The 72,089-nt window shown below is 39.4% G+C and overlaps 3 protein-coding genes and 1 long non-coding RNA gene across 4 annotated transcripts in view; 1 reads left to right on the forward strand and 3 right to left on the reverse strand.

Moving 5' to 3' along the window:
• Window positions 1–18,275: 18,275 nt before the first annotated feature.
• LOC120743561 lies at window positions 18,276–19,950 on the reverse strand. Its single transcript, XM_040047219.1, has 3 exons — window positions 19,826–19,950; window positions 19,522–19,711; window positions 18,276–19,269 (listed from the first exon to the last, which is right to left on the reverse strand). Exons 1-3 carry the CDS (start codon window positions 19,928–19,930, stop codon window positions 18,962–18,964), a joined length of 603 nt encoding a protein of 200 aa, XP_039903153.1. The 5' UTR covers window positions 19,931–19,950; the 3' UTR covers window positions 18,276–18,961.
• A 2,344-nt stretch (window positions 19,951–22,294) lies between these two features.
• Window positions 22,295–29,104, reverse strand: LOC120743556. Its single transcript, XM_040047216.1, has 8 exons — window positions 28,555–29,104; window positions 24,979–25,404; window positions 24,712–24,772; window positions 23,997–24,132; window positions 23,681–23,776; window positions 23,161–23,453; window positions 22,653–22,876; window positions 22,295–22,369 (listed from the first exon to the last, which is right to left on the reverse strand). The coding sequence occupies exons 2-8, from the start codon at window positions 25,084–25,086 to the stop codon at window positions 22,295–22,297; spliced, it is 993 nt and encodes a 330-aa protein (XP_039903150.1). The 5' UTR covers window positions 25,087–25,404; window positions 28,555–29,104.
• Window positions 29,105–43,515: 14,411 nt separating this feature from the next.
• LOC120743559 (polyunsaturated fatty acid lipoxygenase ALOX15B-like) lies at window positions 43,516–71,866 on the forward strand. Its single transcript, XM_040047218.1, has 15 exons — window positions 43,516–43,646; window positions 45,731–45,884; window positions 45,975–46,173; window positions 46,333–46,417; window positions 46,658–46,780; window positions 46,875–46,978; window positions 52,652–52,818; window positions 52,949–53,092; window positions 54,692–54,895; window positions 55,862–55,948; window positions 56,059–56,228; window positions 63,153–63,274; window positions 64,565–64,665; window positions 70,067–70,237; window positions 70,353–71,866. Exons 2-15 carry the CDS (start codon window positions 45,738–45,740, stop codon window positions 70,530–70,532), a joined length of 2,004 nt encoding a protein of 667 aa, XP_039903152.1. The 5' UTR covers window positions 43,516–43,646; window positions 45,731–45,737; the 3' UTR covers window positions 70,533–71,866.
• Window positions 44,983–72,089, reverse strand: part of LOC120743562 — a 30,200-nt gene continuing 3,093 nt past the window's right edge. The window contains exons 2-4 of the long non-coding RNA XR_005698231.1: window positions 67,369–67,372; window positions 52,947–53,038; window positions 44,983–44,993 (exon numbers count right to left, since the gene is read on the reverse strand). This is a non-coding gene — a long non-coding RNA (uncharacterized LOC120743562). The remainder of the gene's footprint in view (window positions 44,994–52,946; window positions 53,039–67,368; window positions 67,373–72,089) is intronic.

The raw sequence follows: 72,089 nt of genomic DNA on the forward strand, positions 1-72,089 counted from the left end.
TTAGATATAGCATATTTTATTTTGGTATACTGTATCTTTTTAATTCAAATGAGTAATTCCTGTCTATATAATTCGAGTAACTCCAGAATACATTCCCTGCGTTTTAATCCAATTAATTTTAGTTAATTAAATGTAGCTCAAAATGCTTAAGTATGTTTTTCATAGCATCCTGCTGGGCCATTTTGCGCATGCGTTAGGACAGGCCACCATTTTGCGCGCGGACTGAAAAAGCGGACGCTTTGTGTGCTGCAAGCAGGTTCAAGTTAATCACACAACTTCGTGTAAAGGTGGTCTAGCTTCGGTAAGTAAAGCTTTTACGGTCATTTTTGTTTTATTTTTTTACCTCAGTCAAAGCATGTTGACTCTTTACATGTTGACTCCTGCTCCTCCCCTTTGTGAGTGTGGACGCTTCATCTCTTTGCTCTTGAATACTTTGCTTCTTATATTGATTTTTATTGATTTTTATGCTGATTTTTTCCCTTTCTTCCGTGTGAGCTTACCTGCGATAACTTCTGGACACTTGTAGATCATTAGGACTAAAGTGTTCTTAACAGAAACAGCAACATTTTATGGTTACCTTGTCCTCAGCGCTCCGTGTGTCTGTGGCCTAGACACAGCTGAAGCCTGATTACAGCGTCTGGGCACCGAGCAGCCTCAATAGCCTGGAAAGGTGCTAACCGCTAGGCTAACTAGCAACAAGATGCCTTCCCTCTCCACAGATGACTACCACAGCCTCCTGCAGAAGATTGCAGTACTGGAGACAAAAATTCATCGCTTAGAAGTAAACGTGGAGGTAAATGGACTGTGTGGAAATGAAACAACCTTGCCTTTGATTCAAAACAATGGCGATGAGCAAACTAGTACACAGCTAAGGAGCACAGATAACATGACCAAGAAAGTAGACTCTGTGCATTATTATAAATCCTCAAGTGATAATCCCCCCTTAGACTGTCTTGGTGCAAAACCAAGACATAAATCATGTCTCGTGGAAGGGGGAGGACGTATCACAGGCAGGGCACAGTGAGCTGAAATCTCTGAAACCGACTGGCCTTCACTTCCTACGAGACAGAGAAGCTCTTCTACCCCTGTATACGGGAGGAAACAGGACTGGACAACCGTGAATAGGAAGGTTAACAACAAACCTCCAAAACAACTGAATGTGAAACTGCAGAACAGATTTGCTCCACTATCAAAGGACCCTGGATCTATATCGGACAACCATCCATCTAAAAGCAGCGAAATAAGGTCTGAAAATCTGTTGAAAAGTGAAAGCCACAGGGAAAGCTAAAGGCTAGGCCTGAAACTCTGATTGTGGGTGACTCTGCCGTAAAGGATGTACAAAGGATGTGCGGTAAGAACACTAAAGTCCTCTGCTTTCCTAACGATATGGTCAACAACCTGAAGGAGAGAATTCTTCAAATTGCAGATGAATATCCAACTGTGACAAACATTGTTCTGCATACAGGGTCAAACGATGTGTCCAAACAACAGTCGGAGGTTCTGAAACGGGACTTTACTGGATTATTAAATACTGTAAACTCTCTGAATGCAGCTGTATTCATCAGTGGACCTGTACCGCCGGTCAGAGGAGGAGACGAGAGATTCAGCAGGTTGTTTACACTGAATAAATGGCTTATATCAGCATGTGCTGACCACTCAGTGCACTTTATCGACAACTTTAATATTTTTTGGGAACGCAGGCATCTGTTCAAAGCAAATGGATTTAATTTTAACAAGTCAGGGGTGAAACTGTTCACCTCCAACTTGTTTTATTCCATACGTCATCCATCCGTGCTTGGTGCCAAGGCTGAGATAAACGAGGAGTTATCTCATAAAGAGGAACAAACAGTACTCCAAGAACAGACAAAGCCCAGCAGAAACCTTGAGGAGGAGCTCCATTTGCCCCCACCCGGGAAGAGCCTCAGAAAGGAGAGACACCCATGGTATCTGAGGAAGAGCCTCAGAAAGGAGAGACATCTAAGGCAAGAAGAGGGGTCCCTATTTGCCTCCAACTCTCTCAACAACACCAACAACCAGGACAAGGGACCACGACCTTCCCCAGTCCCCCAAACCCCTGACAGGCCATCACCCTCCTCCCCCTCCCTTTCTCCCTCCTCCCCACACCTGAAATTCACTGAGGAGATGATGGAGCGGGTCAATGCTGGGCTCAGATCTACCCCCCGTCCCAATCCCTTTTTGTCCCCCATAAACCCCCCACCAGAGCGGCCAAAGGCTCGCCATCGAGCCCCACCCTCAACAGAGCAATCGAAGTCACATTGCCCAGCCTCGCCCCCCTTAGTTCCTCTTCATGCCCTGTCTCCGCAGTCTGATGCGTGATGTGTGAAGGGTCCGGGCTGTGAGGATTATGGCAGTGATGACTTTTCCCAGGAGAAGCTGGGACCCTGTTTACTAGAAGGTTTTAAAATTTCTGTACTTTTAGGTGACAGGAGACATGTGGCCTGGTCAAAACACAGAGAGCTGCACTCTAAAAGATCTTTAAACATAGTAAACATACCTTGTGTGCCACAGACTGCTCCCAAACACGAGGGGACAAGTAATACCTCTAAAACACTTAAGTTGGCTTTATTAAACATTAGATCTCTAGCTGGGAAAACATTTTTAATTAATGATTTAATCACTGAGCACAGCCTTGATTTTATGTTTTTAACTGAAACTTGGTTGGACCAAAGTAACAGTGGAGCTGTTCTCATCGAGACGACCCCTCCTAACTACAGTTTTATCAGTGAGGTCAGGGCGAGCAGGAGAGGAGGAGGGGTTGCTGTCTTATTTAATGAATCATTTCAATGTAAGCAGCTATCTCCTGGAAGTTTTCAGTCTTTTGAATATGTGGCTTTACAGCTGAAAACCCCATCCAAAGTTGTGTTTCTTAATGTTTACAGGCCTCCCAAATACTGCACAGACTTTTTTAATGACCTCAGTGAACTGCTGTCTGTGATCTGTGTTGATTTTGACTGTGTAATTATTGCTGGGGATTTTAACATTCATGTGGACAACCCTCAGGACAAAGGGACTAAAGACCTGAGTAACACTCTGGGCAACTTTGGGCTGACTCAGCATGTAACAGAGGCCACACATAATAGAGGACACACTCTTGACCTACTGATCTCCAAAGGCCTGAGCATTTCAAAGGTTACTGTGTCTGATGTGGGCCTGTCTGATCATTACTGTGTTTTCTTTGAAAGTAAAATCTCAGCCCACACAAATATATCAACAACAGTGATCACAAAACGGTGTATAACTGAACACAGTAGTGCAATTTTTAACCAGGTCTTCCCATTAACACCTGACCTGCCCAGAGGGTCAGTCAATGAGCTCGTCAATAGCTTCAATGCTAACATGTTAAATGTAATGGACACTATTGCTCCCATTAAGGTGAAGATTATCTCTGGTAGGAAAAAGTCTCCATGGAGAAACTCCACACTGGTGAAAAATGAAAAAAGAGAGTGTAGGAAAGCTGAGCGCAGATGGAGAAAAACAAACCTCCAGGTTCATTATGGCATTTATAAAGAGAAACTTCACAATTATAATTTACAACTGAGGAATGCAAGGAGGTCCTACTTCTCTGACATCATCACTAAAAACAGCCATAATGCTCGGGTCTTATTTTCTACAGTTGACAGGCTAACAAACCCTCCTGTGTCAGTGGCAGCTGAACTTCATTCGACCATGGCCTGCAATGACTTTGCCAAATTCTTCACTGAAAAAATCCAAAAAATTAGACAAGCAATTGGTACATCAACAGCAGATCCAGGATATGTACTGTGTCCACCAAAAAACTGTTTAAACACCATGAAACAGTTTCAACCTATTAACAGCAAAGACCTGGAGGACATCTTAGGTCAACTGAACTCCTCCTCCTGCTGTTTAGATGTCTTGCCAACAAGTTTTTTCAAAAAGGTCTCAAAGACTATAGAGTCAGACCTGTTACAGATCGTCAACTTTTCTTTATTATCAGGTGTGTTTCCAGAATCACTAAAAACTGCTGTAATCAAACCTATACTGAAAAAGGACAATCTTGACAAGACACAAATGAACAACTACAGGCCGATCTCAAATCTCCCGTTTTTAAGTAAGATCATTGAAAAAGCAGTTTCTCAACAGCTCAATTACTTCTTAAAACAGAATAATTGCTACGATGCCTTCCAGTCAGGTTTTAGACAGAACCACAGCACTGAAACCGCTCTGACCAAAGTGTTTAATGACATATGTCTGAATACAGACAGTGGAAAAATGTCAGTCCTAGTTTTACTGGATCTCAGTGCAGCATTTGATACAGTTGACCACAACATATTACTCAAACGACTGGAGAACTGGACAGGTCTTTCAGGAACTGTACTAAACTGGTTCAAAACATACTTAGAAAACAGGAAATACTTTGTATCAATAGGTAACTTCACATCTGAGCAGACAAGTATCACATGTGGAGTTCCCCAAGGTTCCATCTTGGGACCCCTTCTGTTTAACATCTACATGCTCCCACTGGCACAGATTATAAACAACAACAAAATAAACTATCACAGCTATGCAGATGACACACAAATATATATCACAATGTCACCAGGAGACCGAGGCCCTGTACAGGCTCTTGGCAAATGCATTGAGGAAATCAATGACTGGTTGTGCCACAATTTTCTCCAGCTAAACAAAAACAAAACTGAGGTAATAGTCTTTGGCGCCAAAGAAAAACGATTACAGGTCACCAGAGAACTTCAATCTATACATCTAAAAACCACAAACCAGGCGAGAAATTTGGGTGTAGTGATGGATGCAGACCTAAACTTAGAAAAACACATTAAGACAATAACAAAGTCAGCTTACTATCACCTCAAGAATATATCAAGGATAAAAGATCTGATGTCTCAACAGGACCTGGAAAAACTAGTCCATGCATTCATCTTTAGTAGGCTTGATTACTGTAACAGCATCTTTACAGGTCTACCTAAAAAATCAGTCAGACAACTACAGCTCATTCAGAACTCTGCTGCTCGAGTCCTCACTAAGACCAAAAAAGTGGACCACATCAGTCCAGCTCTGAGGTCCTTACACTGGCTGCCTGTCCGTCAGAGGATAGACTTTAAAGTTCTGATGCTGGCCTATAAAGCTCTGAATGGTTTAGGACCAAAATACATCAATGACCTCCTGACCCAGTATGAACCATCCAGATCCCTCAGGTCATCTGGATCCGGTCTTTTATCAGTTCCCAGAGTCAGAACCAGACACGGAGAAGCTGCATTCAGCTTTTATGCTCCTTATATCTGGAACAAACTCCCAGAAAGCCTCAGATCAGCTGAAACACTCAGTTTATTTAAATCCAGGTTGAAGACTCACCTGTTCTCAGCTGCATTTGAATAAAGCACCAAATCCACACTTTAAGCTTAAATTTCAAAACTTACATTTAACTACTGATTTTATCTACTGTTCTGATTTTATCTGTTTTGATTTTATATACTGTTGTTTGTTTGTTTGTTTGTTAATTAGTTAGTTAGTTTATTTGCTTGTTTTAATCAATTTTAAATCATGCTTTTTATTTGTTCTTGTTTCTAATGTCTCTGTAAAGCACTTTGAATCACCTTGTTGTTGAATTGTGCTATACAAATAAACTTGCCTTGCCTTGCCTTGCCTTTAAGACGTGTGCACATGGAGAAAGAAGTCTAAGTAGTTGTACACCTCTGAACTTTGTCGTGATTTGACTTAAGCTAGCTATGTGCTCTATTAGCTACTGCTCTATTAAAAGAGTACAGTGGGGCAAAAAAGTATTTAGTCAGCCACCGATTGTGCAAGTTCCCCCACTTAAAATGATGACAGAGGTCAGTAATTTGCACCAGAGGTACACTTCAACTGTGAGAGACAGAATGTGAAAAAAAAATCCATGAATTCACATGGTAGGATTTGTAAAGAATTTATTCGTAAATTAGGGTGGAAAATAAGTATTTGGTCACCTCAAACAAGGAAAATCTCTGGCTCTCACAGACCTGTAACGTCTTCTGTAAGAAGCTTTTCTGTCCCCCACTCGTTACCTGTATGAATGGCACCTGTTTGAACTCATCATCTGTATAAAAGACACCTGTCCACAGCCTCAAACAGTCAGACTCCAAACTCCGCCATGGCCAAGACCAAAGAGCTTTCGAAGGACACCAGGAAAAGTATTGTAGACCTGCACCAGACTGGGAAGAGTGAATCTACAATAGGCAAGCAGCTTGGTGTGAAAAAATCAACTGTGGGAGCAATCATCAGAAAATGGAAGACATACAAGACCACTAATAATCTCCCTCGATCTGGGGCTCCACGCAAGATCTCATCCCATGGGGTCAAAATGATCATGAGAACGGTGAGCAAAGATCCCAGAACCACACGGGGGGACCTGGTGAATGACCTGCAGAGAGCTGGGACCAAAGTAACAAAGGTCACCATCAGTAACACACTACAACGGCAGGGAATCAAATCCCGCAGTGCCAGACGTGTTCCGCTGCTGAAGCCAGTGCATGTCCAGGCCCGTCTGAAGTTTGCCAGAGAGCACATGGATGATACAGCAGAGGATTGGGAGAATGTCATGTGGTCAGATGAAACCAAAGTAGAACTCTTTGGTATAAACTCAACTCGTCGTGTTTGGAGGAAGAAGAATACTGAGTTGTATCCCAAGAACATCATACCTACTGTGAAGCATGGGGGTGGAAACATCATGCTATGGGGCTGTTTTTCTGCCAAGGGGACAGGATGACTGATCCGTGTTAAGGACAGAATGAATGGGGCCATGTATCGTGAGATTTTGAGCCAAAACCTCCTTCCATCAGTGAGAACTTTGAAGATGAAACGAGGCTGGGTCTTCCAACATGACAATGATCCAAAACACACCGCCCGGGCAACAAAGGAGTGGCTCCGTAAGAAGCATTTGAAAGTCCTGGAGTGGCCTAGCCAGTCTCCAGACCTCAACCCCATAGAAAATCTGTGGCGGGAGTTGAAAGTCCGTGTTGCTCGGCGACAGCCCCAAAACATCACTGCTCTCGAGAAGATCTGCATGGAGGAATGGGCCAAAATACCAGCTACTGTGTGTGCAAACCTGGTAAAGACCTATAGTAAACGTTTGACCTCTGTTATTGCCAACAAAGGTTATGTTACAAAGTATTGAGTTGTATTTTTGTTATTGACCAAATACTTATTTTCCACCCTGATTTACGAATAAATTCTTTACAAATCCTACCATGTGGATTCATGGATTTTTTTTTCACATTCTGTCTCTCACAGTTGAAGTGTACCTCTGGTGCAAATTACTGACCTCTGTCATCATTTTAAGTGGGGGAACTTGCACAATCGGTGGCTGACTAAATACTTTTTTGCCCCACTGTAATTGTATTGATGAAAACTGCTATGTTAAATTGTCATATGTTTTTAGCTTAGTTCTGGCGGCACACTTTGTACTAACAAATTATGAAACGAGGCAATTTCTCTGTTGTAGTTAGCTGTAAAGTTCACTGTACAGACAGCCTGTAGTTTTAAATTGTGAAATCGTCCCTCCCGCCACAACATTGGCATTGAGGAATAGTCGGGCGGGGGAGGGGGCTTCTGAACGCACCTGCACAGTCAGGGGTGCAGTAGGAAATAAATAAGTAGGATTGGCGTTGCACAACGTCTTTTGTGCAGAAACAAATAATGGTTGTAAACTGTGGAGGAGAATAACTCAGTGGTTGCCAATAATGTGAGCTCAAAAGGCACTGAGAGTGATGTTTGTCAGGACTGAAATTAACTCAGAAAAGAAATTGCTTCACTTGATAGAGCTGTTGAGTGCAAGACCTGTCAGCGGTCTGGTTTAGCATTTGAAACATCGCTACGTGCTTCCAAACCGCTGCATTTAATCTCAGAGAAAACTAACACAGAGAAGTAAAGCAAGTGTGTAAGTTCATCTCTGTATGTTTGCATAGTATTGCCATGTTGAGCTTAACAACTGGTGTATGGAGCCACAGCTGGACTGGCTGTCGGAGTTTTGTATTGAGGGGGAAAGGAAGCGATTTGTTTCGTACTTCAGCTAGAATGAAAAAAGACACAAAGCTGGAGTTATTCGGGGTCTTCATGCTGAACAGCTAAAACTTCTTCCCTCATTCTCCCCCCTCCCGCTCCTGTTGCTACTTCAATCATGAAACTGATCAATTATCAGCTGATCAGCTTTTCTGTCGCTAGTCCTGCCTCTCTTGTTTGTTAATCGCCCAGTTTGCGCTAGAAAGTGGAAAACAGCAGATAAACAACAGCAGCACATTTAAGCTTGATAAGCTGTTGCTAGAATTTTTTTAATATTACTTTCTAGTATCTGCTTGTGTTTTCTGAAGGCACAGCCGTAATAGCTGCTGGTCATGATATCAGTTTGGATATGTGGTGAGAAGGAAACATGAAGGTGAAACCAGGAGATGTTTTTACTGAATCATTAGAGCTGAACAGGTAATAAAGAAACAGGTTTACATTTTAGGTGACATGAATGAGTTGAAAGGAAGTTATGAACTGTTTCTGAGAGACAAATAACACCAGGATCCTTTTTTATGTAGCTGACAGCTGGTAACTGTGCAGGGGCGGATCTAGCAAAGTGTTGTCAGGGGGGCAGGTAGGGCATTAACAGGGAAAGGGGGGCACAAATAAATAATTTTCTTTCTTATTCTCATTTAAAATGTCTAGCTTTTAATAAATAATTATCTAAATCTTACAAGCAAAGTGGTGATCTGGTTAAATGTATAGAAATCCAGTATTGTATGTAGTAAATATTAAGTCTAATATATACCCTAGTGATAGTAGTACATATAGCACTTTTTCCTTTGGGAAGGTACCATCTGTGCTGTCTGCAACTAGGGTTGCAAAATTCCCGGAATTTTCAAAGATGGAAACTTTCCATGGGAATTAACGGGAATTAACGGGAATTTATGGGAATAAACTGGGAATTTTCAAAATTGAAGGTTGGCTCTTCTTAGGGAACTTAAATATAGTTGAGCAAAGTATATTTTAGCATAATATTGACAAAAACAAACAAATGCAATTCAAATACACTTGAATATCCATGCCATTCCTTAATCACGTGTACAGAGCACATGCTTGCTGCATGGCTATTGAGACCACCTACTGGCACTGTGCATGCCTCCATCACATGTACACATGGACCACACTTTTGAGCCTGAAGGACAAAGTGTCTTGAAGGCACACATTTGAGCCTGTGGACTTAACAAGTGAGGTAAGTTTTGATGATATTATGGGAAAATATATTTATTAAATGTTTAAATTGTGAATATCACATAAAATGTATTAATCTGGTAGATAGCAATTTGATAAGATGCTAAATAAAATGCTAGCATCTATTAGATGCTAAATAAGCCATAGCTAGTATAACATAAAGAAGATGCTAGCTTCCTCATTTGGCTGTTTTGTTTTGAAGATCATTCCAGTTGTTTAGCTAGCCTTACTATTTATATCTGTTTATTATCATATTGCAATTGTATTATTACGATCTCTTGCATTGCATTAGCATTTTTACAAGCTCTTGTTTTATTTTACAGAAAAATGCCACGTGCGCTATTTGATGTGTGGAGACATTTTACACCAGCTAATGTACAAGGGAAATCTGTATATATGTGTAAGTATTGTGATAAGACGTACGTGAAGAATGCCACAAAAATGCAGCAGCACATTGCAAAGTGCAAAAAAATTCTTCAAGACCCAATACATGCAGCAGCCAGGAGTTCCACTCAAGGGGAAAATGAATCTGTTTCAGCTGTATCAGAGTCAGATACCCACTCATCAGCTCCTGGTCCCTCTGGCATCAGAGGATTCTTTGATTTTATGGATGACACTAGCCAGAAAAACGCAGATGAGTGTTTTGCTCATGCAATCTATGCAACTGGCTCACCCCTGATGCTGACATCCAATGTGTACTGGAAGAGATTTTTGAATGTTCTCCGACCAGCATACATTCCCCCAACCAGACATGCATTGTCTACTCATCTACTGGATGAAGAGTTCAGTCGAGTTCAAGCAAAGGTGAAACAGACCATTGACCAAGCTGACTGTATTTCAGTCATCTCTGATGGATGGTCCAATATCAGGGGACAAGGAATTATTAACTACATAATCACCACTCCTCAGCCTGTGTTCTACAAGAGTGTAGACACAAAGGAAAAAAGACACACAGGCCAATACACTGCAGATGAGCTAAAAGTGATCATCAATGACCTTGGACCAGATAAGGTTTTTGCACTGGTCACTGACAACGCAGCCAACATGAAGGTTGCCTGGGCACATGTGGAGGAGACCTACCCTCATATAACTACTATTGGCTGTGCTGCCCATACACGAAATCTTCTCCTAAAAGACATAATGGCACTAAAAACAATGGACACTCTGAATAAGAGAGCGAAGCAAGTTCTGAAATATGTTAAAGGCAAACAAGTAACTTCCGCTACATTTCTGTCAAAGCAAAAGGAAAAGAACAAGAGTACTACACTGAAGCTTCCCAGCATAACACGATGGGGTGGTGTTGTTATCATGTTTGACAGCCTTCTGGAGGGAAAGGAGTCTCTGCAAGAGATGGCCATATCCCAGTCTGTAGGCATTGACAGTGACATCAAGAAGGTCATCTTGGATGATGTGTTCTGGGAAAGAGTATCTAGCAGTCAGAAAATCCTCAAACCTATTGCAGCAGCAATAGCGAAGATAGAGGGGGATGGTGCCATCTTGTCAGATGTCCAGTGCCTTTTTGCAGAACTCAAAGAAGAAATCCAGACAATTCTGCCCACTTCCCTACTACTGAAAGCAGAGGAAACGGCTGTGGTCAAGTCATTGGAACAGCGGAGGGAGTTCTGCATGAAGCCAGTGCATGCAGCAGCATACATGCCGGACCCCAAATATGACAAGGGCATACTTTCTGGGGAAGAGATCAACGGTGCCTATGCGGTCATTACAGCCATGTCTGACCACCTGGGTCTTGATAAAGGCAAAGTTCTAGGCAGTTTGGCAAAGTATCGAACAAAGCAAGGCCTTTGGAAAGGGGATGGAATATGGCAGTCATGCCAGCACATATCTGCAGCCACCTGGTGGAAGGGACTATGTGAATCTGAGGCCCTTGCACCTGTAGCCTCCATCCTCCTCCAAATCCCACCATCATCAGCCGCCTCTGAGCGCAACTGGTCACTGTTTGGGAACACCCACACAAAGGTTCGCAACAGGCTCACAAATGTGAGAGTGGAAAAGCTGGTTGGCATTCGGGCAAACCTACGGCTCTTTGAGCCTGACACAGAGCCATCCTAACCAAGGCTGGAAAGTGACACTGAAGAGGAAGACTCAGAGTTGGATGCTGAGGAAGTGGACATGTTGTTGGATGATGATGAGGTCCAGGAAGAGTCCATTGACTGAGCAAAAATGAGAAAAGAGGATTGCTTGAAGGAAGATTTGCATGTTTAATGGGGCGTTTGGGAGGATAAGTGGCATTTTTCATTTAACCTTTTGGATGGGACTTTGTGGAGATTTTTGGACAGGGGGCATTTTTGAATGAGCGGGGTTAGGGGATGGTAATATTGAACTCAACATTTCTGTTTTTATTCATCCATGAAACAAGTTATTGAAACATGTTCTATTCTACTGTACTTACTAATAAATCTGTTGAAATATCTGTTGAAAACATTTTGCATGGAGGTTTTCTTATGATTTCTGTTTATATTTATGCTTGGAAATAATATATTCCCAGTTAGTTCTCCTAAATTCCCATTAATTTCCATAATTCCCATTACTTCCATGGAAAGTTTCCAGTATGGAATATTTCCAAAATTCCCAAGCTTAACTTACCATGGAAATTTACCGGAAACTTTTTGGAAATTTACCGGAAATTTTCCACCCCTTTGCAACCCTATCTGCAACTGTATTGAAGAAAAATGTTGAATCTAATTATTGTAGGAAAATAATTGTTTCTGTGCATTAAAGTAGATTACGTCAGTTAAGCATTATGAGGCAGAGGGTGGGGGGTGGTTTCCTAATATTTTTGCTGGGAGTTGGCAGCCCTATTAGTTAGGTTGTTTAATATTTCTATGTACTGTTTAGAATACCTGAAAAAGGAGGATGGTGTAAGTTTTGTAGGTTGATCAGTATTGCTGAAGTATAAAATATTTTGGGTGCAGTGTATTTTTTGCATACAGGTATAACAGAATAGTTTTAATGTTTTTTTTTAAACTGAGTATGAACTTATACAAAATGCAGCAAAATATTTATAAAAAAGCCCCAGTTTTATTTATTATAAAATACACTATATCGGATTCACATCGGCATCGGCAGATAATCAAATTTATGATATCGGTATCGGACATAAAAAAGTGGTATCGTGCCATCTGTAGTTTGTACAGAGGTACAAGTAAGATTTTTTTTGTTACAAGGGAGTATCATGAAGTGGCTTGGAAATGGTAATTGTTTGTCTTTCTAAAGTCCTCATTTTAATTTTTTGTATTTGTGTTCCTTTTCTGGCAGATTTTCTTCCCCTTATGTGTTATTGTTTATTCAAGGAAACGGTGTTCTTTTGGTAAGTACATGCAAATTCCTTACATATTTATCATGACAGTATTGCAGTGACAAGTTTATCTATCTCATCTTAAGGGTTCTTGTGATTATTAATATTGATATTAATTGATATCAATTATTACATATGATTAATATAGTTTAAGAAAAGATGCCTCTATATTTTGTACAGTTTTTTGTTTTTTTTAAAGACTAGGGCGTAGAACACTGATTCCATGTGTTGCCAACAGTTCCCATCCTTTAGAGCAAATTATTTTAAGTTGAACATGAAAGTTGCTCGCTGTAACATATTAGTTTTTGTTTTTTTCTTTTATTTGATTGTTCAATTGGCACTGTTATGGTATTGCTTTCTAACCTGATCAGATTTTAGGTGCACTCTAGATCAGTGTTTCCCAACCCTGTTCCTTTTAGATGTCTCCTTGCATCGCCACACTGATTTGAATTAATGTTTAGCCTAATTTCTTCATTAGGTTGTGCACAAGTCTGTCACTGACACAGTTAATATGTCAGGGTGCACTGAAGCAGAGAAACATCAAAAATATGCACGATGGGCATCCTCAAGGAACAGAGTTGGGAAAAGAATGCTCTAGATAATACAGCCTACAAGCATACTTCTAAGATGCATCCATTCTTGTAGGTTAACCACGGCTAAAGCTTTCTTTGTGTAAAGTACTAAGTGTGTTTTTTGTTTTTGTTTCAAATTTTCTCTCTTTGTTGTATGTCCAGTTTATGTGGAAGTGTAAAGACTGCAGTGCAGAAGTTTCTAGACGATCAGAACTTCTTAAGCACTATAGACTGAAACATAGTCATTTTGGGCGTGGCCATCACATTAAGTGCCTATATCCTGAGTGTCCATGTCTTTTAAAGACTTGGAATTCACTTCTGACACACTTGTCAAGGAATCATAGCAATACCCCAGAGCACTCTGACAAATTTACAACTTTTTCCTGTCAGTTATGTTGTTGTAGTGAATTAGGAACAGAGCGTGAATATTTTGTGCACATTAGCCGTCATTTAAAAAACAATGAGACAGTAACATGTATGTTTAAATGTTGTGACTACAAATCAAATATTTACAGTACCTTTAAGTCACACAAAAGTCGCAAGCACAGTTTACACTCGCTGGTAGACTTCAAAGAGGATATTGTCAGAGGATCTTTTGCAACTGAAACTGCAGAGCATGATGCTTCAAATGCTGAGGAATTGTGGGGTGACAAACAGCCTGTTGATTTAGAGACATCAAATGATCATGAAGACGTAGTTCAGCTAAAGCTTGCGGCAGTGTTATTAAAACTAGAAAATATTTTTCACGTTCCAAGTGCTGCAGTTGATGAACTTTTGGAGGAATTTCAGTATTTGTTGGGCACAGCATCTTTGTGTAGTGCAGCAAAAGTTATCCAGGACACATTGAACAGTCACAGCTTGCAAATAGACCAGTCAGTCATTGAAGAACTTGCATCTGCACTGTGTACATCTAATCCTGTGTATAAATCGGTAGGTAAAGGCTGTCCCCTAGCAACATCCTTTAAGCGCAAAAATTTCTACAAGGAAAATTTTAAAGTTGTAGAGCCTGTAGAGCAGAGGCGGAGCCAGACATTTGAAACACCCAGGGCTTAGCCGAAATAGGTAGTATGCATGTGGGATTTTTTTTTTTTTTTTTTTTGGGGGGGGGGGGGGTTAGAAATGACTGAAAGATTAATAGGCTCTGTTTTGAGTTTTGTTCAAAAAAGAATGACTTCATATAGGGAAAAATATATATCACATATGCAGGACACCTTAAACTAGTTTTTTAATTAAGCAGCAAGGCAGAACAAAGTCGGGGCTGTATCAAGACACGAGGACTAAACCCCAATTCAACCAGACCCAGAACTGATCCGGAATTAAAACAGGACTACAACAGTTCAAAATCAGGACTACTTGGGATTTAACCAAGACAAAACCAGAATCAGAACTAGATGATAGTAGCACTAAAAATCATCATAGACCTGCACTACACTTATTTTTTAATTCTACCAAAGTACACTATTTAGATTGAGAAAAGTTTATATAATTATTTATCCTTGTTGTGCAAACAAGCCTGCATAACTTAATAAATATAGAATTTGAAAAATAACAAACCTAAAAAGAAACACTAGGTACGAGATACATGAGTACCTATGATACGGTGATACTTTTGGTAAACAACCATTTGACTAACATGTGTGTCTCACCTGCTCTTGTTCATCTCTGTTCTGTCCTCATTCTCCATCTCCCTCTCTGCTCCTCTCTCTCCCTCTTTGTGCTGACAATCATCAAATATACAGTTGAAACCAGATATTTACACACTCTTCAGATCAAAACACAAACACTTTTTTAATTGTAACATCAAATCAGACTAAATATTTATTTTTTTTAGATTGATAAATATAAAAAACATATTTGTTAACTTTAAGAGTAAAGAGAGAAACTATCTGTATTTCTTAATTGTAAATGGCACCAAATTGTATTCAAAATTGAGCCACACTTATGGAGCTCCACAATTCTTTTCCTGGTGTTTGGTTGACATCTCTTGATTTTCCCATTTCAAAGAAACAGGCTCTGTGTTTTGCCTTATATGCATCTACAGCTGTGCCACCAATTTACTCACATGGACTCTACTAACCTATCAGAAGCTTCTTCAGCTCAGAATGGAATCCTCTGGAGTTTTCTTATTAATTAACAATAAACTTAGTGTATATGTACTCCTAAATTTGATGAAAGTGATAAAAATAGACAGCTCTGTCTCTCTTTATTCTGACATTTAACCAATTCAAAATATATTTCAATATTTATCTAAAACAAAAGTTTACTCTAAATTGATGTTGTACAGTAAGAATGTTTTATGTTTTCTCCCTAAAGTGTATGTAAATATCTGGTTACAACTGTGAATATCCTGCTGTGTACTGAAACCCCTCTTGTTTTGCATAGAAATATACTGAACAACATACAAAGCATAATATATAAAATAACATTTACCTGAGTTTTTTCTTTGAAAGAAGCCTCTAATGTCCATTCTTATATTTCAGTACATAACTGAAACCGATTTAGTCGGGGAGGGTAAGAACTGAAAATATGAAATAAACACACGTAAGCTAAGACTCTCTAAAAAAATAGCATTTGTTCGGCTTTTCATTTCGCCATTTGTTGATTCACTTGAAGTGCAAGTAACGTAATATTGGTCAAGTGATCATTTTGATATCAATCTTTTGTGATGCACTGTCATATTTACATTATTTGTAGGGTACGAATGATTTGCTTTGGTACCTGGTCAAACTTAAGCTCTCCTTAGTATGGCTGGCTCCTATGGGGCGCCGTTTGTAAACTGAAACATGCCGAAATTAACAGCAACATTTTTCCACATTTAGCTCTAAATCTTACAAAAACATGTTTTTTCGAGTCATTTTTTACAACATTTAGTAAAATATTTGTAACTTTTCATATTTAAAACAGGATTTTAAATGTTAAATCTAAATGCTAAATGTTAAATCTAAATGTTAAATGTTAAATCTAAATGCTAAATGTTAAATGTAAATATTATATTTAAATGTAAATGTTAAATGTTAAATGTAAATATTATATTTAAATGTAAATGTTAAATGTTAAATGTAAATATTATATATAAATCTAAATGTTAAATGTTAAATCTAAATGTTATATATAAATCTAAATGTTAAATGTTAAATCTAAATGTTACGGGAAACTAAATATTTAGCTAATATGCAAATTTATTGTACGGGTCAACGGAAATACCAAAATAAAAGCTTCAAGAAAACCTCCCGCGCTAAAGTGTGCCGGTCGCGGTCAGGTTCTGTGTTTGCGCTCCTCTTACGGTCACTTTTGACTGCCATGAGCTGCTTCGACTATTCCCTACCAGCATGTCCAGCGATTTAGCTGAAAACATTGGAAGAGCCGTTTTGTCGGCCATCCAACGATTCAGCGGTAATGCACCCTCGACCTCACAAACGCCGCAGCACTTGGTAAGTTTATTGTATAGCATTTTGGACGGGTTGATAGCAGTGTTAGCAAAACTAGCAAAGCTAAATTACTTAGCTAGTCCTCAAATATTTCATTTGGTAGGCAGCAGACAGAGATCGAACATCATACAACTCTATTTATTTATTTGGTAGGTAGGTAACAGTCGTTCTTGATGTAAATGTTTCCTTAGGAATCCAGCAATGCACCTGGACCAAGTAGACCTGCCGTCTCCACTGGGATACCATACTGCTCGGTAGGCCTTCTTACACATATCATTTAGCTGACTAATTTTTGTTTTTTCTTTGGTGTAATATGTCACCTTAAATTAAATCCTGTCAAAGTAATGATTCTGATTCTACATACATTTCATCTTCTTAGGGGTCCATTACTAGCAGTGTCACATCACCACCAACAACATTCACAAGTTTTACGTCATATTTTATTACTGTTTTTGCTGTGAAGTGTCTTTTGATTGCTCACTTTCATATTTTAAAACTATTGATAAAATATTACTCTAGCTAATCTGTCACAGTACAATTGCCTCAAATTACCCATCTTTTGTTATAGAATTGTGCTCATTGAGATTTTCTGTGCCGTGTTCTAGGATGGTTACCAAGGAAGGCTTCAGATTTACAAAGAGGAATTGGAAAATGTTCTTTCCCTGAAAACATCTTTTACTGAAGCTGCATCTATCCTTTCCATCTCCAGGCCCACTCTGTATAAGGTACTGCAAGACTATAATATCTCAGAGTCAAAATTCAATGTAATCAGTGACCATGAGTTAGATCAGATAGTGTCCCAGATAAAAACTGAACATCCAAATGTTGGAGAAGTGATGCTGATGGGTCATCTGCGTTCCAAAAACATAGTGGTTCAAAGATGGCGCGTAAGAAAGTCACTGCGGAGGGTGGACTCGGCTGGTGTTCTATCCAGGAGAAGAACTGCAGTTGCTCGGCGAGTATATTCTGTGCCTCATCCAAATTTCATATGGCACATAGATGGAAATCACAAACTGATTCGTTGGAAGTTTGTTGTTCATGGTGCAATAGATGGATACAGCAGGATGTTGATGTTTCTTCAGTGCTCCAGCAATAATCGAGCTGAGACTGTGAAAGCCCTCTTTACTGCAGCTGTTGGACAATTTGGCAGACCCCTGCATATCAGGACTGATCACGGAGGAGAGAATGCTCAGATTTGGGAGGACATGCGAGCAAGCAGGGGTGAAAGCTCTGTCTTAATGGGAAGTTCTGTGCACAACCAGAGGATTGAGCGTTTCAACCGAGACTTAAACAACAACTGTAGCCGCATTTATGCACCTATATTTTATGAATTGGAATCACTTGGTATCCTAGACTTAGAAAATGCAACAGACCTATTTTGCCTTCATTATGTGTTTCTACCACGAATCAACCGCACTTTGAAGGAATTCAAAGCTGGATATAACAATCACTCTGTTTCCACTGAAGGTAATAGAACTCCCATCCAGCTTTTTGCCTGCGGAACTCATGTGTCTCATCGTCACAACCCAGAACTTTCTACAGCAGAGGTCTCCATACCCTCCTTGTCAAACTCTGAAAGTAGGTTTGTCCCATTAAATGACAGCGATTTACAAGAGCTATATACAAGCATTCACCCTTTTGAAGAAGACAACAATAATGGTAAAACATTGTTTCAACGAACACAGCAGTATATTTTTAACAAACTTGTAAATGTGTGACCTCAACCACAGGATACCAGTGATGTTCTAAAGAGTGATGACACTTAGCATTCTTAAATGCTGTACAGCAAATGCAGTTTTTGTACTACTGCAGAAGCCCCTCCCCTCTAGCAGTGATGCCTCCTGCCACATAAGGACTCAGAGTTAATGACTGACAGTGACTCATAGGCTATTCAGAAGGCTACAACCACTTTTAGTTTATGGGTAAAACCAGTTATTCAGATTGAAGTAAAGATCAAATTCACACTGTAATACAGTATAACAGTGAAAATTATCAACACGGAACAGTCAGTCTTTAAATCAATTCACAAGATTATCTACAGTATTGTTTTAATCATTGTAAAGTTGCAATAGTCTTAATAAATGTTGCTGTTAGATGTCTAAGTAATCCTGGCTTGTTCTACAAAGCATGTTTAGTATACTCTGTGCATAAACTGTTTTGAAGTGTCCTTGTTTAAAAAAGAAAAGCTTAATAAAATTGTTGTATTACACCAGTGACTTTATTGATTTGTCGTTGAAAATACAGAGTTAGCATTTTTATAAATCTATTGAAGCTTTGAAAATTATTACATTTCAACATTAAATGCAGTCAGAATTTATTTCAACTATCTTGTATGAAGCAAAGTTACTTGAAACTACAATTAATGAACAGGATTAGAGTTAACAAACCCACCATTTTAATTTCACTTTTTTGGAACATGTTTAGATGGTGCTGAATAAAGCTCCATTCATGAGTGCTACTAAGAAGCAGTAATGAAAAGCATCATCATCAGCCATTGTTGTTTCATTCACAAAAAGCTGAAGCTCATTTGCACATGTGTGTGCAATCGGGAGATGTTTGCTTTCATCGTGAATGAATGTTATTTTAGGAGCTGGTTGAAAACCTATGGCTGGAACCTTGCTGCTCCCGGCGGCAAAAGCCAAGATGTGACCAGGCCTCAAAGCCTTCACAAATGCCTCTTCATCCTTGGTAAGAGTCCTTTCTCCAAGTGAGTCTCTCAGCTCTTCATCTAAAAACAAAGAAAAACCACCGTTAACCTGGGGACACTAAAATAGTTAAAGCTTGAGCTAACAACTAAATGATGGCTAATGTTTTTATAAAAAATACAGAGGTTCTGTCTTTGCCTTGCTTGTCAGTTGTAAGCTATAATACATCTTTATTCCTGTTTTGTGTGTGCGCATGTGACATAAAAAGACAAAGTTTTACTTTAGTGTCCCGAATTGTTTCATGGCCAGACTACATTATGTGAATTTCTGCTTACTTTCGACACACTGGAGAAATTCCCGAAATTTGACCACCATCAGCTCCTCTCTAACTCTTCTGTTGCTCCCAAGGACAGAATAGCTTGGCCTGAGAACCCCAGCAATTAAACTGGCTGTCAGATCTTTGTCCTCCCCCGATAGGTCAAGCAGAACACGCAAACTGGGGTTCTCTCTCAGGAGTGATAAAATCTAGACAGAAAAGTTTAAATAATGGTTAAATTCCAGTTTTAAATATAAAAAGTAGCTCACTCTAAATGATTATAAAATAATGACCAATTGATACAGAAAAAATATAAATCTCACTCCATAGTAGGGCAAGCCATCAGTTAGTTGATCGAAACAGCTTTGCCGTTGCAGAACTGCAAGGTATAGAGCTGCATTTTTCACGAACAGATCTTTATTGGCCATGGTGACTGTGAGTGGAAGACCTTCAACCCCAACCAGAAGCCTTGGATGAACCGGGATGTTCGTCTCCTCCTGAAGGCCCGCAACACTGCCTTTAGGTCAGGAGATGCACACGCCTACAGTACAGCCAGGGCTAATCTAAAGAAGGGCATCAAAAAAGCCAAACACCATTACAAAAAGAAGGTAGAAGAACACTTCTCCAACTCCAACCCCCGACGCATGTGGCAAGGACTCCAGACCATCACAGACTACAGGACCACCAAACCCTCCCCCGCATCCTCTGATGTCTCCTTCCTCAACGAGCTCAACAACTTTTATGCTTGTTTTGAGCGAGGGAACCCCACAACCACAACCAAAGCAGACATGACGCCAGACCACCAACCTCTGACTCTCTCCCCCATCGATGTAGGAGCGGTGCTGAGCAGGATCAATGTCCACAAGGCTGCAGGCCCTGATGGCATCCCCGGGCGTGTTCTCAGAGCGTGTTCTGGGGAGCTTGCAGGAGTGCTCACAGACATATTCAATCTGTCCTTGGCCCACGCTGTGGTACCGGCCTGCTTCAAATCCACCTCCATCGTCCCGATACCCAAAAACTCCAACCCATCTTGCCTCAATGATTACCGCCCAGTAGCACTCACCCCCATCATCACTAAGTGCTTAGAGCGACTGGTCCTAGCACACTTCAAATCCTGTCTCCCCCCCACCCTGGACCCCCACCAATTCGCATACCGCCAGAACAGGAGCACAGAGGATGCAGTCTCCATCGCACTGCACTCTGTCCTCTCACACCTGGACAACAACAACACCTACGCCAGAATGCTGTTTATAGACTTCAGTTCAGCATTCAATACAATCCACCCCTCACAACTCATCAGGAAACTGACAGACCTGGGCATCAGTTCCCTCATCTGCAAATGGTTACTGGACTTCCTGACCAACCGCCCCCAACACGTCCGGCTGGATAACCACTGCTCATCTACCATCACAATGAACACCGGTGTACCACAAGGCTGTGTGATGAGCCCTTTCCTCTACTCCCTCTTCACCCACGACTGCAGACCTGCTGATGGTTCCAACACCATCATTAAGTTTGCAGATGACACCACGGTGATTGGCCTCATCAGTGACAACGATGAGGCCGCCTACAGGGAGGAGGTGGATCGTCTGGCTGAGTGGTGCGACAGAAACAACCTGCTGCTTAACACCGAGAAGACCAAGGAGCTCATCGTGGACTACAGGAGGAATGCTGACCCACATCCACCCATCCACATTAAGGGGACGGCTGTGGAGCGTGTGAGCAGCTTCAAGTTCCTGGGAGTCCACATCTCCGAGGATCTCACCTGGACGACCAACTGCTCCAAGCTGGTCAAGAAGGCTCACCAGCGCCTCTTCTTCTTGAGGACTCTGAGGAAGAACCACCTGTCCTCAGACATCCTGGTGAACTTCTATCGCTGCACCATCGAGAGCATCCTGACCAACTGTATAACAGTCTGGTACGGGAACTGCTCTGCCTCGGACCGGAAGGCGTTGCAGAGGGTTGTGAAAACTGCCCAGCGCATCGCCGGAGCACCACTTCCTGCCATAAAAGACATCTACAGGAAGCGGTGTCTGAAAAGGGCTGGGAAAATCATCAAAGACCCCAGTCACCCATCGCATGGACTCTTCACCCTCCTGCCCTCTGGGAGGCGCTACAGGAGCCTCCGGACTAAGACCACCAGGTACCGGAACAGCTTCTTCCCCACAGCTGTCAGACTCCTGAACTCTGCCTCCTGACATCTGACCCACGTTAAACTCATGGACTGAACATACACACACCCACAATGGACAACTGTACCCTCAAACACACAATAATAACATGGACTGAACCACCACTCACAACCACTAGCACTTTATATAGCCTCTGTAGAAACTATCTACACCCTCACTTATCTTAACTGCACTACTGTATAGCTCTGTGTAAATAATCATTCTGTACATTCGATAATCTTTAATCCTACAACTGTTTACAACTTGCATAGTTCCCATTTCTGTATAGCTGTATATCTCAGATTCTGTAAAGTTATTTATTTCATATTCTGTATAGTTTTTCATATTTATATCCTGTTCATAGCCTGTACATAGCTTGTACTCACTACAGCCTGTACATACTTATAGTTATAGAATATTCACAACATACTTCATACCGTGTACATTATAACATACCATAATAGACCCATTTCTGTAATATACTCACATATCTATATTATTGCTAATATATATTGTAATATATCTATATCACTAAAGCACTTCTGGATGGATGCAAACTGCATTTCGTTGCCCTGTACCTGTGCATGTGCAATGACAATAAAGTTGAATTCTATTCTAATTCTATTCTTGATATCGCCATGAGTCGCAGCAGCTGACTGCTTCCTCCAAATCATGTTGAGTTGTTGCATTTACAACCTAAATATTTAAGAAAAACACTTTAAATGTTTGTTTTTTACCAGTGTACACAAATACTGCAGATGGTTCATTTTAATTGGACTCGAAATGTTTTTGTTTTGGTTTATTTGGCTGTATTTCACCAATATTTTTTTTTTAACAAAAAGGAAACAAATTGAAAATATAATACATGGAATTGCCTCTAATAACCAAAAGTGTATTTATTATATATTATAAAAGAAGACCAGAAGACTTGTGAATATAGGAAATATTACAATATTCTTGTTATAATATTGCAATTCACCTTTTTCAGATTCTCTCTTAACTCAGGGTCACCTATATCATCCGGTGTTAGGTGTACTTGAAGAATGTCTCCTGACACAATGTAGTCTACTACATGTGGAGAGAGAAAGGCAGGTGCTTCTCCACCTTGCACTATTATCGTGGACAACATCCTGCCAATGGTTCGATATACTCCATTTTGCAAGTGTAGGATGTTAAATTTCAGTGTGCATCCATTTGGTGTAGCTGAAAAATAACACACAAAAAAGTATATTCTGTACAGACCCCAAACTGATATCTTGAGATTGACAGACAAAAATGTATTACTTTTTTTTTTTTTTACTGTTTCAGACACACAGAACATAACAGATTTATTATCTGTAGTCATTTATTAACTTGTTAATGTTCTGTCAAACAATGTTCAGATCAGGTGGTTGTTGCGTTTGTAACATTATAAAAACGAGTGTCGTCAACAAGCCTTTAGGCCTTGAGTAAGTAAGTTAGTTAGTTTGACTGTGAAATCCTATTACCTTCAAAAGCACCACTGTCCTGAAAGATGGCCTTCACCAGTAAACGGAAAAACTCCCGCCTTGGCCCCCCAAGGTCAGCAGCATCTTCCTCTGTATCATGTTCATCGCTTGCAAATGTGACATAAAGCATCTCACAGCTTTCTGCAAACTTGGGTCTCTTGAACTGACGCAAAGCAATCGACCACACATTGGCTCGACTGATATGGAGTTGTCTTGTTCCTGGTGTAATGACTTTCTCACTATGAGCTCTAAGAAGACCTTCAATTTCTTCTTTGCTGAGCTTCTTAAAAGACCTATATAAAAAAGGGACAATGACAAACAGATCTTGGGGAAAAATGGAAATTTGCTGTACATTTGACTCAAGTGCACAGAGTTACAACATATAATTATGTTGTGATAGTCCATATTAAATTAGTCAGAAATGAGCAATTACCTTTGTAATTGTGTAACTGCAAAAAAATGATGCAAGTAAAGATGCAAATAAAATATTCAATTATCAAAGGTTACTTTCAAATCTTACCTTGAAATATGAACTTCACTCTGTCTATCAGACTCTTCTAGGAGGCTACGCTGAATTGCCTCTTCAAGAGCTTCATCTTCCTCCAGAAAAATAGGGCTAAGTATATAAGAGATATTAGAAATCATAAAACATGTCAGCCTTGAAGAATTTCTCACACTACATCATTTAAAAAAAAAAAAAAATTAAATGTAAATCCTAAAGTTGCAGTCATTCAGCAAAAAACCCCCAAACATGCAAATTGGAAACTTGCATCAAAACAATATCCTAAACAACATCTAAAATGAAGGATTTCTTTAACCCCTAGACAACAGCTTACACAAATTCTGCCACATTATATGGAAACATCTGCTGTCCCTCTGCCTGTCCCTCATTTTCACTCTCTTGAATGCAGCTCTCTGTTTCCTGATGCTTGGCCTCACTTTCACCTGGTGTTGTAGACAACGCATGATGCACTGAACAAAGGAAAGAAGGTCAGCATGACTTGCTTCATAATGTTAACAGCCTTTATATATCCTTATATTAGTTTAAGTGAAAGTTGGGCACATATTCCTCCTTGGCTGTAATCACCTGTGATAATTCGTAAACATTAAAATGGTAAATGGCCTGTATTTGTATAGCGCTTTTACTAGTCCCCCCTAAGGACCCCAAAGCGCTTTACACACCCAGTCATCCACCCATTCACACACTGGTGAAGGCAAGCTACAGTTGTAGCCACAGCTGCCCTGGGGCAGACTGACAGAGGCGAGGCTGCCATATCGCGCCATCGGCCCTTCTGGCCAACACCAGTAGGCGGTAGGTGAAGTGTCTTGCCCAAGGACACAACGACCGAGCCTGTCCGAGCCGGGGCTCGAACCGGCAACCTTCCGATTACAAGGCAAACTCCCAACTCTTGAGCCACGATCGCCCCAATCGGACAAATTAACGATGCTCTCATCAAACAAACCCCCCAGGAATTATTACGCACTGCAGTAACAAAATCTAACTGGTCATCGAGCTTAGAACCTCACTAGGTTTTCATTCACGTCACATACCTCGTCTTCTCCGGCAGACTGGACTTTCAAAGTCACTATCAGACAGCTCTTCTGGTTCCTCCTGAGGGAAAAGAAAGCATGTTCTACATAAAATCAAATACAGTTGCACCAAATCACTGGTAACACAGAGGCACATGGCTGCACTAAAAACTGTTTACACCTGCTGAAACTGCAATATTAATTAATACAATTAATAAAATTATGTTAAGGGAACAGACTCACTTTTTAGACAATAAATATTTCTGCACTGCAATATAAAATGTTTACCTGTGCAGGTTTTTGTATCCCTGCCATTATATAGAGGCAGGTGGTGGAACAAATCGAGCCAACTTCTTGGCCACCCCAAAGAAAACTGCTAGAAACATTTGGTTTCATTAGTCGTTTACATCCTCTAATTGTACTCAAATACTCAAAAGGGAATGTCTGGCCAGTTGACAGTGCAAATGTTCTTCTGAAGATTGCGGCGATTTCTTCTCTAAGTTGTGCTTCAGACCAGTCAGATGTAAAGGAGATCTTCCCAATAAGGCCATCTTGTGCTAGTTTTGCTCGTGAATCTCCTCTCGGTATGAGAAACGTTGATGCTGAAGACAAGGGCAAGCACACAACATCTTTTGTATAGTGTTTGCAGGTCTTGTTTTTTCTCACAAAATGTGAGTGCGTAGCATGAGCTTGAGGAACTGATGGAAGAGGAACCTGAAATTAATTCAAACACGGATACAGATAGACACCTATGCATTACAATACATCCGTAAGGTTTCTGTTATCTGTTCATTAAAAACAAACAAACAAACTGTAGACTCAGACCATCTTACTATTGTCTACCCATTACACAGAAAACTGAACCTTTTGTATCTTGTAGATTAGCATTTGGTGATTGTTGGTCAAGTTGGTGATTCAGTTCCCAGGTGCTCTAATCTAGAGCTCCCAATGAGTTTATCCGAGTATGACTGTGTGCGAATGTTGGACAGAAAAAGTGCTTGTATTAATCTGTGCATGTGAATGGGTAAATGAGATCTGTTGTATAAAGTGCTTTGAGCACTCAATTAGAGTAGCAAAGGCCTGCAGTTAGGTCAGTGTGTATTTGGACCCTAACAAGTTTTATTTTGTTGCCCGTTTACTGAAACATATTCCAATCAAAATTATATCATGGACATGATGTGCAGACTCAGCTTTAATTTAGGGTATCCATATTAAAATGATGATGTCATTACTAGAGATGGACCGATCCGATATTACGTATCGGTATTGGTCTGATACTGACCTAAATTACTGGATCGGATATCGGAGAAAAATAAAAAATGTAATCCGATCCATTAAATATCACGAAAGCACCTCACAAAACTTGCAACAACGCACGTAACTCACCTCAGGAAGTTAGGCACTCGGAGCAGTATTGCATCACGTGATAGAGCGGCTGTGGCATGCGGGACCTGTTGGTGGTCTGGATAGCATTTGGAGCTTCGCTAGCAACCCGGCATTCATCTCCTACAGAAGTTATCCGAGAGAATTAAATCAGTGTGTAAGTGCCATTCTGAATGTGTGTAAAGCTTCCTGCGTTAAGCTTAACACGCGACTGCCTCTTCTCGCTAGCTACTTCAATCATTGGAAACTGCTTAATGATCAGCTGATCGGCTATTTTCTGTCGAGAGTCCGTCTCTCTTCGTTGTTTTTGGCCCTTTGCACCAGAAAGAGGAAAACCAGCCGGCTGAACAACCGCAGCACGTTAAGGCTTGATCAGCTGTTGTTGAGAAATGTATTAATATACTTTCTACTCCAGGATCTTTTTCTATGTAGCTGACGGCTGGTAACTGTGCAGGGGCGGATCTAGCAAAGTTTAGCCACGGGGGCCGATAGGGCATGAACAGGGAAAAGGGGGCACAAAGACATACTCTTCTTTCTTATTCTCATTTAAAATGTCTAGCTTTTAATAAATAATTATCCAAATCTTACACCCAAAGTTTTAATTTGATGTAAAATGAATAGAAGTCAATTACTGTATATAGTGACTATTAAGTCTAATATACCCTAGTAAGCTATAGTACTTTTTCCTTTGGGAAGGTACCATCTGTGCAGTCTGCAATTTTGTTGAAGAAAGATGTTGAATCTATTTAATATTTCTTGAAAAATAATTGATTTCTGTGCATTTTTTTTCACACTGCATCAAATTAAGGTTGATTACGTCGATTAAGCATCATGAGGTGGAGGGTGGTTCCCTATTTTTTATTTATTTATTTTTGTTGTTGCTGGGAGTTGGAACCCTATTAGTTAGGTTGCTTAATATTTACAGTTGCTGAACTATGAAATATTTTTTTGCATACAGGTATAACAGGAATAGCTTTAGTGTAGTTGTTGTTTAAAATTGAAGTATGAACTTATACAAAATGCAGGCAAGATATTTAAAAAACAGTTTTGTTGATAAAAAACAATATATCGGATTCATATCGGTATCGGCAGATATCCAAATTTATGATATCGGTATCGGACATAAAAAAGTGGTATCGTGCCATCTCTAGTCATTACCAATTAAGCAGATAAAAGGCCTGGAATTGATTTGAGACGTAGTGTTTGCATTTTGAAAATTTTACTGTGAACAGACAACATGCAGTCAAAGAGAACATAACAGAAAAAAGAAATTAAGAAAGTAATACAGCCACTACAGTGACCATCAAAACGATGAAAAATATTGACGTAAAATTTATTTTGCGACACCACAGAACAAATGATAGCGTATAATATGAAATGATAGATGTTTTCATATTGTCATATCGAACAGCCCTAATACAGAGGGTTCACTGCAAGGTGCAAGCCACTCATAAGCCTCAAGAATAGAAAGGCTAGAATGGACTTAACAAAAAAAAAAAAAAAAAAAAACATCTAGTAAAAGCCAGCTAAATTTTGGAAAAACATTCTTTGGACAGATAAAACCAAGATCAACCTCTACCAGAATGATGGCAAGAAAAAAGTATGGAGAAGGGTGGAACGACTCATGATCCAAAGCATACCACATCATCTGTAAAACATGGCAGAGGCAGTGTGATGGTTTGGGCGTGCATGGCTGCCAGTGGCACTGGTAGTGTTTACTGAATATGTGACACAGGACTGAAGCAGCTGAATGTGTTCAGAGACATACTTGTCTGCTTAAGTCCAGCTAAAAGTAGTCACATTGATTGGGCAGCATTTAATAATAAAGATGGAAGATGACCCAAAACATACAGTCCAAGCACCCCATGACTTTAATAAAGTAAAGAAATAGAATATTCTTGAATGGCCAAGTCAGTCACTAGATTTTAACCCAATTGAGCATACATTTCAGTTGTTGAAGACTAAATTTAGGACAGAAAGGCCCACAAACAAACAGCAACTGAAAGCCAATGCAGTAAAGGCCTGGCAGAGCCTTAGTAAGGAGGAATGCCAGCATCTGGTGGTGTCCATGACTTCAAGACTTCAGGCTGTCATTGCCAACAAAGGGTTTTGAATAAAGTAATAGAAATTATCATTTTATTTTCAGTTATTTAATTTGTCTAATTACTTTAGAGCCTCTGAAATGATAGGATTGTGTTTACAAATTAATTTTTCCCTCTCACATTTTTATGCATTCATTTAGTCCAACCCACTGAATTAAAACTTAAAGTCTGCACTTCAACTGCATTGGAGTAGTTTCATTTTTAATTCATTCTGGTAATGTACAGAAGCAACATTAGAAAATGTGTCTGTATCCAACTACTTATGAACCTGACTGTATATCAAAACCAGTCAGCTAAGATAAGATAACATACCTTTATTAGTCCCACAAGGGGAAATTTCATGATAAATGAATTAAATGATATGTGTAAGAAGGCCTACCGAGCAGTATGGTATCCCAGTGGAGACGGCAGGTCTACTTGGTCCAGGTGCATTGCTGGATTCCTAAGGAAACATTTACATCAAGAACGACTGTTACCTACCTACCAAATAAATAAATAGAGTTGTATGATGTTCGATCTCTGTCTGCTGCCTACCAAATGAAATATTTGAGGACTAGCTAAGTAATTTAGCTTTGCTAGTTTTGCTAACACTGCTATCAACCCGTCCAAAATGCTATACAATAAACTTATCAAGTGCTGCGGCGTTTGTGAGGTCGAGGGTGCATTACCGCTGAATCGTTGGATGGCCGACAAAACGGCTCTTCCAATGTTTTCAGCTAAATCGCTGGACATGCTGGTAGGGAATAGTCGAAGCAGCTCATGGCAGTCAAAAGTGACCGTAAGAGGAGCGCAAACACAGAACCTGACCGCGACCGGCACACTTTAGCGCGGGAGGTTTTCTTGAAGCTTTTATTTTGGTATTTCCGTTGACCCGTACAATAAATTTGCATATTAGCTAAATATTTAGTTTCCCGTAACATTTAGATTTAACATTTAACATTTAGATTTATATATAACATTTAGATTTAACATTTAACATTTAGATTTATATATAACATTTAGATTTAACATTTAACATTTAGATTTATATATAACATTTAGATTTAACATTTAACATTTAGATTTATATATAACATTTAGATTTATATATAATATTTACATTTAACATTTAACATTTACATTTAAATATAATATTTACATTTAACATTTAGCATTTAGATTTAACATTTTGCATTTAGATTTAACATTTAAAATCCTGTTTTAAATATGAAAAGTTACAAATATTTTACTAAATGTTGTAAAAAATGACTCGAAAAAACATGTTTTTGTAAGATTTAGAGCTAAATGTGGAAAAATGTTGCTGTTAATTTCGGCATGTTTCAGTTTACAAACGGCGCCCCATAGGCTCCGTCTCTCCAACAGTGCACTCACAGGCAGCAGCTGCCCCGCCCCCTCGCTCAGTCGCTTAGTTCCTGAGCTCGGATCATACCAATACCAGGGGGGATTCACGCAGAGTCGTAAATTCCCACAGTGTGCACTACGTGCTTCGAATATTGTGTTTACTTTTTGTTTTATACAGTTGTCAGCCAGGCATCTAACTATGAAAAAATTACACTCCAAAAGACCCCGGGCTTCTGACAAAACAACCAGGGCTTAAGCCCAGTAAGCCACCCCCACGCTCCGCCCCTGCTGTAGAGTATGTGTTGGATGAAAAAAATAAAAGAACATTTCAGTATGTTCCAGTTTTAAAGGTTTTATGGCAGCTTTTCAGTGATTGCCACCTTCTTGCTAAGGTTTTGGATGGTAGTCGCATAACAGAACAAAGTGGGGCAGAAGTGATTTACAGGTCTTTTAGGGAGGGGTTGTTTTTCAAAGAAAACAGTTTTTTATCAGCAGGTGAATTGCGAGTTTTACTGAATTTGTATATTGACGATTTTGAGATTTGCAATCCACTTGGCACTTCCCGTAAAAAGCACAAAATCTGTGCCATATATTGGACTCTTAGCAATTTACCACCTGCTTGCCATTCATCACTGACTTCCATTTATCTGGCTTTACTCTGCAAGTCTGAAGATGTAAAGACATATGGATATGAAAAGATTCTAGAGCCATTGTTGAGTGATCTTGTTACTTTGGAAAGTCAAGGGATTTTTATTGCACATCTTGGAGAATTTGTCAGGGGCACAATACAGTGTGTCATAGCAGATAATTTGGGAGCACACAGTATTTCTGGATTTATTGAGAGTTTTTCAGGTGAATACTTTTGCAAATTTTGTGAGGCCAAAAGATCTGATATTCAAGAAACAGAGGTTAGTTCAGGTGCGTTTACTCTGAGAAGCAAAGAGACACATGAAATGCATGTAAGTTCTGCACAGAGTAATGCAAAGCCATGTCACGGTGTTAAAAGACGGTGTGTTTTCTCTGCACATCTCTCCCATTTCAGTGTTTGCAGTGGATATCCTCCAGATATTGCACATGACATATTTGAGGGCATATTACCAGTTGAGTTGGCATACTGCCTGAATATCTTAATTTTGAAAAAATATTTTACACTTGAATGAATGAATGAATGAATGAATTGAAATTTATTTCAGTCAACAACAACAACAACAACAGATTCTAATTTTACATAAAAGTACTCAAACAGAAACCGAAAAAGGAATAGGCTGAAGCCTTATGGCTTATACTTATCCTATCCCTTACCCCCATAGAAATAATCAAATCCTTAACCAAGAAAATAAATAGCATTGATAAATAAGTTGTATAACAGTTTGAAAAGAAATCAATGATAAATCAAGAAATTAAATCAACACAAAAAAATTTTAACAAACCAAATTTCTATAACCTTGTATAATACTAATTTTTAAAATCTTCCTGAAGAATGACAAAGAAAAACACATCTTCAGTTCATCATTAAGTCCATTCCATAATTTCACTCCCAAAACTGACACACATCTATACTTAACATTGGTTCTCACTTTAGGCATTTCAAACGTATAAGACCCCCTTAAATCATATTTTCCATCTCTTAGTTGAAACATACTTAAAATACAAATTGGAACATTCTTTTTCATCACACGATATATAATTTCTAAAGTTTTAGAATATATAATGTCCATGAATTTTAACATAGATGATCCTACAAAAAACTGGTTGGTGGACTCCCTATATCCAACTTTATTTATTATTCTAATAGCTCTTTTTTGCAATTTAAATATTGAATCCAAATATGTTTTGTATGTGTTCCCCCAAATTTCTGCACAGTAGGTCATATAAGGCAAACAAAGGGAAGTATACAATAAATAAAGGCAGTTCTTATTCAAAAAATCTCTTGTTTTATAAAGAATAGAAATAGACTTGGATAATTTTCGTTTCACATGTTCTATGTGGGGCTTCCAACAAAGTTTATCATCAATAATTACTCCTAAAAATTTTGTCTCCATTTTACTTTAATATTACTTTTACTACCTCCAAATAACATAAATTTTGTTTTACTTTCATTCAATGATAGTTTATTAAATACAAACCATCTATTTAACTTCATGAGTTCTGTTTCCACTGTTTTCAGTAATTTCTTTATGTCAGGGTCCCTGTGCCTACCCGGTCGGCTCAGTATGGCTACATATGTTTTGTATTCTTTTTTTATTTTTTCCCTGCTCTCTCCCTTCCCCTCTTTCCCTCCTCCCTCTGCCTGGGCGGAGCTCACCTGTGGGCTCCTGCCCTTGGCCCACGCACCTGTGGCTCATCACGAGTGATCCAGCTCCTTTATAAGATGGCAGCCCTGTGTTTCTCGTCGCTGGACCGTTGCCGACCCTCGTCAGTGTAACCCCAGCTCAATTACTTCTGAAGTGTTTTCACAGCGATTTACCTTACTATCCCTTCGTGTCTCTGTGTACAGATTCCCTGGACCTACCTACCCCTGTGTTACCCGAGTGAGTGGAGTGTGAAGAGGAGTGGACGGAGTGTGTGTGTGTGTGACTATCGGCGTCTTTTCCGTTCATGTGTGGACCCCCGGAGCCCGGCTTTCCCCTCACTTTTGTAAATAATCACCTGGTGTATCATAATAAAGACTCTTGTGCTTTCAAGACCTAGAGCCTGCGCGTGAGTCCGTTCAGTCCTGTTGTGACACTTTATGTCTTTTCCAGAGCAAAATAAGTTTGTATCATCAGCAAACATCACATATTTTAAAGTATCACTGGCTGTACAAATATCATTTATATAAAGTAAAAATAACTTAGGTTCCAAAACAGATCCTTGTGGAACTCCACAAGTTACTTTTCTAAGTTTAGATTTCATGTTATTAATACTCATATGTTGGAACCTATTATTCAAGTAACTATTTAACCAAAATTGTACAACACCTCTTAAACCATACCTTTCACACTTCCGTAAAAGTAAAGAATGATCTATTGTATCAAAGGCTTTACGTAAATCAATGAACACACCTATTCCAAACTGTTTTTCATCCACAGCCGTTGCAATATTTTCAATAAATTCCATCACAGCTAGAGATGTTGAGCAATTTCTTCTGAACCCATACTGATGATCATTCAATAAATCATATTTATCAATAAAATAATCTAGTTTGTTTGCAAATAGTTTTTCAAGAATCTTTGAAAACTGAGGCAGTAAAGATACTGGTCTATAGTTTGACACAATCTGTTTATCACCAGTTTTATATAGTGGGATCACTTTGGCAATTTTCATTTTATCTGGAAAAATTCCAGTTTGAAATGATTTGTTACAAATATATGTTAATGGCTGAAGGACACTATGACGAACTTCTTTAATTAGTGACATGTCAAGGTCGTCACAATCCATGGATTTTTTACTCTTGAATTTACTCACGACTTCTACAATGTCACTCTCACAGACTCCACCAAGAAACATTGAGTTACATTTACAAGAAGTAGAATCTACTTTATCATAATTTCCTCCTGGTACAGAAATCTCTTTTGCCAAGTTGGGACCTACATTAACAAAGTAATCATTAAATTCATTATCTTTGCTCTCAGTATTCTCAATCACTACATTACCTCTTGTTACAATACGTGTTGGAGAACATGTATTATGTTGATTTTTTATTATCTTATTTAATACACTCCAGGTAGCCTTAATATTACTTTTATGTTTTTGAAGCAGCTGTTCATAATATCTTTTCTTTTCATATCGCATAATAGATGTTAATTTATTTCAATATTTCTTATATTTGTCTTCATTTTCCTTTGTTCTATGTGTCAAAAAAGTCCTGTATAACCTTTTTTTTTTTTTTTACAGGCTCTTTCCAGACCTTGTGTAAACCATGGTTTTTTCTTTTTATAATTTTTAGAAAACTTTTTAATTGGACAATGGCTGTCATAGATTGACAAAAATATATCCAAAAACGCATTGTATGCATCATTAGTGTCTTCCACATAAACTTTTTGCCAGTCATAATTTTCTAAGTCTGTTTTAAAAGCCGCAATTTGTTCTGGTGTTTTTATTCTACCACTGTAATCCATTTGCTTTTCCTCTTGAAAATGAAGTTGATTGTTCATTTCAATCACTGAAAAGACAGGCAAGTGATCACTTACATCTGTGACTAACAGTCCACTATGTATCTTGCCGTTTATCTTATTGACAAAAATATTGTCGATCAAAGTGGCACTATCCATCATTATTCTGCTCGGCTTTAGAATCAACGGATGGAATCCAAAACGAAACATTGTATCAATAAATTCTGAAGTCTTATTATGGTCGTTTGCCTTCAATAGATCGATGTTAAAATCACCACAAAAAAAAAGTCACCTTCTCCTTGTGTTTTTCCAATATTACAGAAATTTCTTTAGTAAACTGATCTATACAGGATGCAGCTGTACGATAAATGCAGCTAACTAATATGTTTTTTGAGCTTTCAACCTGAATTTCAATGGTTAAACATTCCATCAATCACAGCAGTCATATTGTTAACAACTTTACATTTAAGATGTGAAAAAACAAACATAGCAACACCTCCTCCTCTTCTATTCTTCCTATTTTGCCAAAACATTTCATAGCCCTCTAGTCCATCTTGCAATTCTTTGTCATCATTCAACCATGTTTCTGAAATTGCTACCACTGCAAACTTATTTTGGAATTGATCAAGATACGCTTTGATTTTAGAAAAATTACTGTAAAGACTGTTAAAGTGAATTAATGAAAAACCTTTTATCTTGGGATCCAACTCTTCCCCATTATAATATTCACATGTCATATCAACATTCTGATAGAGGTGGATATCTGGATCAATACTATTGTCCAACTCAAAATTTATAATCATGAGATCCAAACTATTCCATTTTTTGCCTTTTTTTGTTCACACATTCACATGCATAGTTATTTTTCTCACACTTATCAGATATTGTTCATATCACAGTCAGCAACACAATTCTTTTCTACATTGAACTCTATTTCTTTTGTTTAAATCTCTCAAGATCTGCAATGTCTCTGACAACAATTACTTTAGCTTGTTCTGGTGTCCCATTAAGTCTTATGAATACCTTACAGTTCCTGGTTCAGGTATCTTGATGTGCCTTTCCTTCTTCAATAGTCTTGCCTGTCGTGCAATTTCAGCATTTCTCTTGGTGAGATGCTCATTCACATATACGCCGGTTCCCTTTAACTTCTTTCCCATCTTTAACAGTTCAACTTTATATTTGCTGTTCACAAATCGTAGTATGATAGTTGGCATCTTGGTATGTTTTTGTGGAACAGTATGACATGCAGCTATGTTTTTGCTATCCAAAAGAATGTCTTTGTCTTTGAAAAACTGAATAACTTGCTGCTCAAGCAAATCCTTTTCAGCTCTTGGTGCATCTTCCCCCTCCTTGTCACCTGCTGTACTCCGTGCATAGGTGTAGTGATTTGTCTTCAGTCCAGAAATAATCACATCTTCCATTCTTGTATACTGCTCCAAATCTTCAACTCTTTTTTCCAGCTCTTCAATCTTCTTGTCTTTTTCCTTAATCACAATCTTCAGTTGTCTTACTTCTTCAATTAAGTCCAGTAGTCCTGCTTGCTGTTTCACCACCTTACTCAATTCCTCTGACATGAAGTTAAGAGACTTCTTAACTTCTTCAATATCTTCTGTTAGCCTCTTAGTTGTCATGTTTCTTGATCACCAATTTAAATTCTTAGAAGACAAAATTAATTCCAGGCTCCAGGTAATCCAATAAGCCAGGTGTTACTTGTAGAGCACATGTGATGGAAAAAAAGGGACCCTAAACTTCAAAGTTTGTGGAAATACTCACACAAAATGAAGCAAAACTTCTTTGACAGCCTCAATGAGTCCATTCTGACATTTCCCTACAAATGGGCAGACAAGAGTAATCGCCCTCATGCTATTCCCAGGACTTTCATGCGGAACAAAAGCATTGGAGGAAATGCTCATGAAAATTGGAGTCTCTTACGATTCCTTCCATTGTTGGTAGGACACTTGGTACCTCCAGTTGAAACAGCTTGGCAGGTAATTTTGGACCTAAAGGACATTGTTGAACTAGTTGTTGCACCAGTACACACAGAACAATCAATTGCTTTCCTTGAGTCTAGAGTCTCTGACCACAGATGTAGGTTGAAAAAGCTGTTTCCAGGACTGAAGCTGTTACAAAAACATCATTTTGTGGAGCATTATCCACAGATGATTAAATTCTTTGGGCCACTTGTTGGCATGTGGACCATGAGGTTCGAGGCAAAGCACAGTTTTTTCAAACAGGTTGTTCGTCACACACGGTGCTTTAAAAATGTGCTACTGTCACTGGCAGTGAAACATCAGTTCATGATGGCATACCACTTGGAGTCTGTCACAACTGTAAGGCCGAGCCTAACTGTCTCAGCTGTTTCTACTGTCTCTGTTGACATTCTGCATTATGATGTACAGCGAGACTTGAAGATTAAATTCCCTGATATTACCCATATTCAGCTCACAAAGAATGCTTCTGTGAATGGAACAAACTACAGGCCTGGCATGATTGTAGTTTATGGCTCCTCTGCTGGATTGCCTGAATTTGCAGAAGTTGTCCAAATGGTTGTTGTGGAGGAAAACCTGAGCTTCATTGTCAAAGAGATGGGTGCCTGGTATGGGGAGCATTTTAGAGGTTTTGAACTTTTTCCCACATCACACATCTCCCTCGTTGATCTTGGTGCCTTGGTAGACCAGTACCCCTTGGCAGATTACAGGATTGGAGGCCGGCGAATGGTCATACTTAAAAGATTCATTCATATAGAAGGTAGTAAATGTTGTCTTCAATTGCATGTGTTCAGTTGCATGTGTTCAGTTGCAGTTATCTTCATGGCAACAGGAGGGGTACCACAAATGTTTAGCTTATTTTTAATAAAGATTGGATACTTCCCACAAGGGTAATATTGTTTTTCCATTACATTTGAGTTCTTTTGGCCAAACATGCCTCATGTTGTCATATGTCTTAAAAAAAAACATCATTGATGATGCTCAAAACATTTTGATAAAGGATGAATTGCAACACATACCACTAAAAGCAAAGTGACACTTTTTGAGGATTCTGGCTGACGTATGCAAAAAAACCAGTATGAAGCTATAGAATAAAATTAAATAAATTGCTTTTAACCCGTAAAACCTGTGTTGCAGTTCTGCACTCTTGTGCTCCCTAATAAAATTATTCAATGCAAAGTATTTTTTTTCTTTTTTTTTTTCTCCTAATGTCTTTAAAAATCAGATTGAAGAATGGCAGAGCAGCTGAAGCTGAGAGTCATCGTGGCAGATGATGATTTTAGGAGACTTGACGTTCCATCTGGGATACCAAGAACTTTGACTGATCTTCAGAGCACAATTCGCCAAGCATTTGGAATTGAAAGAGACTTTCGTATTCAATTCATGGATCCTGACTTCAACAATGAGTTTATGAACATAACATCAATGCAAGACATTCAAGACCGAAGTACAATCAAACTTTTGTACATGGCAAATCTGGATACAAGTGCATCTTTGTCAAAGCAGTATCCCACATGCAGTCTTGACTCCTCTGCAAGTCCAGAAAGTATTCAAAGAAACTCCAGTCTCTCATCGTCTTCATCCAACTCAGACAGCACCATAATTCTACCACAGTCAGACAGTGAGCTGAGATCATGTGCATGGCCTCGCGAATTTACTATTCCTCGATTTTCATTCAATGTAGAGATGCAACTTCAGCGTGGAAATGAGACCTTCAGAGAAACTGGAACACGGCTCAAGATTACTCCAGGTGTTAAATCTGACATCTTAGAGAAGCTAGCTGAGGCGATTTTTCAGTTTACTGCTTATCCTCAAAATTACCAAATAGATGAAGTTGCAGGGGCACTTATCAAAAAATTCCCTTGTCTGCGAGAGCCATCTGCCACAGGTTACTATGGCTGGATGATTAGCCTGAAATATAAGATGGCTAATTACAGGACAAAGATTCGCAACATTGGCTGTCCTGAAGTGAAATGCTTTGAAAAACAAATCCAGTGATGATTGCCTCCCAGCCAAAAATGTTAAGAAACCTAAAAAGGCTGAGGTCAATTTTTGTCCATTACACCCAGCTGGTGAAACGGATGACAGTCTAGAAAACATCAGGGTTGAGCTTTTGACCGACGTAAGACGAAGAAACAGTGCCTCAGATGTAACACAGAAGATGTCAAGAACATTTTCCTACCGTAGACAAGAGGTGGTGCAGGGAAGTCCAACTGCTGGGGAGTTTAAAGCTAGGTGGCCTGCACTTTTCCAGATTAATGAGGTAAAGGCATGCTTTTTTTTTGCTGAGTGTTCTTTTCAGTAATTCCTTATGTTATACATTAATTAATCTGGGCCACTTGGATTAAGATGATCCCAAATATAGGTATAAAGAGGCTGGCATTTATAGCTATTGTTGTTAAATGCTTGACCTGTGTACCGTACAGAGTACCGTATTTTCACGACCATAAGGCGCACTTAAAAGTCTTAGATTTTCTTCAAAAAGTGCGGCGCGCCCTATAGCGCGGTGCGCCCTATGTGTTGTAAGGAGGACGTAGTAGAGAACACCATGAGAACGTTAAAGGGTGAAGTGTGGGCGTTGATCGTATATACCGGGACAATCGCACATACCTGTATAAAAGAACAGGTATGTGCATTATGCAGGACATCGTTGTTTTAACAACCCTGAAAATGGCAAAGAGACACGCTTACGAAGCACAGTTTAAACTGAAGGCCATCAGCTACGCGGAGGAACATGGAAATCGAGCAGCGGCGAGAGAATTTAAGATTAACGAATCGATGGTTCGCAAATGGAGGAAGCTGGAAAACAAGCTCCGACAGGTCAAGAAAACGCAGCTGAGTTTCCGCGGACATAAGGCGAGGTGGCTCGAGTTGGAGGAAAGTATCGAGCGGTGGATCATCGAGCAAAGAGCGAGCGGGAGAAGCGTTTCGACGGTCACCATTCGGCTAAAAGCAGTTTCACTAGCTGAAGAGATGAACATTGAACATTTCCAAGGAGGTCCGTCTTGGTGCTTTCGTTTTATGAAACGGTGCCATTTTTCCATCCGGACCAGGACTACGGTAGCGCAGCAACTTCCAGCGGATTATAAGGAAAAGCTGGCCATCTTCCGCTCCTACTGCAGCAAACACATCGGCGACAAAAACATCCAGCCCAGCCACATCACAAACATGGACGAGGTCCCGCTCACTTTTGACATCCCGGTGAGTCACACTGTGGAGAAGAAGGGGACCAGCACGGTAGCGATACGCACAACGGGGTATGAAAAGTCTTCTTTTACTGTTGTGCTTGGCTGCCATGCTAATGGACAGAAACTGCCGCCTATGGTGATTTTTAAGCGAAAGACTTTGCCTAAAGAGAAGTTTCCAGCAGAAATCATCATTAAGGCAAATGAAAAGGGCTGGATGGATGAGGAAATGATGAAAGACTGGCTGAGGGAGGTGTATGTAAGGAGACCAGGTGGTTTTTTCCACGCATCACCATCGCTGTTGATCTGTGACTCTATGCGTGCCCATCTCACAGCCGATGTGAAAAAACTTGTGAAGCAAATGAACTGTGAGCTTGCTGTCATTCCGGGAGGCCTGACAAAGGAACTCCAACCGCTGGACATCGGTGTGAACCACCCGTTCAAAGTAAGGCTGCGAGCGGCCTGGGAGCGATGGATGACCGGTGGAGACCACAGTTTCACTAAGAGTGGAAGGCAGCGCCGGGCGAGTTACGCCACAATTTGCCAATGGATTGTAGATGCTTGGGCTAACATGTCTGCTGGCACTGTTGTTCGAGCTTTCGCAAAAGCCGGCATCGTTTCCGAGGAGCCGCACGGCACGGAAAGTGACTCTGACGGTGAAGACAGTGAACCTGGCATGTTTGATGGAGATTTAGCGCAGCTGTTCAATTCAGACACAGAGGATGAGGACTTCGATGGGTTTGATTGATGATAAAAATGTGAGTACCAAACTCAGTTTTGCTCCTGCTTTATTTTTAAATACGCACACTTGTATGCTTGTGTGTTGTTGATGATGACGATTATTGGTAATAAAAATGTGAGTACCAAACTCAGTTTTGCTCCTGCTTTATTTTTAAATATGCACACTTGTATGCTTGTGTGTTGATGATGACGATTACCGGCAATAGAAATGTGAGTAAGGTACCGAATTCAGGTTTGCTCCCGCTTTATTTTTAAATACGCATACGGTACTTGTATGCGCCCTATGGTCCAGTGCGCCTTATGTGTGTGTTAAATACAGTAAGGGCACACATAACTGAGACTGCGCCTTTTAGCACAGTGCGCCTTATGGTCGTGAAAATACGGTATTTATTTGAGCAGCACTTAAAATACAAGTTGTGTATGAAAAACATAAGTGACTTAAAGTGTAGAAACATGAATAAAATTCATTTTTGATTTTTCTTATAAATAAAAAAAATATTTGATTGTTTAAGTAAGTTTGCACTACATATAGGGCCCAAACTATTTTATAGTGAGTTTGATTATTGAAATGATTGATTAATCATCTCAATAATTAATAGAGTGAAATCAGATTATCAATTGTGAATTAACCTAAAACCTTTTATTTAGCTATTAGTTTTTAGTTAGCCTCAGATTGTTAAAAGCATGTGCTAAACAAATGTAAATTAAAAATGTGATGAACAAATTTTGTTGCTCATAAGATAAAAAATAAATGGGTCAAGCTAAAACCCCTAAGACCTCTCACCGCCAAGAGGTGCTGACCTCACAGGTGAGACACTCCCACCAGTGGACAAAGAGCACAGGAAAATCTGTTGCCAACCACCTGAAACAGACAAATATCTGATTTTTAAAACCCTTTAAACCCACTAAATGGACTGATGCCATTCATTTCTTCTTTGATTAACAGTAGTAACATCCTTCATGCACTGTATACTAACCCATATGCTAATCATGCTTTATGAAGTGATGGCAATTGCATTGTAGCATTTAATGAAGAAATAATAAATAAAATAATCATACCAATGATTAAACACCAGTCTTCTTTTTTTCTCTGTGTGTGTCATACAGGTAAATGCTGAATTCCAGCGTATTACAACACTTCAACTGGAGACGACCTTCGCGGCACAGTTAGACAAAATTACACCTCAGCTGATGACAGTTTTCCAGAAGAAGGGCGGTGTTTCTGGGCAGAAACTTGCCCACCACTTGCAGATCGTGCAAGAGGTAAATCTGAATATTGCAAATTCTATTTGGATTTCATTTGTCTTAAGTGGCAGGTCACTGGTGAGTCAAATAAGCTATTTTAGGTGACCGGCCAAGCAATCTGAATGTTGAAATTTTCATATATAAATTTTATTTACTATGTTTGAACTGACTTATGATAAAATTTACTTATTGCGAATGTCAGACATTGTTGTTGTTTTTTTCCAAATTGGTTTAATCAACTCTCTTTAAACAGGCTGAAAGTTATGTTAAAGTGAAAAGGGAAGCAGTTCTCAGGGCACTTTGCCTCTACCTTGGTGAAGAGGACGGAAGCCTTATTCGGGAGTACTTGGTAAGTCATTTAAGTCATTGTTAGCAGGTCATCTATACACACACTTTTTAGATAGATATTTACACACACACACACACACACACAAACGACTAGATTGGAATTTAATTGTAGAGTTAATTGTTTTTCTTTTACCTTTTTATTAAATGTTTAGGACATTGAGGGAGATGACATCCAGAGAGACCTAAAGAAGCACACCATGGGCATTTATGTCATCAACAAGGAGGATGGACAAAATGGACATTATGATGACATTGGAATATTTGTTGAAGGGGAGATAGTCATGGGCAACATTGGATCTCCGGCCCAAGCTTGTGCATTGATGCTTGGAGTAATCTATGCACTAAACCTAGCCTACCCCAAGGAATTGAGGCACTATTATGAATTCATTCAGAAAGTGTTGATGGGATTGGATGGGGAAAAGCTCTCCCCCAAAGTCCTTGGGCTGAAGAACAAAATTGCTACTGGATAGGAAGATTTCTAAAACCACACATCCAGAAAATGCTGTTATGTAAATTACCAATGACTGGTGCTCTTGTGAATAATGCAATTTCTAAATATGGATCGCAGAACAGCAAGTCTGAAACTTTGGTTACTTTTGTGGATGCATCAGTTTCTAATTGTGATACTTTATACCGCTGGCAGTGTTTTATTCTTTGTTAGAGGAAGAGAAACATTGGTTAACATTTCTCTTGTCTGTTGTTTCTGTTTTATTTGAAAAGAGCTTTTTAAAGCTATTAGTTCATAGGCAAAAGTTTTGTAATTTGTATTATACAAATTACAGCAATTTCCCTTAGATGTGGATTCTTATTCTGTTTGCAACAAATTTTGCATTAATAAAAGATGTGAAAAAATTTTGTAGTTTTCATTATTGACGTTATTAAAAAGAACTACAAATCAGGGTAAGCAATATTTTTTAAGTAAAATTTACTTAATTGAAATAGAGAGAAATTAACAATTTGATTGATTTGAATATAACTTTGGGACCTAAGTTTAAAGGAAACAAATTATTCTGGTACACTTAACACGACCTTAGTTGGAATTACTAATATTATTTGACTACGGTAAGTCGTATCCACAACAGTTAAGTTAAAGTAGCTTAAAAATATATGTTGGCTTTACTCGCTTAAATTAAATTCTGTGTACTTAAAAAATATTTCTGGATTCAAACAAATTTATTTCGTGCAACCACTTGTCATAAAAAAATTTAGTAAATTGAACAAAACATTTTTTTCACGAACACACAATGTGTTCCAAAGATATCAAATAATTATTTCCATCACTAAAGTAATCTGTCACTACTGGAATAAAAGGTAACACTTTATAATAATGTCACACTATTAAGCATTAGTAAGGTATCAGTAAGTGCTTAATTCCTGTTGTGGAATTTTGTAAATAAAGTCTGCAACACGGAAACAGCTGTGATCAAGCTACTTATTACTGCGCAGGAGAGCCAACACACACATCAAACATCACAGTTCACCAGCTCTGCCCTTGGGACGTCTCAGCTCCTCTTTTATACCTCCTCCCCACACACAACTCTCTGTATCTTTTAGTTACAACAGGTTTCTGTCCCACGGGCTGTGGCTGGGCAGAGAGCAATTCCCACTATCTTTTTCCAGGAAGTTTCATCCTTCTAAGCAAAACAGTTAGCAGATAACATACTGAAACATCATTACGCCTAGCTAAGCAGTCTAAATATATAATCTAATGGCTGAAAGAATGAGTAAAATACCAAGCAATGGCAAAAGATTCCTGTAATCCTTTTGCCATGAAATGCGCTGATGACCTTTTGTTCACAGGGGCGCCTAGCACATTTCCAGGAAAATGACTAAAAACGAAACTCATCGTGTTTTAGTTTCAGTTTAAAATCGAGGAACAATGTCCCATTATTGTGTCTCTCACACTCCTGCTGGGTATTTTTGACATTGTGAGAATGACTGTGCTGACTATCATTAGTGGTAGACTTCAGTCTGTGTCTGTTAAGCTGTGGTGGCACCTATTCTTGAAAATCATCCTGAAAAGTTGTGCTGTTATATAGCGCATAACCTTTTGACTTAAAAACAAAATAAACCAACAGATTGGTGTGATTTTTTTTATTCATTATCTTAACTTTCATTAAATGTTGCAACCATTCTTGCTGGATATTCTCACTAACAGTTTGTTTTCTTGACACTATCCTGCAGACGCTGGCTATTTCTCAAAACTCCAGTGAGTTTCGGATTTTCTTTTGACACAAAAGGTGCTCTTTGCTCCGCTCTTGTTTTCTTTCTTTCTTTCTTTAATGTTTAATGTCCGCTTTTATTAAGTCATCTATTCAGCACCTCCAATATTTAACTCAGCTCACCCCCGCCGCCCCCCGACTTTTGAAACTTCCTCAACAAATATTCCCCTCCTCCTCGTGTGACCTTCTCCGACACTATAAAAGTAATCACCCAGGATTTCTTCAGTCGGATTTTCTTGTGCGTTTTCGCTTTGGCTGTGCAGACATCTCTCTGAATTCCTCGCAGCTTTCTCCGCTCCCCCTCCAGGTAAGCTGGTTTCCTTCACAGAGAAGTCGAGGCACGGCAGTGTGCAGATTGCAGGTAGAGTGCAGGAGGCTGCTGATTTAGAATAACGGATCGAACGTGGAAAGAACAAAACAGTCCCGGGGATACCCCCAATGAATATGACAGTAATGTTGAGTGCGCACATTTTTGAACACATACTGAATAAGGCTCTGTGTGAAATGCATCACACAGAGCCTTATTCAGTGTGTGTTCAAAAATGTCTGAACGTTTTCTCTTTCTGTTCCCAGTGACAACAAAATATAATTAGCATTGAGCAAATGTATGCGTTTGTGAACTAACTTTGACGGTGTCTAACGATAAGATGACCGAGTTTTGTCGATACAGGGATGTTTTCTGTGCACCTGGTCAAATATAAATGTCTCAATATGTTATTTCTGTGAGTCAGACTGTTTAAACCCGATCATATGGAACAAAAACTTGCTTTTCGTATATTTAGATATATATACATACATATATACATACATACATACATATATATATACATACATACATACATACATATATACATACACACACATACACACACATATACATATATATATATATATATATATATATATATATATATATATACACACATATACATATATATATACACATATACATATATACACATATACATATATATATATATATATATACACATACACACATATACACACATATATATATATATATATATATATATATATATATATATATATATATATATATATATATATATATATATATATATATATATATATATATATATACATATATACACACACACACACACACACACACACACACACACACACACACAACCTTTTTAAACTGGTGATATGTTGACGATTTGTCACCTAGCGTAAAATGTGACGCTTTGGGAGTGAGAACGTGTTGTCTATCGCTAAACGACAATAGTATAAGTGACAGAACTGATCATATCAGCGCCACAGTTGAACTATGCAGCTGATGTTTTTGTTTGTCATTGTTATCCTGCTAGCATACTGTTACTGATATAAAGAGTGTCAGCCCCACAACTAAAGCAGACATCTTATCTGCACTTAATGTTAGTCTAAGAAGCCAAGTAAGATAGTGAGATAAGATAATTATAATAAAATGCAATAAACAAAAATATTCCTTAAAAAATAAAAAGAAACACCTCAGTGGTTGCTTGGACTCCTGCACCCACCACTTATCTAACTGCACTGACTTCACCTATTAAGAATAAGTCTATGAACCTGACCTTGCCACCATAGCCTTATCCCATCATTAAAGAAGCTGTTCAAATTGAAATCTGTCTCAGGTTTGAATGAGATAAAATGGCTCAATAAATTAAGACTTTCACTGTTGTTCAGCTACATTCACAAGTGCAGTTACCATATTGAACATCCCAAGTTGTTCAGAAATGTCTCTTGGAGCCATAATGAACTCAATAAGAAGAGGAAGTCAGGCATTTGGATTTTACAGAATAAAATTAATACGATTTAATAATTTTTCAGGATTTTTACTTATCAAACTCCTTCTGGAACATCAATATTTCAAAATACAGATCAATGTAAAGATGAAGGGAATAAAAACTAACTTAAATGAAAGGGACCTCTAACAGGACTCAGGAAGGAGCAGCCATCTGCAGCAACCAGTGGAGAGATGAGAGGGGAAGAAGGAGAGAAAAGAGACAAGGATAAAATGCATAATTCATTCTAATTTAATAAAACAGTCCTTGACGATAATTCCCTTCTAACTCTGTAGTATGCATAGTTTTTGCAGGTTCTGCCGGTTCATACTTTTGTGATCAGCAATGACTGATGCAGCTTACTGAGCAGTCCTATAAAACATAACGATATTAGCGGTGACTTTTTTCATATCAACATTTCTTCAGAGGATGTTCTTGGTCTCATTTGCTGAGATAAGGCAGATTATTTATGAAACTATTTCAATCTGCAATAATTGGACTGCAACTTATGATGGAATAAAGTACTAATTTGAATTAAATGTTCGGTCAAATGATGCTGAGAATGGTTATTAAAATTCTCTCTTCATCTGGGTTTTTCTACTTTAAGGGTGACAATGATTAACTATGAAGTGACCGTGTTTACTGGCAATCTGGCCTTGGCCTCCACTTTCAATAACGTCTACATTACACTGGTCGGGACAGATGGAGAGAGCAAACGCATTGATCTCACAAGCTGGAAACCATCTTTCTTCAGAGGGCAAGTGAGTCTGAAACCCCTCTGCATATTAAAACTATTTAAAACTACATGTGATGGGGATCTTTTGTTTTTATTTTTGTTTTGTTTTTTCCAGGTATCTCATTTTATTGTGTCCTGCCCCAAATCCCTTGGAAAGCTGGTGATGATAAAGTTAGACAAACAGAAAAGGTTTCTCCAAGACTCTTGGTATCCTGCCAAGGTGGAAGTGAAATCCCCTAAAAACAAAACCTACCACTTCCCCATCTACCACTGGATTACTGACAGTGAGGTCTATTGCTTCAGAGAGGGGACAGGTTTGTGGAAATGTGCTTGTCTTATTTATACGTTTCAATGACACCCAAAAAGATAACCAATAAAGAGGCAATAAAGGTGATCAAGCAAAACTGCAATGATACTATATTTTAAAAGATGATAATATACTATTTTTTATCTTTTTCAAATCTTTTATGAAGCTCTCAGAACCTTTGATGACAGCAACAGTCATCTTGGTGGGTGCAGTCGGCAGCAGGAACTTAAGCAGCGACAGAAAGTCTTTTGGTAAGAAATTAGAGTATTTTTACATTTTGCATCTTAACATTAAGTTGCCTGAAATCAAAATTTGGTGTATATTAATGAAATATGGAAACAAATAAATAGCACATAAAATCCACCAGGATTTATAAAAAATATCATGTAAAATTTAAGTGTGTTAGGTTTATATATAATCTTCATTGAGACTGCAGATACATTGGTAATTAGGCTCTCCACTCACCACTCTGTTATCGCTATCGTGCCCAGCTGGGATGTATATGCACAGGGGATACCGCACTGCATTAAGGCAAACAGCATTCAGTCTCTGCCCTATGATGTCCATTTTTCCTTGACCAAGACAGCAGAGATGAAATACACTGCAGTCACAGGGTGAAGTATTCATGTCCTGTTACACATCTCTTTTTATCTCTACACATCTAATGAAATTATAAGCATCATAATAAGTAATGTTTTTCTTTTCTAGACTGGTAGAGTTGGAACTGATTGAAATGGCTGAGTTAAAGAAAAACTGGACTCACATAGATGATATTAGTCATCTTTTATGCGCTCATCGAACTCAAGTAACAGGTAACAAATCATCAGAAGTTCATCTACTCAAACATTGCTCATACTTCACGATGTTATATAATAATAATAATAATAATAATAATAATAATAATAATAATACATTTTTTTTATTTATGAGCGCCTTTCAAGTCACCCAAGGACACTTTACAATAGGATAAAACACTTAGTAAAACAATGGCAGAATAAGAACAATAAAATAAAAGCACAAGATAAAATTAACAAACAGTGGATTCACAGTGAATATGCAGATTTGGACAGATGAGTTTTGAGTTGGGATTTAAACTGGGGGAGAGAACCAATGTTTCTTATTTCTGGGGGCAGAGAGTTCCACAGCCTGGGAGCAGAGCAGCTGAAAGCTCTGCTTCCCATGGTGGTGAGGCGGAAGGAAGATACAGTAAGCTGGATAGAAGAAGAAGAACGAAGTGAACGGGCAGAACAGGTGGTGGTTAACAGGTCAGAAAGGTAAGGAGGAGCGAGGTTATGAATGGCCTTGAAGGTGAGCAGAAGAAGTTTGAAAATTATCCGGAATTTCACAGGCAGCCAGTGAAGTTCCTGAAGAACAGGGGTGATGTGCTGGTAGGAGGGGGTTCTGGTGATAATGCGAGCAACAGAGTTCTGAACCAGTTGAAGCTTATGGAGGGATTTTTGGGGGAGACCATGCAAAAGAGAATTGCAGTAGTCAATACGGGAGGTAACAAGACTATGGACAAGAATGGACGTAGACTGGGTGGAAAGAGAAGGAAGCAATCTGTTAATGTTACGTAGATGGAAGTAGGCAGAATGGGTGAGATTATTGATGTGAGATTTATAGGAAAGTGAACTGTCTAGGATGACACCAAGGCTCTTAACCTGAGTAGAAGGGAAAACTGTGGAGTTATCGATGGTAAGTGAGAAATGGTTTGCCTTCAAAAGGTTGGATTTGGTGCCAATAAGGAGGATCTCAGTTTTATCCTCATTGAGCTTTAGAAAATTAGAGGTAAACCAGGATTTTAACTTGGATAGACATTCTGTAAGGGAAGAAGGTGGGAAGGAGGAATCAGGTTTGCAAGAGAGATATAACTGGGTGTCATCAGCAAAACAGTGAAACTGAAGATCAAATTTGCGGAAGATGGTACCTAGAGGGAGGATGTATATTATAAAGAGAAGAGGGCCTAAAACTGAGCCTTGGGGTACACCAGAGGTGACGGGGAATAGACGAGAGCGGAATGATCTTAGTTGAATAAACTGGGAACGGTCGAGGAGATATGATTGAAACCAGGCGAGGGGTGTGTCAGAGATGCCGAGAGAGGAAAGTCTGCTTAGAAGGACAGAGTGAGAAATGGTGTCAAAGGCTGAGCTCAGATCTAAAAGGACGAGAATGGTGAGAAGACCAGAGTCAGCTCCAATTAGAAGATCGTTAGTGACTTTAAGTAGAGCAGTTTCGGTACTGTGACATGAGCGAAAACCAGATTGAAATCTCTCGTTGATGTTATTATTAACCAGGTGTAAATGAAGTTGAGCTGCAACCACTTTTTCGAGTATCTTAGAAATGAAGGGTAGATTGGAAATCGGACGGAGGTTGCTAAAGTTGTTAGGATCTAAAGAAGGTTTTTTCAGTATAGGAGTGACTAGAGCAGTCTTCAATAAGGAGGGAACGATACCGGTGGTGTGAGAAGAGTGAATGATAGCAGAAATGAGTGGGAGTAAAGAAGAGAGGCAGGATTTCACAAGCCCCGTGGGCATGGGGTCAAGATGACATGTGGCAGGCTTTGATTTACATATGAACTCGGAAATATCAGATAAATCAGGAAGATGAAAAGTGGAAAACGGCTCAAAAAGGAGAAAAGGTTCTGGAGAGGGCGTAGACACAACATTTGATCTGAGTTGCTGGTGGATGTTATTGATTTTCCTAGTCCTGAACAGCATCAAGGAGTTGCAGGTTTCAGAGGAATAGAAGTGCGGTGGTAAAGCGTTGGGGGAATGAATTAGTTTGTTGAGAACTGAAAACAGAGTCCTTGTATTACCCTCATAAGAACTGATAATACCAGAGTAGAAGCTTTGTTTGGCCTTGTTGATGGAGTCTTTATACTGAAGTACGTGGTATTTATAGATTTCTGAATCAACAGTTAAACCAGATTTCTTATATTTACGCTCTAGCTGCCGAGCTTTGGCCTTCAGAGCTCGGAGGTCAGAGGTAAACCAGGGAGCAGAGCGAGTGAAGGAAACAGAGTGGGTTTTTACAGGAGCCAGAGAATCAAGGACAGTGCATAGACAATTATTATAATATAACAACAAATCATAAGGAGTAGAATAGAAGTCCGGAATCTGAACATTGTCCAAACTGGTAGTGAGAATGTCCATATCAATGTTCTTGATGTTGTGGAACGAGATGAGACGGGTTGGCTTGGTAGAAGAGCAGCAGAGAGTGAGGTTAAATGAAAGGAGGAAGTGGTCAGTTATGGGGATTTCAGTAGCAGAAAGATTCGAGGGAGTAAGACCAGAACAGCAGACCAAGTCCAGGGTGTGTCCTTTAGAGTGAGTGGGAAAGTTGATAAATTGTTTAAATTCAGAGCCTTTGAGACAGGAGGAAAAGTCTCTGGTGAGCAGAAGGTCATTATTGTCCATGTGAATGTTGAAATCTCCCACCAAGATCACATTTGGGGAGAGAGATGAAAGATGGGTTAGTAGATTAGCAAAGTCACTGAGGAAGACAGGGTTAGGTTTGGGGGGGCGGTATACAGTAGCTATGATGGTGGGAATGGGTCCAGTCAGCTCACATGCAAGGACCTCTAGAGAACTAAAGGTATCAACGTTAACTGGCAGGACTTTCAAGTGCTGGCGAAAAAGGATTGCGAGACCACCCCCACAACCTGAGCAGCAGGGTTTAGAAAAGTAAACAAACCCCAGAGGAGCAGATTCGTTTAGCTGAGAAAAGTCATCAGGTTGTTGCCAGGTTTCAGTTAAGCAGAAAAAGTCAAACTTACGGTCAGATAGGAGGTCTTGGGTGAGAGGTCCCTTACTTGTCAACGAACGAATGTTTAGAAGACCGAAGTTGAGTGGAGTATCTTCTTTTGTGCTAATCGCGGTGGGCGCCCTGGGCAGGTGGGCTAGAGATCGATGGTTGACAGCCCGATCAGGGTTCCTGCGAGGGCAGCGAGTAGCAGACCAGAACGATTTAGTTCCAATGGAGTTATGGAAAATCCTGCGGGACCCGCGATGGATGTATCTCCGGCAAGGCTGGAAAGTGATGCCGGGTGGTAGTGGAGCTCCGCCGGCGACGGGAGCGATAGCTGCCCGCGAAGGCGCAGGAGCTCAGCGGCTGTATAGCGGAGCAGTCCAGCCGTAGGATGGTAGACGAGCATCAGGAGAATCCAAAATAGTGCCGACCAGCTCAGGAACATCTTGGTCCACATCTTCGATTATGTGGAGGAAAAGGAGCCGAGCCGGCCGGAGAAACGAACAGGTAGGCTAAAATAGCTCAAACAGTTAAGCTAGTGCAGCTCACTGAGAAGAAGACGTGAGAACACATTCAGCTGAAATAACAGAAGTTGAGGACAAGCGTTGCAAGTCAATCCCTGGCAGAGATCGATCTGGTCCTGAGTGTGAATGTTCCTGTTCATTCAAATCTGAATCCAAATAATCCAATTAATCCAAATAAATCCAAATAATCGAAAAATGTACCAGTGAGTACACCGGAAATCAAATATATTCAACTACACTTAAAAACAAGAATGGTTTCTAGTCTGTTTCTTGTGTTGATTTTTGGACTCTTAGTCAATGTATGTCAGTTTCCTGTTTATTATTCTAGTGTTTGAACTTTTTGATCATTTTTAGTCTTTTTCAGTTGTGCTTTTATCATACAAGTAAATCTGAGCATTAGTTCTTGTTGTATTTTTTGACTTCCTGTTCACAGTTCAGTTTAAAATGAGCTTTGAGTACAAACCTAGATTGCTCTACTGTTAAAATATTAGTTTTGAATTCCTTATTTGTATAGCCTGAGAAATGAATAACCTCACAGGACACAATTACTGGGGTTCTTAATATGCAGTCTTTTGTTTTCGGTGAAGACAGAATAATCAAAAATGGACCAGAGAAATAAAAGAGGTAAAATAAATGAAAGATATACAAAGAAGAAATATGGCAGTGGCCTCTGGATTCCACAGCAATATTTCAGCTCACCTGGATACTGGAGAACACATATGATATCACAACTTATCCCCTACACACAGAAAATAGCCGCCCTAAGGTGCACGTGCAGGTCCTTTGCATCATTGATTTCTTGCCAATGATATCACCTTTTTGTAAAAAACAGTAATTCCCAAGATGCATTTTTTCTAAGTTTTGTTAAAACTGCAGTAAACTCTTAATCACTGCCCCCTGGTGACCAAAATATGCAATGACACAAATCACCAAAATGAACAAATTAAAGTGCACACTACATGCAGAAAACAGGAAACTGTGTAAACAATGAAATTAAACTACTCAATAACATTTTTGTTTTAACATAAATATAAACAAAGAACATACATTCAAAGAAATTTTTAGAGCTCTTTTTTCACCTTAAACTGATATTTTTTTTAACTAAAGTAGAAAATATTATTATCAGTATACTTGTACACTTGGCTACATTTGTATTAAACCACAGTTTATTGTTTGAGTTTGTAATCTTTTGAGTGTTCAGCTCCCTCAGTGTGTTATTATCCGCCCCTCCTCTGCCTTCTGTTCATCCTCAGACTCTTCATGTTTATTTTATTCTGTACTTGATGCCATCTGAATTCAGGTTTGGGTTGTTCCTTTTTTTTATTTTGTTTTCATTTGTGTCCAACATCAGTTTGACTTCCTGCATATGCTTTGTGTTAGTTTTCACTTGTTATGTGTGTTTATGTGTGTGCTTGTGCATAAATAGGCCTGACCTCCCTGTAGACTTTGCTGGATCATCTGCTGTTAATCCTCTGTGCGTTTCTTTGCATGTGATTTTGAAGTTACCTCTATCTTCATCTTAATGCAGTGATCTGTGCAATCCATCCTTTTCTGACTGTGAACTATGGTTTCAGAGTTGGAAGTTCCAATTCTGAGCCCAACCCCTTTGTACTAAGCTGTAGACCACCCCAGTGCAACTTAGTGTTTGTTGCAGCTAGAAGTTTTTTAACAACAGACAAAGGTTTTTGGAGATCAAAAAACTTCCTTCAGGGAAATCCCCAATTGTCCCTGTGTCATCGGAGATTTCTGGGCACTATGTTGTCTTTAGGTAGGATCAAAAAGTTGATTCTGTTCATCTGGACGTAGCGTTTTCAGTGGGAGAAATGTTTCATCACCCATCCAAGTGACTTCTTCAGGCTCAGCTGACTGCAGATTTTCACAAACTTATAAACAGTACTTTTGCACCGCGACTGTTCATTAAGTGGTCATGACAATTTGCATAGTAATGATCATGATCAAGGAACTGAGTCAGCCCATTGTTCATTCAGTGGTGCTAGTTTCAGTTATTGTGCAAATGTACTGTTTATTTGGGGAAACCTGCAGTCAGCTGAGACTGAAGAAGTTATTTTGATGAGTGGTTAAACGTTTCTCCCACTGAAAACGCTATGAACAGATGAACAGAATCAACCTTTTGGGGATGATATAGCATGCATCAAGACTCTTTAGGTGGTGATTCCTGTATTCCAAAATCAAGTAAAAATATTATTTTTACAGACTTTGTTCATAAACATTGGAAGGAAGACTCTTTATTTGGCTACCAGTTTCTCAATGGTGTCAACCCCATGTTGATCCGATGCTGTAAAGCACTCCCAAAGAACTTTCCTGTCACTGGTGACATGGTCTCTCTCCATGGTCGGGGAAGTCTGGCAGACGAAATGATGGTAAGTGTTTAATTCTCTTGAACTAATGATGACTGGCTGATCTTACTGGTACATTCGCTTCATAATTGTAATATTCAAACTGCATGCATGACATAAAATCATCAGTAATGCTTTCTGGAATTCCAAACAGAAGGGCAACATCTTCCTGTGTGACTACAAGCTTTTGGATGGAGTGCAACCAAACACCATCAACAAAAAGAAGCAGTATCTGATGGCTCCTCTTATTCTGCTTCAGAAAACCCCTGATAATAAGCTGATGCCAATTGCTATTCAGGTGAGTTCAACACTCAATAATACTAATGCTTGACAAAGTTGACAAAGTCAAAGGGTGCATCTTTCATCATCTTACAGTGCTGTGATTCCATTCCCCAACTCCCTGAACAGCAATCATGGCTGTAATTCAGTGGTCACGACACTTTGCATATTAATGATCAAGAAACTGACCTCACAGCCCATTGTTAGTCAGTGGTGCTAGTTTCAGTCATTGTGCAAATGTACTGTTTATAAAGTTGGGGAAACCTGCAGTGACTGAAGAAGTCACTTGGATGAGTGATGAAATGTTTTTTCAGACCTGAATGATTTAGCATGCATCAAGAGGGCACACTTTCTTCTTAAGATGCAAAAAAACCCATAAAAGGCAAAGCAAAAAAGAACACAAATGGATTTCTAAAAAGAAACAGAACACACGGCAGAAAACTAAACAGCAGCAATGTTTGTAGCATTATTGAAATTGGGCTAGCTGGCATATAATGGTTTGCTACGTGGTGGCTACCTATAGACCTATGGTTAGAAAAATATAAACAATAGCACAGTGAGGATGGAGGATGAGCATCAGCTCCCCCCCCCCCCCCCCCCCCAAAAAAAAAAAACCAAAAAAAAAAAAAAAACCAAAAAAAGGCAATGTGAGGGTCCCCGATTTCCCTGCTGGGAGAAGATACTGAACATTGCCTAAATTTGAGTCAAGAGAACATCTGAGATTATCCATGCCCAACCCAAGGTTAGCCAGTAATATCTAACTACTACATATTTTGGATGAGAAATTGAAAAATTGCTGATCCTGAGCTCTGACTCTTCTCTGAAGCATTCAGATATTTGGTGTATTGGTAAACTGTTAGCCCATTGACTGTAGTTACATCATAAGGTTTTAAAAACTGAGCTTGAACATGTGCTGCATATAAATGATGCTAATAAAAAACCAGAGAGGTTGCCAATTACCCCAATGATGAGGCTTCTTTATATTAAATAAAACAAGATACAAAGTGTTACAGCACATTAAAAAGAGCAGCCTGAATGAATGCATTAAGACCTTGGGCCCAGAAGTAGGGAAACTTACAGAATCAAGGGGATAAACACCACATCTTACTGAGACACATATTTCTGAGAATATAAGCATCCGCAGGAAGTTTCTACAAAAGCATGAGCAGAATCAATCAGCTACAGTGTAACCAATACAGACTGAGGAAGCAGCGGCGTAAACATGACTCCTACCTGTGACAGCTATGGAAGCCACATGAGCAGAGACCTGGATGTATAGGGCAACAGGTAAGTAAGAGAGGGATGCTCAGATAGCAGCTATTTATAATGTGACTGCATAATTTAATTGGCCATCAAAGAAGCAATCAGCAATACATTATTAAACGAAAAATTAATTCTGCTAAACTCAAACAGTATGGGATGAGTTTAACTATCATATGGACATATGCCAAGCGTCCGGAGCGGGACACAGACAAAAACACTTAACCCTCTGAGTCAAGACCCAGGAACATGACAAAACTCACCTAAATAAGTAACCAAAATATGGTTATTCATCAAATAATGAGGATAATAGATCAAATGCAATGAATTAAAAGCATATCTCTTCCTTCTTCTTCAGCTAAAGCAGAAACCAGCAAAGGACAACCCAATCTTCCTTCCTACTGATTCTGAGTATGACTGGTTGATGGCCAAAATCTTTGTGAGAAGTGCAGATTTCAACTTCTATGAAGTCAGTGTTCACCTGCTACACACACACCTGCTGGCTGAGGTTTTTACAGTCTCACTGCTGCGTAACCTGCCCATGGTGCATCCACTGTACAAGGTAACTGAGGCTAAACAGTCTAAGTCTTTTGTGCCTTGGAGTTGAATATAGCACTAACTAGTGCCAGTCAATTTCTCAAAAAGGAAAAGATGTGGAAAGTCAATGCAGCAGCACTAATGTAGTGTCCAGTTCCTCTGGCTCATCACTTCTCCATCACTCTGCTTAACAGTTAGTACAAGGTCTTTGTGCTGACAATGCACAGCACCACATTTTGTCAAATGTGGTGCTGTGCATTTTCATCAAACATCTTTACTTTAGTCTCATTTCATTTGTCCAAAGAACATTATAAAAATAACTCAAATTGAGAAAAAAAAATCAGGAACTCTCAAACAGCCAGAGGGAGAACACAAGACACCAGAGACAAAAGACCACCAAAATAAAATGGGAAAAAACCGAATGCATGAACAGAAACATAGACTTGAAACAAAAACAGAAAGATAAACAAACACTGAGACGAGAGTGACTTCACAAGAATGCACAAGGAACACGGGAGGCATTATAACAGAAATATGAGATCGAATATAAAAAAAACTAAGACCTGGATAACAAAACTGAGAAGTCCAGAGAAAACAAACAGGAAACACAGAGCTGTAATAAAGGACTGAACTAAAAAGAATTGCGACTATACTGAGACCAGAAATCAATACAGAATCCTAAAACAAAGATAATCCAAAATACAATGCTTAAACAAAATTCAAAAACATCTCTCAAAACCTTGAATCCTAGACAGAGGGACCGTGACACCCGTAGTCTGAGGTGTAGCTCTTGGCTTTGTGCATTTCATCAGCAGCAACTGGGTGCCACTGGCCCTCTTAATTCTTATTAAGGGGTAACAGTGTAGTAAGAATTTCACAAGACTGCATAGAAACCTGTTTAAACATTCTTTTTCACATGACTGCATTGAAATCATCAAATAAGCAAGGAAAAAGTAATTTTCTTACTAATAAATTTCTCCCTTTCTGCCAGCTTCTGATGCCTCACACTCGCTACACACTTCAGATTAACGTCTTAGCTCGGCAACTTCTAATATCTAAGACGGGAGTTTTGACTCGGGTACGAAAAGACCAACACACTGAACAGACCAAAACCTAAACAACATTTTCTTTTTTACTATTGTGTACAGTATTTGCTTCTCACTTGTATTTGTTGTATCTGTTCTCTAGTATGCAGCTTCTGGTGGAAAGGGTGTAATCACAATCCTGCAGAAATCGTTATCCTCCCTGACCTACAGCTCCCTCTGTATCCCAGATGATATTGCAGAACGTGGGCTGAAAGATGTACCAAATTTCTACTACAGGGATGATGGATTGAAGCTTTGGGAAATCATCTTCAGGTTCTCTAATTCTCCCTCTGAGTGCTTACTCGGGTCAACTTTATTTTTAGCGTTTTCCATTAGGTGGTATACCAGATACTTTGTTTAGTACCTACTCGGCTGGCGTTCCAAGCAAGCTGAGTTGATCTAAAAATGTGACATCAGTAGACTGCAAAAATCAAAACTTCCATATTTGAAACCTGGAAATGAGGGAAAGGGCAACACAAAACCCAACACCGTGGTTTCCTCAGTCTGACAAAAAGAAAAGTCAGAGGGGCAGTATACCATCGCCTTGACATCCTCCATTGCTTTGTTTGTGTTGAATACATATTACATAATGGGAGCTTCTGCCACATTGCTTACCCCCCACCCACACACTGTACTCATTTGCGAAGGAAAATGACCAAGACAGAGTAGAGTCAAGTCGGTAAAAGTGGAAAAGAGGTATTAGTCTAATTATCAGGTTAGGCCTAATTGGTCAGTTTGTGGAGCAGTGAGGGGAAAAACTCACTTTTTTTCAAATAAAAAGCCTTATCAGGATGCTCATGTGTTAAATTTAGGTCAAACAGTTTATTACAGTATGGTGGTAAATATAGAGCTATGTCTAGAAATATATGGAGTGTAACAACATTTTTATAATATTGTCTTACTACACCACAGCAATGGATTTTAAATCAGTCCGTCAAGATGTGCAGACTTTCAGCTTTAACTCTAGGGGTTAAGCACAAAGTATTGAACTAGCTGTTTATACATATTTTATACATGTTTAAACATAGTAACTTGTTGTCAGGGGCTTAAAATTAATTTGAATAACTTAATTTTAAACACAGGTGCAGATTTTAATGCTTGGGTCCTTTGCTGCCAATGACTGCCTGAAGATGAAAAGCCATGGAGATCACCAAATGCTACGCTTTCTCCTTGAGATGCTCAGGCCTTTACCACAGTCATCTTTAGTTGCTTCTTGTTTGTAGGTCTGTCTACATTCACTTTTGTCTTCAGTAACTAAAAAAGCATGCGCTGTTGGCTTAGGATCAGGCGAAGGCTGTGGTTAAGGAAGAAAATCTAATTTCTTTAGCTTAAAATAGTTCTGGGTTTCTTTTGTGATTATCTATTTACACTGTGAAACTGTCTGATCAGTTTTGCAGCATTTAGCTAAATCTGAGCAGCAAGCACAGCTTTATACATTTCCCAACTCATTCTGGTACTTCTGTCAGCAGTCTTATCATAAATACTAGTGCTCTGGTTCGGTTGGCACCAAGGTTATTATTGTTAACGAATACTAACGAAATAACAAAAACTAGAAGTGAAAAAACATTTTCGTTAATGGAAATAAAACTAAAAACGAGACTTTGCGAAAAAAAGGAAAACTAACTAAAACTGTAATGAGTGTTCACAAAACTAACTAAAATTAATTGAATTTATAGCAAAAATGTGTTTAGTTTTCATTGATGTGTGTGTGTCATACAATAGTCAAGGGTGAAAATGAAGTTTAGTTTCCAGGTTTTTCTCTTGCTGTGTCTCATTATGCCAGCAGGTGGCAAGTACGCTAGTCGAATCGTCTGTGTTGCTGCTCCGTCCACGCGCAGAATCATGTCAGGAAAAGTCAGGAGAAAGCGCAGAGGTCCAATTTGCGATTACTTTGAATATGACTGTGTTTTGGATAAAGCAAGTGTCTTGTAGTGGAAAGAGACAAATTATGAGGGACATTTCTAAAAGGAAAAAAATCCCACAAACCTTAAACTGCACTTGAAAAGCTCGCACAAGAAGGCTAACCTAGCTTACCTTGAGAAGGTAAGGGAGCACACTCAACCCTAATCCCCAGAAACAGAATCTAACCCCAGGCAAGGCAGTGTGATGCATCCCAAGACAACAGGACGGGGATATCTACACAACTGTGTGAGCCTTCAAGAAGTTTATCAATTCACTTGAACCAAAATTATGAACACCCGGTGCTGCAAGAGTTAATAGTCTCAATGGGGCCAATATATACCTTTTATAGTTGCCTGGTATCAATGGTTGTTCATCTGCCCTAATTTATTTATTTATTTATTTATGGGAATGTGAGTTGTCTGTCTCTGCGTGTTAGCCCTGCGACAGACAGGCGAACTGTCCAGGGTGCAGGGTATGGTAGCTGGAATAGCAACATACCCAAGGATAAGCAGAAGAGCATGACTGATATGATGAAACTGGGATTTTGTTTCACTTAATTATTGCAAACACAGCTAAAACTATAACTGAAACTAATCAAAACTAAACTGAAACTAAGGATTAAAAAAAAAAAAAAAAACGAAGCTAGCAAACAATTGGTAAAAACTAATTAAAACTGATATAAAATTGAAAATCTGAAGTCAAAACTAAATAAAAATAAAAACTAATGAAAATTGCAAAACTATTAAAACCCTGGTTGGCACCCATAAATGCCCATGCTACAACGCTGTCAATCAATCAATCAATCAATCAATCAATCAATCAATCAAGGCTTTATTCGCCAGGTGCAAGTTGCCCCGCAGTGAAATGGGACCCCCCCTCCCCCGACCTTACACACACAACACAGACATCACATGGGGATACAGGTCGGAGATCGGTAGCGTTACAGAAAAAACACTGAAATATACACTACAATGGGAAAGTACAAGAGGAAAAAAAGAGACCTCTACTCATGCTGGGCTCCTGTGGGAGGAAAAAAACCCAAAAAAAACTCCTCTGCACAAAAAAGCACATGAATGTCCATGTGCAAAACATTATGGAACATGTGACAAACCACAGGGTCGGGTGGGGGGTGAGGAGTAATCTGAAGCAAACACAGCAGCCATCCTGCCCAGCCCTACCATTCCAGCTCAGACCCGCCGTGTTCCCAGGAGGGAACAAGCATCGAAGGCGTTTGGAAAGGGAGGGGGGATGAGTGTGTGCATATCAGTGTATATGTATGTGTGTGCGTGTCCAGAGTTCAGCTGAGACAGTGTCCTTCGCCCTGCCAGGCTAAGTAAACAGTCTTCCAGCCAACCCAGGTGGCCTTGCATGGACTGGGAAGAACAGTCTAAACACAGTCATTATCAGGGTGTTTTTGTTTGGCTCCAGCCTTGAGACTGCAGCTGGCGCCGAAAGGGTATCCGCATGAAGTGATGGTGTTTTTTACTTTAGTGCGAACAACTCATATGAATTTCAAAGCTGTTCTAACAGTCCAACACTGGTCTCTCAATCTCCCGTTGGAGAGCCATGAGCTTCTCTATGATGTTATCAAACTTGCTCTCCTTGATGTTGTCATTCTTGTGCTCAAAGAGCCAATTCTGAGAACTCACGACCACAGTGAGCTTCTCCAAGATGTGATCCAATTTGCGCTCAGAGGTGCTATTCCGAGCGAGCCCCTCCAAGATGTAATCCAGTTTGCACTCAGAGATCTTATTGTGAGTATTCACGGCAGCCGTAAGCTTCTCCAAGATCTTATCCATGCTGCACTCAATGAGCCCATTTTGAGAAACTCACACCTCTTCCCATCGTTTCAATCCCAGCCTGCAGCCTTGTGGGGGTTTGAACAGCCGGTTCCACTTTCTTAATTCTTCGATAAGTCAGGGCCAAACCAGCTCCGATCAGCAAGAACCCTGTTATCATGGTTCCGAATAGGTAGATATCTTCAGCACTCAGGCGCACCCAAGCCCAAACTTCTCATTGAGAAAGGGGTGTCAATTGCATTTAGGGACCAGTTGATCAAATCCATAATTCCACTTTTAGGTTTTAGAGAACAGACTGTGAGAGAGTGTTCCAGGGAAAAGTAATACAAAAAACACGAGACTAGACAAGGACATAAGAGGCTAAGCAGGGAAGCTAAGGGAGAGGAGGAGAGGAGAAAAGTGCGACCGCCTTCGTCAAGAGCAAGAGCAGAAAATGTTTGGCAGATGCTTTGGATCAAGAACCGTTCCGTTCCTTCTCTGAAGGCCATCTTGTAGTCTAATGCCCTGCTTTCTGATCACCAGCCTCTTCCTTGGCCACTGCATGGAGTATGCCTCAACAGCTGGTTCCTGGTTTTTCCTGCCTTGTTGTTGCTGGCCACCATGATAAACTGCCTCACTCCACCCACTGGCTTTTAGACCACCTGTGAAGCCTCTGCAACTAGCCATTGCCAAACCTCTGGAGGGGTCCAGTCTCCTTGACCGTCACTAGCCCCCTATCAAGCCACAGGAGGGGTTCCATCTTCTCTTCTGGTCTCTTGTCTCGAGGCCATCCACAAGGACTGTGTCTATTATTGCAAGCCTCTAGTGTGGCTTCCCCACCTTAGCTGGTCTCCTTCTCAACCTCCAGAGAGGTTCTCCTTTGCTACTCCTCCTTAAGGCTAGTCCCCAGAACTGTCTCTCACATTATTCCTCCTCCAGACCGTCCATTTGGGACTGCATTCAGACTCAATCCCCCTTTGTGTTTTTTATTTGTGGCTGTGTAACTGGATGTAGAGCAACATTTTGGAAAAAAAGAAAAAATAGAACTCAAATCTATTTGTTGTGGTTGAGAATGGGTTCACTGGCATGCATTAAAAAATCCCTCAGGAGATTCTGATACACTTTTTATTACATTTTTTAAATCAAGAAGAAGATAGATGAGCAAGTATGGTTATTGAAGTTATAATTAGAAAACAAATTTCTTTCTATCCTTCTAGAGAAGTGGTTCTTAACCTTGTTGGAGGTATCAAACCCCACCAGTTTTGTATGTGCATTCACCGAACCCCTCTTTAGTGAAAAATAAAATCTGATTTTTTTTTCAAATTCAAGACATAGATATGTTTTTTACTGGTGCACACAATGATCCGTGCATGAACATCACCTTGTTCAAAGAACAATACCAACACAATGAACAAACTTACAACAAATTACATACCTGCAAATCAGTGTGACTTCTGCTGTTGCCTTTGCGAGACCAGTTCAGATATGCGTGGCTTCACCTTGGCAAGTGCCAGTCTCATGTCATTTTCACAGCAAAGTCAGTTCCTTTTCTTTGTTTTTATGTCCAGCATCCTCGAAAAGGATTGCTCGCAAAGATATGTTGTAACAAATGGCATAAAAAAATCCAGGGCTTACTTAGCAATAACTGGATACTTGTCCATTTGTCGACACCAAAACTTTGAGAGCGTTGTTGTTCTGAAGAGTTGGTGTTGAACCTGGCTCTGCTGAAATTTAATGATTTCGTCAAGGTATTTATCATTGACATCTGCTGTCTAATCAGCAAAAGTGAATGGCTGTCTCACCCATGCTGGATATGACTCTCTCGTAGGAAAATATCTGTCGAGAGACATTGCAAGCTCATCTAAGTGCGTTGCAATAGTTTGCTTCAGTTCCGTGGATACAGAAATATCTCAGATTCCAGACACATCTTCGATCTTACTTACACAGTTGTCCAGAAGGGGGAAGTTTGCGTAGTTGTTGTTCTCTGTTCGTCGTTTCCATAACGGTAGCTTTTTTTGAAAAGCTAATCCGGCTTAGATTAGCAACGTCTGTGCTCTCATCGAGTTGATGGCTGAATTTTGCTGGGCTTGAAATCAGATCTGCGAATACTTGAGCCAAGATGTCTTTACTCATGTCTTCTATTCTGTTGCTGATGGTGTCATTTGAAAGAGGAATTTGGAATCATTTACCTTCGGCCGCTGTTCAGAGTTTCAGATTCGACATCTTTAATGCAGCTGGTTTCACGAGTGTTTCACCAATGGTGTGTGGCTTGCCCTGCTTTGCGATCAGGTAAGCAACTTCGTACGATGCTGTGAGGATCGGTTTGTTAACGGATACAAAATTCAAGAGCAGGCAGAGTGGGCCTTTCATCGAATCTGTCTCTCTTCATCCTTGAATTCAGCAAGTGTTGTGTTCTTGTATTCAACGTCTCCTTGCAGCTTCAAGAAGTGTTCCTTTAGTTTTGCTGGTGCGAGACTAGAGTTGTTCAACTTGGCGTTGCAAATCATGCAGAGAGGACGCTCACTCCCATCACGTTCCGTGATACATGTGAATCCATATTGTACATATTCGTCCAACCACTTTCTTCTTTTTCCCGACATAGTTAGTATGGATTAAAATATTAACAAAAAAATCACACGAAGTACTACCACGACAGTCACACGTTGACTACTGTGCGCTAAATTCCCCCAAGCAGTGTAGCATGATCATCTGCAGCCAGTGATGGCCAAAAGGGGCCGTGTCATCACAAATTTACACGATAATTCGGGTGTGTCCGGACCCCGCGGTGGAGGCTCTGCCGAAGCCCTGAGACCGACTCACCGAACCCCTATGGTTCGATCGAACCCAGGTTAAGAACCACTGTTCTAGAGTTAAGGGAGTTTGATAAACATATGCACTGTTGGAATAGCCAGGCTGTTTTTCAGGCCTGTGGCAGCACCAAAACAACTGCTCCAAAATAGATGACAATAAAATCATTGGAGTCTAAAACGCTCTGAGTAACCTTTTCAGACCTCCGAAAATTGTTAGAGTCCTTTCACACTACCATTGATCAATGGCAATGTCACTTTACTTCTTAATGATCATGAAAGTGACCTGACAGCCCCCAACACATGTGATAGTCAGTGGTGCAAGTTTCGGTCACTATGCACAATTATTGTTTGGATGAGTGACAGAGCGATTCTCCCACTAAAAACATCACAAGAAGATGATCAGAATCAGCTTCACGAGGGTTCTTATAAGACTTTTGTTTTTAGGTTAAGGTTAGGGTCTAGCAGACTTGAGGTACTCCCATGGCTTGGTTTTCTTGAAAACAACCTTAAAAAATTCATACCCTGCCTCCTTTACTGTCATCCATTACTATGTAGAAAATAAAAGTTTTCATATAAAAAAGATCCAAAGGTTGGGGAAAAAATAGCACATTTTATACACATTAACACATTTTATGGTCTAGTGTGTTTAAGAAATCTGTATTTAAATTGGGATTGTGCTTCATTGCTTATGGCTCTATATTTCAAAGGTTTGTGAAAGAAATTCTCACCTCCTACTACAAGACTGATGCTGAAGTCCAGAAAGACTCTGAACTGCAGAAGTGGATTCAGGACATTTATGAACATGGATTCCTTTCACAAGCACGCACAGGTGAGCTTTATTTTGGACTTACTCTGCTCATTTAAAGCTCTGTGATTTTAGATTTTAACTCTACTAGAATTTAAATGCCTGATTTGCAGTTCAAATATATAGATCCAAGTCGTTTGGTCCATGATCTATTCGAGTTCACAGGTTATTGTAATACCTACCAAAAAAATAACATCAAAGTACAGAAGCAAAGTTATAGCTTTTTTTCTGTCATTCACTGGCTATAATGCACAAACTAATGAGAAATAAAATCCTGTAAATCAATTTAGGACAACTTGTTCTCATTCACCAACTATTATTGACCACTAAGACATACTTTGTCAATGGTGTGGCCCAAGTTTTTGACCAGCTCTAAACTATCTTACATTTTTATACCATAACTAAACTTAGTGATGGCATTTATGTTTCAGTGGTAAAGGGGTGCAAGAATGCATTCATTTTCTGAACATCACAGTCCAAACTAGAACTTTTATCAGTACAGATTTTAGTGAATGTGAAAAACTGCCTGTAAAAATGACAAGAAGATGACCTTGACCTTGAGCAGAATTTGGGTGAAAACCCAACGTGATTTACGGTCCCACAAATGTGTCCGTCTGCGTACATGTTTCAGTTTAGAAACCACTGCAAATAAGCTCCCATGCAGTCAACCAAAATCCCATAAGCAGTTTGCTGAGCATGAATGGCCATGGTCAAATTCTGATTGGTTCACAAGGGGCTGGGCAACAGAAGGGGGAGACAGCAGAGAGATGTAGAAGAAAAATCAAAGACTAAAAATATAGAATGAACAATACAGACACTGGCTGTGGTGGAAACAATTGGTTTTAACATTTTGATCCACTTCAGCACTTTGTATGTCATAACTTCACTTGTCTCTTCCACTGGCTAAAAGATCAACAACAGCAAAATCAGGAGTACCCTACTTCCTTGAAAACAACAGGTAGATGCAGGTAGATGGGCAGTCTGTGACTGCCTGTGGATTACCTTTGTGCTACTCCCACTTTAGCATTAAAAAAAGTGTAAGTAGTGTTTAGTTTAGTAGTGATCCCTACTATTGGACACTTTACCTCATCCTTTGGCTAAAAAATGTGTGAATCTGAGCATTTAGAGCAGTTTAAAGTTTTTGGCATATTTGGACTACCTATATATTATATACACTGACCAAAGTATGATGTGAGACTTTATTATGATAATAGAACTTTATGTGCACCTACAATATTGTAATTTTGATACAACTTTACTTTGGTTTCCCCAGTGTATTGAAGTAATGCCATTTCTTTTTGTTCTGATCATCAGGAATTCCACATAAATTCAGCACTGTGGATGAGATGGTCAAGTTCGTCACCATGGTGATCTTCACTTGCTCTGCCCAGCACTCAGCTGTCAACTCTGGGCAGGTGAAACCTTCTAACATCATTTAATTTCATTTATTTAGGTTGTAATAGTTTAAGGCCATGCAAGAATCTTCAAGACCTTAAAGTGGTAAGATTAACCACCTTACAATATATCAGGAATAAACTACAATCACTTTACAAATTTCAATTGCTAAGCCCCAAAAGGTTGATTCTGTTCATCTGGACGTAAAGTTTTCAGTGGAGAAACGTCACTTCTCCAAGTGACTTCAGTCTCAGCTACCTGAACACATCCTGGACAGGGAGGAACACAGGGAGTCAAGGAGGCCATTTACACAAGAAGGGAAAAACCATCTCTGAATCGAGAAGGAGGCCTAAGGGTACATCTTTCACCGCCTTACAATGCTGTGATTGAAGCCATTCCCCAACTCTCATTAAATAGTGCTCATGGCCATTGATCAATGGTCTTAGATCAGTGGGCTTTGAAACAGTTTGCATATTCATGATAAACGAACTGACCTCACATCCCTTTCAGTTGCGCTAGTGTCAGTAATTGCGTAAAGGTGGGGGAAACCTGCAGTCAGCTGAGACTGCAAAGTCACTTGGATGAGTGACGAAATGTTTCTTCCACTGAAAATGCTACATCCAGATGAACAGAATCAACCTCAATTTACTTACCTGGATGATATAGCATTATTCAAGACATTTAAATTGCTAAGGCAAAGGAGCATTGTTTAGTTAGCAAAATAAATTATTGCCAACTCCATGAATACTTTTCTCTCAATTTGGGAAAACACTTCAGTTGACAAGTGTTCCTTTGTTAGTGGCAGGATAATTTATAAAAGGTAAGTATACTTAAGTCCTAAGAGAATATTAATTTTAGAGTCTGGCTTGACTGATGATCTCAGGTCCATCTTGCTTTTCACATTAAATTTTTAGTGATGGCTGAAGCTCAGGTGGTAGAGCAGGCTCCGTACTAGTTGGAATTTTGGTGGTTCAAACCCTGTCGAGTTCGAGTTTGTATGCCAAATATCTTTGGGCAAGATGTTAACCCTAAGTAACTCTATGATGCATCCAGTGGAGTGTGAATGTTAGAAAGCACTTATGGAGACATAGGAAAATGTGCTTTGAGTCTCCAGGAGAGTAGCAAGTGCTACATAAGAACCAGTGCCCACTCACATCCTGGGCCATTTGACCTAAGGCTACGTCCACACTAATGCGTTTTCAAACGAAAATGCATCGTTTTCCAGACTGAGCCGGCATTTTCCTCAAGGAAAAACACAGTGTTTTGGAAACGCTCTCGAAAACGGATACATTTCAAACTGGAGGTGTCCTGTCGCAGTGTGGGCGGTGGAAAACGCAGACTTTCTAAAACGATGACGCATTTTAGTCATGTGATGCAGTCATGTGACCAATTGAACAAAGGGCATTATACAGCAGTTGTTTTGATTGCTCTCAATTTTAACAGCCCTATTAAAGATTAATATCAGTTTTTACATGCTCCAGATAGCTTTTCTTCAAATTCTTTAATTCTCACTCGCTTTTGTGCATGCGCAGGACTTGAATATAGGCGTTTTTGGCCATTTCAATGTGGATGCACAACTCTTTGAAAACTACTAAAGACGGTAGTGTGGACACAGAGCGTTTTCAGATCTATCCGGGCTAGTATGGACAAAGAAGCTTTGGGTCACAATCAGGAAAGGTTTCCGGTAAACCCATTGTGAAAGCTAGCCCCAACCTATCATGTGTGTTACTTAGGCTACGTCCACACCAGCCCGGATAGATTTGAAAACAGCATTTTTGTCTGAAAACGCTCCACGTCCACACTAGCGTTTTCAGTCCTTTTCACAGAGTTGTGCGTCCACATTGAAACGGCCAAAAATGGTTACGCTCCAGTACTGCGTATGCGTGAAACGCTAGAAGATTCGACATGCCTCATTTCTGTCTGCCGCTTATTTACTTTCCGGCTCTTTGAAATGTCTCTTTGAAAAGCACCAAGTTTTTTAAATGTACTAACAATGAGGTGGAGTTGTTGCTGCGAGTACAAATACAAAAACAAAGTACAAATTTGCAAAAGCGATTGAGAATTAAAGAATTTGAACAAAAGCTATCTGGAGCATGTACAAACTGATATTAATCTTTAATATGGCTGTCAAAATTGAAAGCAAACAAAACAACTGCTGTATAATGCTCTCCGCTATCTTGGTTGAAGTGGTCACATGACTGCATCTTATGGCTAACATGCGTCATCGTTTTCGCTGTCCACACTGCCACAGGAAAGCACCGTTTTCAAATGTATGCAATTTCGAGAGTGTTTTCAAAACGCTGTGTTTTCCTTGAGGAAAACGCCATCTCAGTGTGGACACGAGGGCAAAATGGAGAGAAAATGATGCGTTGTGATTTGAAAACGCATTAGTGTGGACGTAGCCTTAGGTCAAATGGCCCAGGATGTGAGTGGGCACTAACCCTTTAAGACCTACCATAGAACCAAGTCCGCCAGAGCTTATCCTTATATTTTTACATGCTGTAGTGCAGGGCTCTAGAGTGTGACCAATTTGGTTGCAAATGCAACCAAATTTTCAGTGGTGCGACTAAAAAAAATCTTAGGTCGCACCGGTGCGAGCAACTGTTCGAGTAAAGAAAAGAAAAAAGACTCCGCAGCTCTGAAAGTCTCCGTGTGGTCAACAGCAGACACACATTATGCCCCTATCATGGTCTAAACCAATCAGAGATAGTCAAGGGCGTGACCTCGCTGATTGGCCGTGGTCCAGTTGAAAGTGCAGGTGGATAGAGAGAGGTGAGTAGCTTGAATAAAGCGATATGTATTTTGCCAGAAACACCAGAATCTCAGGTTAAAGCTCACAAAACTATTTCAACAACCACCAAACAGCAAATGAGAGCAGGTACACGGATTCTGCACAAAGAAGTAAACACAGAGCGCGGACCTGACGCATCAGAATCAGCTTTCTCTTTCTCGGCTTTCTCACCCGACGGCACGTACATTGACATGCCGTCAGGGCTGAAAGCTGATGGCTCACTGATTCTAATGCGACGAGTCTGCGCTGTCTTTACGTCTTTTTTGCGCTAGATTCTGAGCTGCAGGGTTTTGTCTCTCTCCAACCAAAATTCACCAAACCAGCAGCAAAAGAAGCAGCAAACTACGCTTCACATTTGATAAAAAACCTCATGAATTCCCTCTTACTTTTGCTGTTTTGCTTCCACCACGATAAAAATCACACTTGATGCACAGTTCTCTCTCTGTGTTCTTCAAGAACAGTTTCCCATCTCAAATCTCTGTTTTCGGCATTATTCATTTGCTTATTACCCACCAGTCTACCATTTTTACAGTGCTGTCGGCCGCTGTCTTTCTTTTTTTTTTACTTAAATGACCTCGGACAAGAAAACCTAATTTCTGCTATTCAATACCGAAGAAATTTAAACTTTTTAAAATTATGCAAAATTGCAGAATATTTTTAAGGTTATCTGTTATAAAAAACGAGGCCAGAAAAATCTCCTTCATGTTTTTCTGTGTTTTATTCTCAGTTACTTTCACACAAAGGCATCTGCTGGGATGTTCACAATTCTGATAAAGTCTCACAAGTATCAGTACTGATAAATGATCAGAATTATAATATTTCTGACTGTTTGAGGCAAAATTGAATCGAATCGAATCGGGACCTTGTGAATCGGAATCAAATGGATATCAGTGATGATACCCAGCCCTAGTGAGTAGGCTAGGCCAAGCAGAAGTGGATGTAGCTGTGGGTAACAAGAAAAGATGAAAAGAACAACTGATAAATTTTTTGTTAAGTTAAGGTCTGATCCATCTGAAATTCATAGCCAGTGCTCTGACAATCTCTGAACGTTGAAAAAGCAGTGTATCAAGAAAACACATTATATGCTGCGATAAATGCACTGCCCAAGTGTCCCCTCTCCCCACTGCCTTTCAGCAACAGGCAGCAGCAAACAGGTCATCAGAGGAGGCCGATGTGATGATTACATTTAATATTGTCTACAATATTGCCAAAGAGTGCCAAGGTACTTTAAGCACAAGCAAAAGATTGTTAGTTAATGATTTACAAGAAAAAAAGGCACACCAGTGCAATCCTGGCAAAAAGTTAGTCTAGAGCCCTGCTGTAGTGACAAAAATATTGCACAACGTAGTTTCTAAAAACAGGAAATTTATTTTGAGTGTCTTCATAGTTTTAGTTTTGAGATCCATCTTTATATACTGCAGGAAAAACGAAAATAAATATTATATTGCAAAAAAAAAACAAAACAAAAAAAAAAGACAGCATCAAAATAAACTATTTCCAGCAGTGCAATTTTAGTTCTAAGCATCCCAGGAACTATACAGAAAAGTATAAAGTCAAACATAACTTTTAAAAACACCAGTGTAGGCTTATAAGGCCCTGAAAGTAAAAAAAAAAAAAAACTACATTTTTCGCGAAAATGTCTTCCGGTTTCGGGTAAGTAATGGCGGACATACGATAGTTGCGCTGTCGTCTATTCCAACGTAGGAAGTGTTACGAACAGTTGATCGGATTGGCAAAGCGTGTTTCTTGAATATTATGTTTTTGTTGCTGCAAGTGCTTTTTATGCAATTTTTGCAAAGCTATATGTGGAAGGAAATCGTAACCTAGGACAAGCTGATGGCATAAAATGTAAGCACAACTCCTCCGGTTTCATATGCAAAAAAAAATTATTGCGGTAGCTTACGTGTTTCCAGTTCTACAGGGATTTAAAAATAGTGAAGCAAAATGGAGCGTGCCCACTCTGACCAGTTTAAGATGGTTAAAGTGTCTGGGAAGGAATCTCAAAATTGGATTATAGATGGCAGACAGTTGGTGTCATAAACCACCACCTCTGTTCAAGGATGATCATCCACAGTGGACAAAGATTAATTCTTTCATTACTCATCTGTCTTCTCTGTCCAAAATGCGAACATTGGCATCCTCAAAAGAGTGACCTTTGTTGTTCAGATGCAGAGGAACATCTTGAACGTCTTGCCTGTCGACGTGACTCTTCTATGTTGTCCCATGTGTTTATGAAGTGGCTGTAGAGATCAAAAGGGTTAGGGTTGATGGTATTCACATTTTGGACAGAGAAGACAGAGATGGTTTGAAAGAGGAGTGAAAGAAGCCATCAATGTCCACTGAATGACAAATAAACAGGGGTGGTGTTGGCTACCTACAATGCAATCTTGAGATCCCTTTCTAGTCCAGTCACCTTCATTCAAGCTCTTAAAGATCTCTTCATCAAATATTTCTAGTTTTTGGGTCAGCAATTTAAGGATGCACTCTTTTCCTTCATGTTTGTCCTTAATCAAGTTAGAGCCTAATGTGTATTACACCCCCTGACTCTCCAGGCTTGACCAAACACCAATATCACACTGCTATGTGCTTCAGAGCCTATTAATGACCTTTCCTTTACTCCTTCAATGCAGTACGACTTTGGGGCCTGGATGCCCAATAGTCCTGTCACCTTGCAGCTTCCCCCACCAACTAAAAAGGGGAAAGCAAGTGAAAAAAGCATGATAGATACATTCCCCAATATTCAAACAACAGTTCATGGCATGGCCGTCATGTGGCTACTCAGCAAGCAGTCCTCTGACTCTGTAAGTGTTCAAGTTATGTAATGTACATCAAAATGTCAAAATCAAAAGTCATACTACTATGCATTTTGAGTGGAAGAAGCAAAACATGCCAGTGATCTCATATCTATCTCATCAGATCTTTCTTGGCCAGTACCCAGAGGAGCATTTCACTGAGGAGGTTCCCTGCCAAAAAATAAAGGATTTCCAAGTAGAGCTCAAAAGGCTGAGTGCAGAGATCAAAGCCAGAAACTCAGTGTTGGACCTGCCATACACATACTTGGATCCTGACATGACTGAAAACAGTGTGTCCATTTGAATATTAGAAGGCAGCTTCTCTTCCTTTAGTTCAGTAACAAAAACAGAAAAGAAAGTGAAGTCTGAGCTCTGCCCGAAACTCATTCTATTGATTTAACTTTAGTTTACCAGCAATTTCTAAAATATTCTTCTGAGTTAATACAATGACCAGGTTTTATGTTTTATGTTTCAGGTTTTATGTTTCATAATTAGAAAATATATCAGTGGAAAGAGTGTTTCTGATTTATAATGATTTCTACTTTTTTTAATCATAATTTTAAAGCTGTTTCTCTCTTTAATAATGAAAAGGTAAATACGTAGATAGAAAGCTGCTAGGGTGAGACGGGCTTTAAGAAATAAGGTCTCCTTTGCACTTCTCTGGTTTTTAATTCTCAATTTTGTTTCAATACAAGCTTTATATAATCAATATTTTTGTCTTATTGCAGTGGATTGCATGAATCCATAAAAAGTGTACCTACTTTGAAATAGGAAAATTAATAGCTATCTATATCATTTTTAGAGATCATAGAGATTTAACACAGATATAGACAGACATGAATGCATAACTTTATGATGTTTCATTTAAAATTCTTAGAAATTTCCTGCCTGTGAATACATGATTTAAAGGGTGAAGGAGGAGCTTACTATGTTATTTTTCTGTGTGAACTATACTTAGGCCCTGTTTATATCAACTGATTTTTAAGCTTGCCTGACATAAATGATGATAGTTTGATCTCTTTCTGAACTGTTTTCTGTATGTAAAAGATGGAATATAAACACTGACCCAGTCAAAATCCTCGTTTTATTGCAGATTCATGGCTTTTGTCATATTTAGATGAAGGCGTGGAGTCCTAAGATATTAGTAAATACTAGCAGTAAGGACGAAATTAATAAGAATTTAGCGATTCTGATTCCATTATTGATATCATTTATCGACTGGATTCCTTATTGATTCTCACTGACTCCACTTTGAGAGTCACCACCACCACCACTAAGCAGAATATCAAAGACATTACTTACATTCATGCAAATTAATTCTGTGTGGTCAAATATTTGTGCATGTTGGAGGTATGTCCCTCTTTGTTGTGATCAGTGTTGGGTCATTACTCAGTAAAGTAAAGTAAAAAAGTTCCTACACAAAACACTTTTCTTAAAAGTAATGCACTTAATTACACCCAGGAGAAAGACATTCATTATACTACCTGTTACGTTACTTTCATATTGCTAAAAAAAAACAAAAAACCTGAACCACACTCATAATTACTATTTGACAGTATATACAGTGGGGCAAAAAAGTATTTAGTCAGCCACCGATTGTGCAAGTTCCCCCACTTAAAATGATGACAGAGGTCAGTAATTTGCACCAGAGGTACACTTCAACTGTGAGAGACAGAATGTGAAAAAAAAAATCCATGAATTCACATGGTAGGATTTGTAAAGAATTTATTCGTAAATTACGGTGGAAAATAAGTATTTGGTCACCTCAAACAAGGAAGATCTCTGGCTCTCACAGACCTGTAACGTCTTCTGTAAGAAGCTTTTCTGTCCCCCACTCGTTACCTGTATGAATGGCACCTGT

The sequence above is a fragment of the Simochromis diagramma genome, unplaced genomic scaffold (assembly GCF_900408965.1).
Source record: "Simochromis diagramma unplaced genomic scaffold, fSimDia1.1 OVJJ01000185.1, whole genome shotgun sequence".
Classification (NCBI taxonomy): domain Eukaryota; kingdom Metazoa; phylum Chordata; class Actinopteri; order Cichliformes; family Cichlidae; genus Simochromis; species Simochromis diagramma.

Excerpts from the sequence above, each read along its gene's own strand:
- LOC120743556 (XM_040047216.1), bottom strand. The coding sequence starts at position 25,086 with ATGAAACCAAATGTTTCTAGCAGTTTTCTTTGGGGTGGCCAAGAAGTT. Across the intron at positions 23,454-23,680 it reads AGTGAAGTTCATATTTCAAG|GTCTTTTAAGAAGCTCAGCA; the intron begins GTAAGATTTGAA and ends TTTTTTATATAG. Across the intron at positions 22,877-23,160 it reads GGACAGTGGTGCTTTTGAAG|CTACACCAAATGGATGCACA; the intron begins GTAATAGGATTT and ends GTTATTTTTCAG.
- LOC120743561 (XM_040047219.1), bottom strand. The coding sequence starts at position 19,930 with ATGGCCAATAAAGATCTGTTCGTGAAAAATGCAGCTCTATACCTTGCA. Across the intron at positions 19,712-19,825 it reads ATGGCTTGCCCTACTATGGA|ATTTTATCACTCCTGAGAGA; the intron begins GTGAGATTTATA and ends TTTTCTGTCTAG. Across the intron at positions 19,270-19,521 it reads ATTTCTCCAGTGTGTCGAAA|ATGAAGAGCTGAGAGACTCA; the intron begins GTAAGCAGAAAT and ends CTTTGTTTTTAG.
- LOC120743559 (XM_040047218.1), top strand. The coding sequence starts at position 45,738 with ATGATTAACTATGAAGTGACCGTGTTTACTGGCAATCTGGCCTTGGCC. Across the intron at positions 45,885-45,974 it reads CATCTTTCTTCAGAGGGCAA|GTATCTCATTTTATTGTGTC; the intron begins GTGAGTCTGAAA and ends TGTTTTTTCCAG. Across the intron at positions 70,238-70,352 it reads GCAAGCAGTCCTCTGACTCT|ATCTTTCTTGGCCAGTACCC; the intron begins GTAAGTGTTCAA and ends CTATCTCATCAG.